Source organism: Pseudorca crassidens, chromosome 4, assembly GCF_039906515.1.
Source record: "Pseudorca crassidens isolate mPseCra1 chromosome 4, mPseCra1.hap1, whole genome shotgun sequence".
Taxonomy (NCBI): domain Eukaryota; kingdom Metazoa; phylum Chordata; class Mammalia; order Artiodactyla; family Delphinidae; genus Pseudorca; species Pseudorca crassidens.
The window spans coordinates 116,035,642-116,107,730 of NC_090299.1; the positions used below are offsets into that span (position 1 = coordinate 116,035,642).

Genomic DNA, 72,089 nt, shown 5'->3' on the forward strand with positions numbered 1-72,089 from the left:
TAATATCTGAAATTCAGATAAATTAAATATCTAAATACAATTTAGCACTTACACATTAACTCCTAACTGTAGTCAACTACCTGGTTTTATGTATGAATTGAGAAGGAAGCTCCTTTCTAATTCCAGACTATACCACGGGAATATAATGTTTCCATTATATTGTGATTCCACTGGGAATCACAATGTTTCCAGGGCCAGTCTACAGGCTCCAAGACCTCAATCCACTTTGATAACAAGTATTTGTGTCTTTTCCTTTGCTTCTTGTTGTTTTTAATCTATCACACACACACACTAAAAAAAAAAAAAAAAAAAAGGAGGGGGTATTCACAAGTGACTTTTAAAGATAATTAAAATGGTGGTTCTTCAGCTCTTAGCTTTCCTACTTTATAAGGAAAAAAAACAAAAATCAAAAAATTCATAACAGTGTAATATGTCTTATATTTAACCCAACTGTCTCTTCTTTCATTCAATATATTTGTTTTGTTTCCTTACCCAATTCTCACTGCTCAAGTAGCTGGCCCACCTAGATCCTATCACTTGCCTTTTCTAGGCCTCAGTTTCATCTATTAAAGAAGGAATTTGAATAAAATTATCACTAAGATTCTATCATCCAGTTAAATTGTATGAAATAGCAACCTAACACAAAATCTGATTTGGATGTCTAAAAATATCAGTTTATACCAGAAAGTGTTCTCTACAGAGGCTATTACCTCTTCTTTAAAAAAGCCCTTTCAAATAATATTTATATATATATGTATGTATTATATATATATATAATTTAACATAGTTTTTAACCAGATATAAAATATTACCACAGTAGTATGTTAAGGAAACTTCCAAACACACACAGAAGATACTGGGCAGACTGTCACTGCCCAGGAAATGAACCTACAAGTCATTGTGAGCCTTGCCCAGGGTCCTGTTGCAGTGAAGAGTACAAAATTATCAAACATCAATCCAAGAGGCAGTATAAATAAAATTAAAAAGCAGTATCTTACTCTTACACCAAATTATAAATTATACACACAATTCTGGTCCCCACAGCACAAAAAAGAGAGACCTGGAGAAAGACTACTTCAATAATAATAAATGGGATGGCTGAGGTTATAGTCTTCGAGGTTAAACTTTTTTAAAGTAAGACTATTTAGCTTTAGTGACAGAGGGTAGAGGGGACATAATCAAAGTTATTATGGTTTTAAATAGAATGGACAGCTTAAACATGAACTCATTAATCAAACCGTAGAACACCAGAGTACCAACTGAAATTGGAAAGAGGTTTTTATAGAGCAAAGGAAGGAAGATAGCTAACATGGAAATTCTTACTTTCAAGAAATGAGATGGGCTAGTGGGGGAAGAGGGGAGGGAGTAATTTCAATACAGTTGGAGATAAGTTGAGATTTAATTTAATGAAGATGTACCTTATTGTGTCTAGAATACCAGTACTCTAGATATGAGAGAAATGCTTAAAACTTGGAACTTCTCTTCAAGATTTATCGTCTATCTGAGACAAGTGTACATTCATGGATTAACAATCCAGAGTAACTGCTGAGAGAACAGAAGGGGCATAAATCTAAACTTCTAAACTTTTTTGTTCCACTGTTAGAGATAAAAGTTTAATAAGTAGACGATTCTTGGCCCTATGATAGTGTTCCTTATGTTACAATGTTCTCAATGAAAACTATAAAGAATATAAACTACGATTTTCCGTTTAACAATGACTTCACATTTCATGGGTTAAAAAAGTAACCTACATGGTAAAATAAGAAACATGAGCAAAAATGCAGCTTAAAATCATAAAAACTGAAGACATACATAAGCCCTAAAGTAACAGGCAGCAGAGTATAAATGTGCACTTACGGCCAGTCCTTCTGGAAGGCCAGCACAGTAATGTTGGCCTGGGGGAGGCAGTTTAGGATTTAGAAGATGGATCTTGGAGTCAGACTGCCAGGGTTTGGATCTTGGCTTCAGCATGGAAAAGTTGTTTAGCCTTGATCACTCTCAAGTTCCTCATCTATAAAATGAGGACAGATATAGTTATCAACCTTACAGAGTGGTTGTGAAGATTAACTCAGATAATTCCTGTAAAGCCCTCAACACAAACGTCAGGTACATTGCAAACACTCCTTAAACTACTACTACTAAGAACAGATCCCTGAAGCCATTAGGAGCTGGGTGAGCTTGTGGAGTCCCTTCATCTCTAGGACAGGAGCATTGGTTTGCATACCTATTAAAAGAGAGTAATAATAATACCTGCCTCATAGTGAAAACTTCAGTAGGAAACAGAATAAGAACATGTATGAAAAAAATGCTTTGTAATATATAAAGTGCTAAACATATGTGCATTATTGTAACACAACAATTCCCTTCCACCCCTTTAAGAGACAAACTACCTACATTTCTGTCTGCCTTGCCCATAGATGTATCCCCAGCACTTAGAATCATGATTGGCACGTAGTAATAATCCAAAACTATTGTTGAGTGAATAAATGAACATCACATTTCTATAATTCTGAAGCTCCTTTTGTTTGACCTTTTGCCTCCCTGAAGTCAGATGAGGAATGTGAAGCAGAGAGGAATCACCTACACTGTATTAATTTTCTATTGCTGTGTAACAAATTCCCACAAACCTCATGGCTTAAAACAACCCCCATTTATGAGCTCATGTTTCGGTGGGGCAGAAGTCTGGCACAGGGCAGCTGGGTCTCCTGCTTTGGGTCTCACAGGGTTGCAATCAAGGTATCAGCCAGGCTGCCTTCTCTCCTCTGGAGGCTCAGGTAGGGAAGAATCCACTTCCAAGTTCCTTCAGGTTGCTGGCAGATTCTCAGTTCTTTCAGTTCTGCAGAGCTAAGGTTCCCATGTCCTGGCTGGCTGTCAACTGACTGCTCTCCACTGCTGGAGGCTGCCTACACGCCTTCTCACCTGGCTTCTCCATAAGCAGTTCACAACACAGCGGCAGCAGAAGTGTTCAAGGCCAATCTCCCTCACAGTGAATCCCCCTCGGGCTTCGAATCACTGATTCCTACTACTCATCCGCTAGAAAAAAACTCTCTAAAGGAAGATCCAGATAATCCTCCTCTTGTTTTATTGTAACATAATCAAGGAAGTGATATCTCAACATATTCAGAGATTCCACCCACACTAAAAGGGGAGGGATCAATGCAAGGGCAAAGGTCATTAGAGGTCATTCTTAGAATTTTGCCTACCACATACTCTATGTTGTATGAACAAAGATAGGTTGTCATAATATATTGGTGAATTTTCTTAAAAGCCAGTCACACCCATCTCCTAGAGAAATGGAAATAAAACCAAAAATAAACAAATGAGACCTAATGAAATTTAAAAGCTTTTGCACAGCAAAGGAAACCATAAACAAGACGAAAAGACAACCCTCAGAATGGGAGAAAATACTTGCAAATGAAGCAACTGACAAAGAATTAATCTCCAAAATTTACAAGCAGTTCATGCAGCTCAATATCAAAAAAAACAAACAACCCAATCCAAAAATGGGCAGAAGACCTAAACAGACATTTCTCCAAAGAAGATATACAGATTGCCAACAAACACATGAAAGGATGCTCAATATCACTAATCATTAGAGAAATGCAAATCAAAACTACAATGAGGTATCACCTCACACTGGTCAGAATAGCCATCATCAAAAAATCTAAAAAAAATAATTGCTGGAAAGGGTATGGAGAAAAGGGAACCCTCCTGCACTATTGGTGAGAATGTAAATTGATACAGCCACTATGGAGAACATTATGGAGGGTCCTTAAAAAACTAAAAATAGAATTACCATATGACCCAGAAATCCCACTACTGGGCATATACCCTGAGAAAACCATAATTCAAAAATAGTCATGTACCACAGTGTTCATTGCAGCTCTATCTACAATAGCCAGGACATGGAAGCAACCTAAGTGTCCATCGACAGATGAATGGATAAAGAAGATGTGGCACATACATACAATGGAATATTACTCAGCCATAAAAAGAAATGAAACTGAGTTATTTGTAGTGAGGTGGATGGATGTAGAGTCTGTCATACAGAGTGAAGTAAGTCAGAAAGAGGAAAACAAATACTGTATGCTGACACATATATATAGAATCTAAAGAAAAAAAATGGTTCTGATGAACCTAGGGGCAGGACAGGAAGATGCAGGTGTAGAGAACATCTTGAGGACATGGGGAGGGGGAAGGGTAAACTGAGACGAAGTGAGAGAGCAGCATGGACATATATATATACTACCAAATGTAAAACAGATAGCTAGTGGGAAGCAGCCGCATAGCACAGGGAGATCAGCTCAGTGCTTTGTGACCACCTAGAGGGGTGATATAGGGAGGGTGGGAGGGAGACGCAAGAGGGAGGGGATATGGCGATATATGTATATGTACAGCTGATTCACTTTGTTATACAGCAGAAACTAACACACCATTGTAAAGCAATTATACTCCAGTAAAGATGTTTTAAAAAAAAAAGCTGGTCATAGAACACATGTTTAGGATGAACCTTTACTTTTTAATTAACGTGTTTAAATATGCAAAAAGAGAGTCAGGCTATATATTACGCAGTTCACAGTGGTAATCCCTGGAGAGTGAGGCTAAGTCTCTCTCAGTAAGCATACACTATCCTTAAAATTAAAAATAATACAAAGAAGAAAAAGAAATTGACCCTTTCACTTACGTTTTTCATCTTTTTTAAATGCAAATTCTAAACACTTTCTTCTCCTCCACTTTAATTCGGCTCACCAATAACGTAACAGAATTGAATAAAATAATTTCTTCCCCTTTAAGGCATCTTTCTTCAAGAGTTTTACAGATATTTCTCTACTAGTCACCCCCTAGTTCTTGCACCACGCTTCCCTAGAGTCTTCCCTTAAGCTTCAGTTCAGAAGACACTGTCTCGCCGGTCTCAAAGGCAACCAGAGCCTCTCAGTTCTGCAAACCCCACTCTTCCACTTATGGACTCAACACCATCATGTTTATCAAGTAAAATAGGTCTCATCCACTTTTATCTGCCCAGGGAAAGAAAATAAAACTTCAAAAAACCCTCCAGTTTAAAGAAAACCATTGTGCTGTATCTAAGCATAACTGCACAAACCATGTTTGCAGCAGTAGATTGGATTAGCTGTATACTGTAAAATAAATGAGCTAGAAATCCAAGCAGTAGGTGCGCTGATATTTTGTTGTAAAATTCATGTGTCAATAAATCTTTGACAAGCAGTATTTCCATACTTAAACTGAGCAATGGATTGAAGCCTGAAAAAAGAGCAGAGGATATATTCTGCAGTTGTCTCTTAAATCGCGTTACCCACTGATAGTTTTTCCCATGGAAAAAGCAATCCCTCCCATATAGAGAGACTGCATGCCAAGAAACAAGCTCTAATTAAATCAGTTATGTTGCATTATGCCATGTGAACAATGTGAGCCCACAGCAATCTTTCCATGGAAAAATTAAATAAAACATATTTATAATTCAGATGTATATAAACATGGGATACCTCATACATTGCTTGTCATCTGCTCATAAAAGCTCTGAACTCTAAATATAATGGACTCTTGGCTGGGGTGAGAGGTACCAAAGACATTTTATAACATATTTAAACTTCATCCAGATTTCTACACAACCTCTCAAATAAGCTAGAAAAAGCCCAGAATTCGTGATCTTTTGTACATCAGTACCAACTCGTACCCTGATTATCTACTCTTAAAGTTTCAATAATAAATTTCTTATTGTGCCTTGGTATCAGCCATCTTTAACTGCCCACACAAAGCCTGAAAGGCTTTACATTGTTTGAAAGTACCATAGCAACATACCATATAAATCAAAAGCAGTGCTAACAAAGAAGAGCTGGTCACCTTGAGTAACTTTCCCTAGTTGCCTACTAAAGTTAGGAGTAAAATACATTTTAACAGTGTTAACAGTGCGTGATTTTGTTGTTGTTGTTACTATAATACAGATTTTTCATTTAAAGTTGCATGTTTCATCTTCAGAAAAATCTCTTACCTAAACCTTTCAAAGAACTGAGCAAACATACATTTCATTGTACATTATTATGTGGAAGTGTTTTGAAAAGCCAAAAGCACTGCATAAGCTTTAAAAATCATCACTATTCCCAGTGTTTAACTTCTGAAATATGCAGGATGCTGAGCAAAGTTGACTTTTCTAGTTTTCTAGTTAACTAACAGGTGGACTTCAGTGTTCTATCTAGAACTTGAATATGTTCACAGATATTTCTCTCAATACTTAGTTTACTATGAGAGATAGAAGAACTGGGTTTAGTTAATTGTATAATGTCCCTTCAGGGCAGGTAATTAGTAAAAATGGGTCACAAAGAAGCTGAAAGACATAACCACAGCAAGAAAATACAACAAACAGCAGAAATGAACCATACATTTAATCCTCAAAGTTCTCATGTCAAATAAAATTTTAAATAATAGCAACTGAGTTTATTAAGAGTACAAAATCTGGATAATAAAGATATCATTGAATTAGTTAAGATAATGCTAAATGTTTTAAAAGATAAAATCTAAGATCTCAGCAGGTTATCACAAAGGTTCAGGAAGGAATGGAGAGCAGGAATTCCATGCAGTCATTCAGGGACCCAGGCTGATGAACGTTCTGTCATCTTCAACTATCAGCTGCCAGAGTTGCCCTAAGGATAAGTGTGTGTCCAGTAGATGGAGCAAGAGGGAGGGTAGAACATCACAGAGACTGTGCCTTGGGTCAGACGTAGAAGTGATGTGCATATCTCCCACCCACATTCCATTGGCCTGAAATCAGTACTATGGTCTCATCTAAATGCAAGGGAGGCTGGAAAAATGTAGTCTAGTTGTCTGCCAAGGAGGGAAGAAAACTGACTTGGTAGACTGAGAGCCAATTTCAGTCAAACTGCAAATGTGCTCTTAACCCCCACTCAAAAGAAAAAAGAAAGAGAACAAACATCAAGAACAACCAAAAAAGAAATGTTTTCTTCTAGCAGGGCAATTTAGTCTGGCTTTTCCAGAACTTCCATTTTTCGAAGCCACTCAAACCTCAATTCTTGTTCTTCTATTGGATGGTATGTCCATTCACATGGCATTCAACTACACAAGAATCATAAAATATGGAAATGAGGGCAGAGCAGAAAACTTAGGCAATTCAGTGTTCAGAAGCATGTGGACCTGGGACTTCCCTGGCAGTCCAGTGGTTGAGACTCCAAGCTTCCATTGCAGGGGGTGTGGGTTCGATCCCTGGTTAGGGAACTAGGATCCCACATGCCACACAGCACAGGCAAAAAATAAAAAAAATTTTAAAACAGAAGTTTGTGGACCAACTTGACTTGCTAATCCACAGTCTGTGCTTCTGGAGAGTAGAAGAAGGGCGAGTTCACAATCCACAAACCACTTTGTGTTGTTTCTGCAACATTGCAAAAGTACGACTCATGAATATGTTAATGAAATTACAATGAGAGTTTTGGCACTATTTCATCACCTCAGCTAGATTAGAGAGTAATAACACTATGGGTTTACACGTCTTCAGAAACTGCTGTGGTAGTAAAAAAAAAAAAAATTGGATCTGCGATATTCATAATGCAACAAAAATTACAACCATGCTACAATAAAATAATGATAATTATTTTATATGTAAGAGTGTGCAACATACACACACAATAGTTTACTGTTAAGGTCATTAAATGCTTTCCCATGTTTCTGTTTTCTGGTGTTAATGTGAGTCTGTATTTGTGAATGGATTCACATCTCTGCCTACTTCCAAAGATAGAGAAGATATAAAAATGGAAATAGTGGGTGGAACATTTTTATTGGCAAGACAGGAACCTCCTTTAGAAGCATTTAGCACTTTTCTTTGATCATTAATTAGGGTTCTAAGAACAGAAGGACTCAGAAAAATCTATTCTTATCTTTATATTCCAATTACTAATGTAATAGTCAAATTATGTCCTAAGACTCTGGAACTGTTCCACGGGTTCAAGCCTATTTAAGAGTTCATGAATGCATTGTTTTAAGGTAGTGACCTATTCAACAGGTAGGGAACTTTACAGAGGCCAAAAGATTAAAGATTAACTGAAAAGTCTTCAACAGCTTCATTAAGCAGCCCAGACCACAAAGAGGCAACCGACCATTTTTTCCAAATGGCAACTAGAGTGTCTAATTGGAGCATTCAGCTGAGCTGAAATATCAGATCCCCCCAAAATATCAGAAATTATGCTCAATCTCCAAATTCCCAAAGGATGTTCTCATTAGGAGCTACAAGAAGTATAATAAGATTTGGGAAATAAAAATCCATAGGCTCAAGGATTTGGAATCCTCTCTGATTCCTAAGAAATGAGGATGCTCCTGGTTCCATAAACCAAGAGTATGCTGCTAATTTTCTCACTGTGTTTTACAGGCACATTATAAGAAAAGACACTAGAGTTTCTATTACATTTGTTTAATCAAGAGAGAAGAAATATTTTTCCAGATTAGTGAGTAATGACCTTATGTTTGTTAAGGGATATGTAGCCACTAAATACTTTTATACACATTATCTCAAGTAATGCCAACCATCCATCAGCATGAGGCTAGACATAGACTTATTTGTGATGTTATATATCCCAAAATGATGAAATTGTAAGGCTACTTATATAGATCCTCTGTCCTTCTGGTGTGTCCACTCAGTTTACAATTTTCACAACAACAACAACAAAATTGTGACCAGTGACACTTCCAGAGTATCCCTGACCCAGAATGCCTTCATTTTGAGAGAAATTAGGTCCTGTTAAATAAAGAAGATTATCTTGCTTACATAGAAGATTGTTGGGATCCAAGAAAAGGAAATAGTTCACCATGACTATATATAAACGGCACTTTACATGTTTGGGCTTCTACATACTTACATTTGTATATGTATGTACATGGATACACACATACATACAATCACAGGAGAAAAAAGAACCAGCCAAATTGGAAATTATCCTTGAGTTGGTATACATTGAGAGTGCTGTGTTTACTTTGATCCCAAACACACACCTGATTGCCTTTGGTGATACAGTGTCATAAGTAAGTTCTAGGTTGCGATTTAGGAGAAGAGTTCTAGGTTAAAGTTTTTTTTCTTTTTTTTTTTTTAACTTGGTAAAGAATAACTCAGTAATATCGAAGATCCCTTCCAGCTCTAAAATTCTGACTCTCTGCCTTCGCTTTGCTATGGAGACCTGGACTCTATGGCCATAAACACATCTCCTTGGATCTCATTTGACATAACAGTAAAACTATCTTACACATGCTCTGCCTATCTCATAGGAATAATCTAGGGACATAAGTCTTCCTGCTATATTTGTCAATCTGAAATATTTGAATAATTATTAGATTAATTCACGAAGTTTATAATCTAGATTAAAAGGCAATTGGAAGAAAAAAATAGCACCAGAAAGGATTGTTTATATATAGATTCATTTTCCTTTGTTCCTCCTTAGCCTATTTTCAGACCCATTTTCTTTGACCAAAGCCTTTGGTGGCTTGGTATCAAAATGAATTCAAAAAAATAAAGATTGAAAATTAAAACTAGAAAAAAAAAAACTACTGAAGGTGAAAGAGTAGTCTGGGGTAGAAAGTAATATAGAAAAATTCAAGTATATGAAAGAATAGAATTTTTTAAATTTATATGTCTACAGAAGAAATTGAAAGATTTCATTAAAACGTCAGGAACTGTTAGTTCTACTTAGATCATAAATAAGTAGCAGATTTTTATTCTAATTAAGCAACACTTTCTGAAAAGCAGAGAGTGTAAATGTGATTTGATTTAATATGACCATCTAGAATATTTATATTATGGTTCTTACACTCTTTTGGTGGTGAGCCCCTTTGAGAATACAATGAAAGCTTTGGACCCTCTCTCTAGAAAAATACACACGCATGCAATTTTGCATATAAATTCAGGACCCTACTGGGCCATGGACCATAGGTTAATAACTCCTGATTTACAATGTTACAGCCCTGTTTATAAAGTACCAGGGCTCTTGGATCAGAAGAGTCTGAATTTGTAGGGTTATTTACATAAATTTGCATACTCTATTCAATCTGCTCTACCTCTATGTTTATAAGATACATTATTTGGTCTAACCTACTATGATAGTATTCAAATTCAATATCACTGACATGGTACACATAAAATCCTTTAGCAGATTTTTAAGCCAATCAATTTAATCACATCTCACAACCAAGGCATAGCTAGGAAAACCCTGGCCAAAATGAAAATTGTTGTCCCATGGGTTTTCATGCAGTGAAGCCAGGCACACCCTGTCTTGGTCTTAACACAAAAATGCTACAGCCCCTTCCTGATGTCGCCTGTACCCCATGCAGCCCTAGAATGTGATGAAACTGCCCTTGGTAGTTTATTTACTAACCATCAAAGTTATTCTTTCATTACCTTCAGAATGTAATGGTTATTTTATGAAGACTCATTAAATTTAATGAGATACAGCTGTGTTTATTGCTATCCTATAAAAGGAGATGCAGGGGTGTGGGGTGGGGGGTGGGGCTGGCTTCAGACTGACTCTTGCTTCTGTGGAGTACCAAAAATAAAATGTCAGCCCTTGCCTTGTACTCAGATCAAGGAGCTTCAGAATTCAGAAGTCATCCCAACGGTCAAAGTTGATTAGGAGGATCATTATGACCACTGTTGTTCTTAATACAACCTGGCCTTATTAACCATCATAGCAAACTCATATAACTCAATAGCAAAAATACAAAACAACAAGGGTTTCCCTGGTGGCGCAATGGTTGAGAGTCCGCCTGCCAATGCAGGGGACGCGGGTTCGTGCCCCGGTCCGGAAAGATCCCACATGCCGTGGAGCGGCTGGGCCCGTGAGCCATGGCCGCTGAGCCTGTGCGTCCGGAGCCTGTGCTCCGCAACGGGAGAGGCCACAACAGTGAGAGGCCCATGTACTGCAAAAAAGAAAAAAATACAAATAATCTGGTTTTAAAATGGGGAGAGGATCTGAATAGACATTATTTCAAAGAAGACATACAAATAGCCAACACGCTTATGAAAAGGTGCTCAACAAAACTAATCATTAGGGAAATGCTAATCAAAACCGCAATGAGATATCACCTCACACCTGGAGAAGGCTCTTATCAAAAAGACGAGAGAAGGGCTTCCCTGGTGGCGCAGTGGTTGAGAGTCCGCCTGCCGATGCAGGGGACACGGGTTCGTGCCCCGGTCCGGGAGGATCCCACATGCCGTGGAGCGGCTGGGCCTGTGAGCCATGGCCGCTGAGCCTGCGCGTCCGGAGCCTGTGCTCTGCAACGGGAGAGGCCACAACAGTGAGAGGCCCGCGTACCGCAAAAAAAAAAAAAAAAAAAAGACGAGAGAAGTGTTGGTGAGAATGGGGAGAAAAGGGGACTTGTACACTGTTGGTGAGAATGTAAATTGATGCAGCCACTAAGGAAAACAGTATGGATGTTCTTCAAAAAATTAAAATAGAATACCATATGATCCAGCAATTCTACTTCTGGATATATATCTAAAGGAAATGAGGGACTTCCCTGGTGGTGCAGTGGTTAAGAATCCGCCTGCCAATGCAGGGGACATGGGTTCGATCCCTGGTCCAGGAAGACCCCACATGCTACGGAGCAACTCAGCCCATGCGCCACAACTACTGAGCCTGCGCTCTAGAGCCTGCAAGCCACAACTACTGAGCCCACGCGCTACAACTACTGAGCCTGTGCTCTAGAGCCCACGAGCCACAACTACTGAGCCCTCATGCCACAACTACTGAAGCCCACACCTAGAGCCCATGCTCTGAAATAAGAGAAGCCACGGCAATGAGAAGCCCACGCAACACAACGGAGAGTAGCCCCCCACTCGCCACAACTAGAGAAAGCCCGTGTACAGCAATGAAGGCCCAACACAGCCAAAAATAAATAAATAAAATAAAGTTTTTAAAAGTTATTTTAAAAATTAAAGGAAATGAAATCAAGATATCAAAGAGACATTTGCACTCCCATTTTCACAGCAGCACTATTCACAATAACCAAGACATGGAAACAACCTAAGTATCCATCAATAAATGAATGAAATAAAGAAAATGTGAGAAAGATAGATAGGTAGATATACAGATAACATTATTTAGCCATAAAAAAGAAAAAATCCTCCCATTCACAACAACAAAGTGTGGTATGTATGTATATACGATGGAATATTACTCAGCCAGGAGAAAGAAGGAAATCCACTTGCAACAACATGGATGGACCTTGAGGACATTATGCTAAGTGAAATAAGTCAGAGAGAGAAAGACAAACACTGTATGATTTCATTTATATGTGTAATCTAAAAAAGCAGAACTTTAGAAACAAAGAGTAGTCTGGTGATTGTAAGGGGCTAGGTGGTGGGAGACATGGGAAGATACTGGTTAAAGGGTAAAAAATTCCAGTCATAAGATGAATAAGTTCTCAGGATCTAACATACAGCATCAATAATAATCTAACAATACTGCACTGTATACTTAAAAGTTGGTAAGACAGTAAATCTTAAATGTTCTCACCAAAAGAACAACAAAAAATTGTAATTAGGTGAGGTGAAAGACATGTTAACTAATCTTATTGTGGTAATCATTTCACACTATGTACATGTATGAAATCAGTACACTGTACACCTTAAACTTACACTATGTTATATGTCAATTACATCTCAATAAAGCTGGGTAAAAAACAGTAACAGCAACTGTCATAGTAATAATAACATCAATAATAACAATGGCTATCAATTATTATACCATTACTTCATGCCAAGCATTATTGTTTGCACATTACATATTATCTCACTTAAATTTAGTTATTCCATTGGTCATAAAGCCAGAAGACACTACATCTTCACATGCAGTCTGGAGATTCAGTACAGTCTGCAGATTGTAAGATGGACATGATGTCTCAGAAAAGCCCCATAGGAAAGGCAAAAGAGTAGGCCTAGATTCCAAAGTAGAACCAGTAGAAAACCTAAGAAGAGTTTTCCAGATGCATTCTTAGGGGCAAGTTCTGCCTTGTAATTTTATGGCCAGATCTCACGGCTGGAGCATCTTGTCTTGGAGCTCACCTAAACCAGGAGCATTCAGTCCTCCAGTAGCAATCAAGAGGCAAAAAGTCCTGACCAAGAACCGCTTAAATGAAGTCTGAACACATGGAATTTGGAAATAGGATTTGCTGCCTCTGTGGTATATCAGGTTGGAGTTGGAATCTTTAGTTCTCGGCAGTGATTGGGTGATCATGGATTGTATACTGCAGCCCTTAGAGCAGACTTGAGGTATTTTCATGTTTAATATATGAGAATTAAATTCTATGTTAAAAAATATGGTAATTCCAGAATCTGAGTGGTGGGTATGTTCATTCCATTACCTTAATCTTGTCATTCATAAAGGAAAAAAGAAAATTTCATGTAGGCTCCAACATGAAGTTATTTGTCTGACTTACCTGGCTTATCTCCTTTTAGGTATTCTTTCTTTTTAACCCTGTCCCAGAGGATGTCTAGCTTCACAGGCACTCAAAGAAGGGCCAGGCTATTTGGAAGGCAGAACATGGAACACCCATTGCTCTCTGAGTGCAGATTCATTCCACTGAAAAATCTTCCACAATATATAATGAATATTGAGTATCTGGAAAACAGAAATATTTCTACTAACTAATTATTTCTAAATCTATTTCTAATTAATTTTAAATATAAGCTTATGAGAAGATTGTCTCTACACTCTGTGACCTGCAAGTGTCCCAGAGTTGCATTTCAGAGACCAAGAAGAAAAATAATCTGGATGAAGAAAGACTAGAGGAGAATATGTATTTTTCCCTTCAAAATATTTAGTCCGGTCTACTTGGGAAAGCAGGTTAATAACCAGGTGAAACAAATAGAAAACAATACAATGCTGAGGTATGGAGACAATAACAAATCCTCCCAGTCTCCAGAAAAAGTAACTCTAAAGTAGGATGCATGCCTGAAAATTTCTAACTATTCCTAAGTCACATTGAAAGTTACCAGGGTTTGTTTAGGGGACATCCTCGTGAACTAATATGATTCAATTAATCCACCAGTCAATTTACTAGGAAAGAAGTTTCTCTCTAGGAGCAACAGAGTCCCACAAGAAACTGTCCCTTGGAGAGTGCAAATCTTTTTCTTCAGGGGCCATAAGGAATTCTGTAGTAAAGTACTTATCCAGAGCACTAATAGGCAGGCCATTTACACTTGGTGGTGTTTACTGTCATACACACTATGGGACAGTTTTAATTAAACAACACTGATTTATCCTCATACTGAATACTTGTTTATTAGTGTTGTGTGAGGTAAGCACAAAAGTTCACTGTTCTTAGAACCAACATAGCTATATATATTGCTTAGCCTCTCTTCTTCTATCACGTTAAACTATATGACAGACAACAACTTCAAATTAAGAAAGAGTCTGTGGCTTTAACATGATGTGTAATACATTTAATAAAGGCAGCAGTTAAGTTTAGAGCCTAAATTTGAATCCAGATTAACACCTCTGTTAATCTTGGTCAAGTAAGTAACCTCTCTGACCCTCAGTATACTCATCTGTAAAATGAGGATAATAATAATAATAATAATACTTCATAGGGTTATTGGGAGGATTACATGAGATGATGCAAAGTATGTGAAGATGTATAATGTATGTTAGATAGTGCCTGGTATATAGTTAGCACCCAATAAATGACAAATGTTACTAAAATTTGGGAAAGGAAATCTTTAAAACTTATATTTACAAAGAGTTATTTTTTACCATTCTAAGAAATGAGGTAGAATCTTTAAGGAAACCTTAAAAGGTAAAGTAAGCTTTTCTATGCTTATTTAGATGAAGTTGAAAAAAAGTCTATTCCTGTTTTAATGCAGTGATCTAATTAACCTTTTGCCAGTATTAAAATAACTTTGAGTCAGTCCTGTGACCTCAACTGCTTAATGTCATTGACTTTAAACAGGCTTTTTGGGATGGTCAGAAACAGCATCTGGTGAGACAGGCAAAAGGTCAAATTCATTTACTTTGTAATAAATAGCAAATATATTTTACATTAGCTGCTTACAAATAAGAAGAAATGCATAAAATTCATTTGTCAAAGAAGGTAAGATATTACATAACGAATTTAAAATAAATCAAAAAATTCCAAAAAGGAGCCAACATTGATTTTTGGTCACACACCACTTATTTTATACCAGGAAGTGATTAAATTATTCATTTTTATAAACTAAAGAAATACATTTCCAGCTAACATTAAAATGAAGTAAAGATGAATCTAATTAAACAACACTGATTTATCATCATAAACATTCCTATCTCAGGCAGAGAAATCACTGAGCTCTATCTAGTGAAAGAGAAAAGATAAATGTAGCTTGTGAAAATGTCAGAATTGTAGAACTATCTGATTTCTAAAACTCTTCCTTGTTTTACAAATGTTTAGGCTTCAAAAACCAAAACTCTAGTGACGTCTTCCAGGTTATCCACAAACTCTAGGATGAATGACTCAAAAATAGCCTATTTTATCAACAAAACAATGTTGGAAAAAATAGTTTCAAAAGAGAATCCCAACCATGAATAGTATTACATTGTTTAACCAAGACCTATACACACAACCACATCTGATTTTTGTACCTCTTATTGAAATCTTGGAGGGCTTTTTTTCAGACTATTTGTAGAGCAAGTTTCTTTCTATTCATATAACTCTAAGCTGAGTTTCATTGGTATGTAATCATCATAATGACTCTTGATACAGCAGAAGTAGCCATATCTTTTTATTTACAAATTCCATTCATCAACTTCATGTCCATTTCTGTTCCAAAAGGACACCAAAAGGAGGGCATGAAAGCATTCAAATATACTGTTAATATATGTACAGCCTAGAGTCTTTTTCGAAATGATGTCAAGTTCAAACGCCTGCCTGTCCAGCATTGTTAAGAAAGATTTGTAAAGCATCTCCTTATTGGAAATATATCCAGCTTCTCTCTCTTCCCTGTAATAATAGTAAACTAGTTACTCAATATTCGGCTTCTGTACATAGTTACACATTATACAAAAGCACTTTATGCCTCAAGTGATCATGTAGGGCCATCACTCGCCTTATATTCCTCTAAGCTCAAATGTTTACCGCTGCAGCAGGCTCATTCAGTTATCATTTATATCAGTTATCAGTTACAAACTGGTCATTCCAATCCCTCCATTATTAATTTTTTTATTGCCCTTCAGATCATGCCCCATTTTTCAAGTGGTATTTCAGAGCCTAAATCGTTTCTTTCTGCAAAAAATCCAGCCATAAATGCCAACTATTTGTAGTGCATTATCATTTGTAATGTCCTAATTATTTTACATAATCAATAACATCAAGTCCCTTTTCTTGGGGACTTTCTGTTTCTTTACATTTTATTCTAAACACGTCAGTTTCCATCAAGTGTAAAACCGATTTTCTTGTCCTGCATCTGCTCTGAACACAACCTTAATTCACCATAAATCTATTTGTGCTCACTGCATAGTTAGACCCAGTTGGTTATGCTGATATAATCCTGGGGCCAAACATACCTTGCTCTGCAAAACTTGTAACTGAAATGCTATCCTGACGATGATCACAGTGACTAGAGGGGGTGTTTTATTTCATTGTTGTTATTTTTGCAGAGGTCTCTGTTTATGATGTGATGCATTTGGGCCTAAGCACATTAGCTGCATTATTCATTGGGTACATTTGTCAGAACATGCATGTGTATAAAGAACTAATGATCCACATTAAATTAATGGCGCTATAAAAAAGAAAAATACTCCATACAAGCAGCTATGTCAGAAACTACAGACTTTGATAAACCATAGAAAGGACCTAATCAGATGAAGCATTGGGCTGTTCTGTCTCCAAAATTACATTTCTAGAAATGTACTTGTACACAATGTTGGTTTTATTAAAACAAATTAATTCAGTCATTAAGGAATCATAAGGCAAGTGTCTCATAAGTCAGGACCTCCAGTGTAACAAATTGATTAAATGACTGTGTAATAGTCTCTTTAAACAAATCTAGTGTAACAAGTTAATAGATCTGCTCAATTACCATGCTGGGGTGATGAGGATGTGGGCGACTCTCTCATTAAATCTGGGAGATTGTTCTTAAGAGTTTTTTCCCCTTTCCTCTCTATTTTTCCGTGAGACCTGTGTTGTGCTTTGGGTTTGAGGTTTATTTTGAGGCCTCTAGAAATTGATTGTTCTAACGGAATTAAAAATAAAAAACTGAATTTGATGCTGCTGACTTCTCCAGTGGATTTGTCAGCTGCTATTTCACTTCGGTGTTCTCTCTCCCCTCCCTCCGCCTCCCCTCCCCTTCCCCTTCCCCCCTCCCCCTCCTCTCTCTCTCTCTCTCTCTCTCTCTCTCTCTCTCTCTCTCTCTCTCTCTCTCTCTCTCCCCCCCCCTCCCTCCCTCCCTTCCCCCACCCCGCCTCAAACCTGTGCGTTGGCTGTTGGTTGAAAGAACGCAGGGGCCCCCAAACCGTCCTCGGTATTCGGTACAAAAAAATAGTCAGGGCCCCCGGGATCAGAATAGAGCTTGCCCCAGTTTAGCAAAATTTACAGCAAAGCGTTCTAACCAGGAAAACCGGCGGGCGCCCTGCGGGGAGGGAGAGAGAAAGGGGTGGAGCGGGCAGAGGTCACCTACGTTTCCTCTGAGTCGGGAGTTTAAAGGAGATGTCCATACTATTTAGCCACGGGTTGATTTCATAGAAAGTTTTTCTCCAGGCTTCTACACGTGAGAGGGAAATTTGCCAGCAAATCCCCGGGCCTTCCTGGGCCTTGTTCATTTCTGCTCGGTTTTCCTGCAAGAGAGGAAGAACATCTCAGGAAGTGCTCGAGATGGGGGTGGGGCTCCCAGTCTCCTTAGCGAGTCCTGAGAAGTGGCCTTGACCAGGTGGGGGGTGGGGGCGGGGGCGGGGGTGGGGAGATGGGAGGGAAGGAAGAGATGGAGGGCCTGGAAGGGAGAGAATGGTTTCTACCAAACACCCTACGTTGACTTTTCTCTCTGGTGAATGTTGAAATCCTCTAGGCGAAAGATGGAGGCCAGATACGAAGGAGCTCTGGAAGCTTCTCCTCTCTTAACACCTAGGATGTCCTTCCCGGGCTGGTTCTGGGGTTGGGACTCGGCAGAGCAACTTCGAGCCTCTTGCCTTTTCCGAGGTGTTGATGCCCATGACACCCTCTCGCAAAGGCCCTGGGAGAAAAATCTATTACCCCACTGCCATTTTGTTAAGTGTTTGCTCCTGCGATGTGACCCTGCCACTTTATCTGTTGGTTTTTATTTTCTGAGTGCATGTTGCCCATATGTTACTCTAATAGTTGCTATAATTCTTGAGCAATGGGGCTCGTATTTTACGGGGCTGAATTAAAAAGAATGCACTTTAATAAAAACCTGAGCAATACACTAATGGCCTGACATTGATGTATTTGCATAGAGATGAGTTATACGGGCCTGCCTGACACGACTTTTAATAAATGATTGAGGAGGTTATTATAGGGATGCACTTTGGTGTGTGTTAACAAGTTATTTTAGTGCATCCGTAGCCGAAACTGGGAGCAATACAGTTCCGCATACAGTTGGAGGGTACTTTTTGTCTTATATCTTGTGACATTTATTGGGACCGCTCCGTCCCCATATTACCGTCGCAAACTACATTTTGTTAACCATTAGTACGTTCACTGTGAATGTAATCAGGGGCATGAAAAAGAAAAATGAAACCGCCCCCTTCCCCCGCTCACCCCCTCCCGTATTAACCATCTAGGTAGCCAATAATGAGCGTTTGATACCAGGAGCCCTCCGTCGGAAGTCACAGAGGGCTGGCTACGCTCAACTAGAACCCGCGGAACAAGCAGCCGTTCTCCCGGGAACAGCACAGCGAACTGCCGCTGAGCAGGGGGGATGAGAAAACCACTAAGTGAGAAACTGTGGGTAACTCAGGAAGCGTCCGCCGAGTCTGTGGGCACATGGACTGAAAGTCTCTTTGCGCCCAGAGAGCCAAGAGCCCTGACACTCCGTAGATGAGGCACCCAAGAGGATATACTCAAATACCTGCTTGCATGAGCATCCTTTTGTCCTGCTTGAATTTCTTTTCACCATGTGCGCGTACTACATAGTAAAATATGAATAAACTATAAAAATTACATATATTTGTAACTGCAGGCGGCCTTGCCTTCCCTCGCGGTCTCTGGAGAAACGGCTCAAACGAGGTCTCCGGCGGGATTTCCGAGCCGGAGACGCGGGCAGCGCGCGGTGAGCAGCGCCCCATCTCTGTGCCCGCAGGGCGCCGCCGCCGCGACGAGCCCTTTCACCCGCACCCAGTCGGCGCGCTGCGGGACAGGGGCGGGCGCAAACCTTTCCCGGGAGCCGACACGGAAGGTGGAGGGAATGTCCCCACCCCCAGCCTAGCGGGAGTGGGGCGAGAACAAAGGTCGGAGGGGGGTGCGGCAGGGCGTGGAAGACCGTGAAGCACTCTCGCCGTGCCCTTCCGCGAGGGGTACCTGCGATCTCGAAAATCCTTCGTGACCTGCAGGGCCCTTCCCCCTTGGCGCCGCGCCGGGGTGTGGTGCGTCCCCACCGCTCGACACCCGCCACCGCTGCTTCAGCCTCTACCCGAACAGATGTTTTCGTCCCTCGCGGAGACTTGTAACTGATGTTCGGGACAGCTGGTGGACCGCGCTAGCAACCTGTGTCGGTTCTAGAACATACCTGGTGGGAGCTGCGGGGGGAGAGGGGAGAGTCAGTATTGAGGGGAGAATGGACTGGGGAAGAATCAGGAGAGTGTGTGAGAGAGAGACGAGAGAAAGAAAATTTATGTACACACGTGCGCACACACTTCTCTAAATGTATCATTTAACCGCTTTTTTTTAATGGTGAAGTCCAGCATGGCTGCGGTGGCCTTTACGGCTTCTTCTTGATAACCAAGTAAGGAGAGAAGCTGGGAAACGCGGAAGCGAGCGCAGTGCGTCTAGGTGGTCTGTGCGGAGGAACTCGGGGAACAGGGCTCGCCCTCGTCTACAAATTGCACAATGCGTCGTCCACTGCCCGGGCGCTGCAGCTCTGCGACCTGGGGAGGCCCAGAAGAGGGACCTTCCCCTGCGCGGACGGGAGGGCGGGTGGCGACGAAGGCGTTGTGCGCCGACCACGTCAGAGGTGCAAATTAAGCTAGGACCAAGGGGAGAGTGGTGACCAAGGTCGGGGAGCCACCCCGGGGTGCGCGTGGGCGCCGGGGGGGCGGGGGCTCTCCTGGCCTGCAGGGGACGCGCTCGGGCTCCGTGGGCCCAGCCCCGGTCGGAATCCCGACCTCCTGAACAGCCCGCCCCTCCCGCAGGAGGCGAGCCCAGGCTGCAGCGTCGACGCGCTGGCCTCCAAGGCTCAGCCTTCAGCCTGCAAGCTCGGGTAAAAAACTCCTGGAGGTGGAGAAGAAAGAGCGGGCCGTGCTCGGCTCTGCCCTGGGCACCCCGGTTTTATTCCTCTGTGAAGCCAAGCTGTCAAGTGTCTGGAGGGGGATAGGTTCAGTTCTAGGCATGGAGGTATCAAAGGAAGATAGTACCGCGGCTCGGTGGTGCCTTCCTAGGGGCTTCTGGAACCCTCTCGTTTCAGCGGGAAGCTGTCCTGCGGGAGGGAGCCCGACTGGCTGCGCACACGTGGCAATGGCAAGTGTAGCCCGGAGGCCCCCGCAGGCCTGTGCCCAGCGATAGGGGCCGAGGCCGCGGGGTCTCCCGGGGGCCGGGGATGAAGTCTGCCCCGGGCACAAGCGGACTGGGGCCGGGTGTCGTGAATCCCAAACACACTTCGTTTGGCTGGGTTCAATAAGCAATCTGCCAAAAGGCAGAGCCGAAACCAGAGAGGGAAGCACGGTGCCTGCCACTTCCGAACTCTGTCGAATTTCCTGGGCCTTGTCACCTCCGAAAGTAGACAACGTGGTCGCGAGAGTCTGATGATGTGTGGAGGTGAGTTCCCGGTGACCAGCTGTGCAGTGGCTGGGTTTTAGCTCGATCCAAATCGTGGGAGGGTCGCAGAGGAGACAGCACGACAAGAGGGAGTCTACAAAGTAAGAGACAGCCATATAACAGAAGGTAGCAGCCACAAGTGCCCTTTCCCACTCTAAGGGGATCTGGAGGGATCCGGGATCTGCAGCACCTGTTCCTCTAAGGGTAGGCGCGCGCGCTCCCTAGGAGGGCCGGATGAGCGCTGCAGCTGTCCGCAGAGGCGCAGCCCTCTGGGCTTAAAGCAGTCTGTAAACAGACTAGAGAAGGAAACCCATCCAGTGGGCTCTTCTTGCCTGCATCCCCGCACCATCCACTCCGCAAGGAACCCCATTAAACCCCCGTTACAGACACGCTGTTGCCTGCTTGCTTGTCCCCCTTTTCAGCCGTGGACTCGAGGACCCAGAGTGTGCAGGTTAGAGGGACGGGAGAGGACTGAGCTTGAGCCTGTATGTAGGATTTCCCTGTGGGGAACCCCTTTCAGAACAAATGGAATGAGGCAGGCAAATAGCATTTTTTCAATTGTCTTCCCATTTAATCAAGATGAATTCCCATTTGTCTCCTTCAGACCTTTGTGACTCAAAGGGAATCTCAGCCCCCGCAAACTCCACATCGTTTGCTTCCAGGTCCTTTTTGAACTGGAAGGCCTTTTGAGAGCTTCCGGCTTCCAAGCCCTTCAGGGTGTCCCCTCCCTCCTCACCTGGATGGAAAGTTTTGGGAGGCCTATAGACCAGGCACAGCCTCTCAGGCTTTCGGGCAATTATTTCAGCCCCTGCCTGTTGTAGGTGGGACACAGAGCATACTGCAAACTTTTCCCTTAGGCACATTTGTCCCCGTCTGGGAAATCTTCCCTCACCAGATACGGCCTTTGTCCTCTGGGGAAGCTGAGTTCCCTCATTCTTTGCTCTTATACACTTCCCACTCTTTAAAGAGAGCCTCATCGGTGCCGGTTCGAGTAAGAGGTGGGGTCTGGGAAACAGGTCCTAAAATGAAAGCAAGTTTTCCGCCCAGCAGAATAGAACCAGGTAAAATAGCCTGGGCTCAAGCTGTGGACGGAGAGCCGCAGACCAGGGACCACTCCCTGGGTGAGGATCTCCCAGATTTGCAGGGAGTAAAGGCACCACACAAAGGACTTTTCTAGGCTTCCCAGGGCAGCCAGGGGACAGTGGGGTGGCTATTGCTGTAAGCCAGCAATACAGATAGAGTACTGCATAAAAGTTGTTGAGTGATGCCGCTATTACAGGTGGAAGAATTCATACCCCTTGAGAAGGCGAGGATAGGGGACTGCAGGGGTGGGGCAGCTATTGCTAGTTTCATAGTTTTATTGAAAAGATCTGAGGTCTTGATTTATTTATTCCTCCTCCTCCTTAGATCCTGGATTTGTCCTAGATTTTGTTCCTCTCTCCAGAACAAAATTTTAAAAACCTTCCCTTGGAAATAGAAGTGGTCATTGGTTGTTGGCTTTCAATACAGAGGCCAGTGGTGGAGGGGGGGTGGGGACACGGACCAGGAGCCCCTAAATTCCCTGTTCTAGGGGAAAGAAAAGGAAGTGGACTAAAGAAAACAGCTTAATTGTAACCTTGACCAACAGGTCAAGAAGAAGTTGACTCCAAATCCACCACTACCACCACCACCTACTTGCAGCAAGATCTCTCACAGCCTCCAAGGATCAGTTCACCACAAAGAGGTCTCTGAAGATGCATAGGTCTCCACAGTGCATCCAGACTTTTCAGGTACTGAGAATAGCATGGGATGGACATGGAGGGTGGCCAAGAGAAATGCTTCCAAGTCTTAGAGAGATAATCCTCTAACAGCAGGAAACCCCAGTTAAAACATACAGGAGTTAGACGTATTAATTTATACCTTCTCAAATTTTTATTTCTCAGAAAATATTGCTGGAAATCTAAGTTTGGTATTGCAGACTATTCGATGGAATTAGTAACTGAGACATGCATCTCAACTGCAAAGAGTATTTTTAATGGTCTATAAGTCCTTATTTGTTTTACACATGATTATAATCCATGTGTCTTGGAGAATGACATAACATCACTACAAATGATGATTATACTGAAGATTGTATTTTAAAGTTATTTTAAAGGAACTATGTGAGCTGATAAATGAATGTATTTTAATACCGTTACTTGATCTTCCATTTTGTCAAAAAAAAATTTTTTTTATATTGAGCTCACCCATTTGCTACTTAAGCTGTTCGTGCTTATTTTTACAATATGTCAGATGTTTACATATATACACAGAGTTAAATTAGACTCCTGATAGCTTGAAGATCAGTTCTCTGCCTGCAGGCTGGGAGATGACAAAGGGTTGCATTAAAGGTCTATCATTTTCTTTAAGACCTTCAAGAGAATGCAAAGTTCCCTGTGGCTTCAGCTTTGTGTGTGGGGGTGGGGGGTGGGGGGTGTGTGCTCACACGCACCTGGCATTCAAAGAATATTCCTTGAATGCCCACCATGTGGCAGGCACCGTGCAGTGTGCTGGGGATCCAACAGTAAACAAGGAGCATGTGGGCCTGTGCCCTTGCAGTTTGACTATTCTGCATCTTAGTTTTCGAAGAGGTAGTACAGTTGCAGCTCTGTCCAAGCTGTCACCCACTTTGGCCTTTGAGGCACATTCTTCCCCTGAGTGAAATAACACAGACTATACTGTAAAGAAGAAGGAAGAGGAGGTGGGAAGAAGAGGAGAAAGGGAGGGAGAGAGGCAGGCAAACAGACAGGCTGACTGTTCACTGGAAACCATCATGATCCTTCTAGGTAGAGCGTGGGTCCCTGGCTGACAGTCACCCTGCGTGTGCTGGAAGCAAGGTCCCTTGAAGTCATCCATTCTGCCTTACTCTCTATACCAAGGAGGTTAACGACAAAACGCTGATTTCATATATGCCTTTACAGTCCTTTGTCTCTTTGTAATTGCCTCTATCAGAATACCTAGGCTGGCACTGGGATGGCTTCTTACACCAAAGGCCATGAAGCCCAAGTCTTCAACTGTATTTGCAGTTTGTACTGTTACCCTAGTGCCCTGACTTCTCTGCTTCTGCTGTGTTGGAAGGGAAGTGCAAGAGTAGAGTAGTCAGGCAAGGAAGAAGAACCTTCTTCCCATCAACTTCAGTTGGCAAGTAATGCCCAAGTTCACTCTGGAAGGAGCAAGGTCTACAGGAGTTTTCCTCTTAATCAAGAGCCAGCTCTCCTGGCTTTGGGGGACTTCATTTTTCTAAGGGTTTGCTGCCTCCCTTCCTTCCTTCATCCCAAGTAGCCAACAGCAGGTTCAGAGCCTGTCACTTACCCCCTCTCTCTCCTGCTTTCTTGCCACCTTGACTCTCTTGGAAACAGAGTCTTGTCCCCAGTTCTCAAAGGAGAGATAAAGGGGGCAATTCCAAAATCTCAATCCTTATTCAGAACTCAGGGTCCCTTCTCTCCTTTGTACCATTTTTTCTTTCCCTGAGCTTTTCTCCCGCTAGAGAAAGGGTTTCCCTGCATCCAGCCAGCCAGAGTAAAGATGGAAGAGTGTCTGTGGCTATGTTCTATGGTGAAATAAATAATACTGGCCTGAAGCCAGATCCAGGTTCTCTCCATGGCTGAGATTCCTTCAACAACAGTATGACACAGTTAGCCAAACTATACATCCACATTATAGAATACAGTCATCACCACTTACATTTATTTATGTGCTACATTATATTTTTAAAGCCCTTTTGCTTTTGAGTTTCACAATAACTTTGTGAGGCAGTTATTATTATTAAGATAATTTTATAGATGAGGAAACAGAAGCTTACCAAAGTTAAGTGACTTTTCTGGGATCAGTTATCAGCAAGAAATAGAAACCAGCACTAGGGCTCAAGTTTTTTGACCCTAATGAAGTTACTCAGTGCTTCTTTCGCACCACATGGGGTCATTTTCAAATGAGTTTAAGTAATCATAAAAGATGCCTCCCTCCAGATCTTTACCTTCGAAAAACTATTCTTTATCCAGAAAACAGACCTATCTTGAGATAGGTCTGTTAGATACTATATTAGTTATCTATGCTATGTAACAGATTACCCCCAGATGTAATGACTTAGAACAATAAACCTTGATTATCTCACACAGTTGTTGTAGGTCAGGAATCCTGGAGAGCTTAGATGGGTGATTCTGCCTCGGAGCATCTCATAAGGTTGCAGTCAACATGTTGGCCAGGGCTGCAGTCATGTGATGGCCTGAGTGGGGCTGGAGGATCTGCTTCCAGGGTTCACTGACATTCCTTGTAAATGAGGACTGTTTGTTGGCAGAAGCCTCAGCTTCTTACCAAACGGACCTCCCCATAGGGCTGCTTGAGTGTCGTTATAACATGGCAGCTGACTTCCGCCAGAGTGAGTGATCAAGAGAAAGGGCATGGAGGAAGCCACAGGGCCTTGTATGACCCAACCACACACCATCACTTCTGCTGCACTGTATTCATGAGAGTCACTAAATACAGGCCACACTCGGGAAGAGGGGCATTAGGCTCCATCTTTCAAAGAAAGGAATATCAAGGAATTTTTGGAAATATTTGAAAACCACCACAGGTAATTAGCCTTTAAGTGTCACAGAATAGAAAATATCCCTTGCTCCTACTTCTCTTTTCACTTTCACTTTGAATCCTTTCCTTGGTTGAATAGTTATCCTGTACAAGACAGCAGGGCCTGAGCTAGGAGTGACCCGAGACTGGGCCTTTCAGGATGATGATGATGATGATGATAGCTAAGACTTTCATAGCTTACTAGGCCAGGCACTGTTCTAAGAACTTCATATATGTTAATTCACTTAATTCTCCCAATAACACTATGAAATAGGTACGATTATCATCTCCATTTTACAGATGAAAAGACTGAGGCACAGAGAGATAGAGTCATTTGACCACAACCAGTGAGTACTATAGACCAGATAATCTGGCTGCACAGTCGTGCTCTCAACCACGGTGTGCTCTCCTGGTTATGGCAAAGATAAAAGATTTCTCAGACCCTCTTATTCACTTGGGGCCATTTGGATTTGGGAGAAAATTAGACAGATCTTTATAGACCAAAGTGAAGAGCTCAGAGAGGGAAGAAGAAAAATCCAGGATAAAAAAAAAGTTTACAGGATTCTTTTTAAGAGCTGAGCCATAGCATCAAGCACAAGGGTCCAAGCTACGGATGATGACTAGAGGAATTACTGCAAACCGTGGATCCACGTACGAGGCTCAGATTGGAGGCATGAAAACTTGTTGGTTGCCTTTGTTTGAAGGTGGTTAGACCATCTGGTAATAACTAGGTTAATGTATTTTCAGCAACCTTGCTTTTCTGTGGTCTACACAAGCAGATTGATCCCAAACAACATACTGACGATTGATAGTTTTTTCAGAATGTATGCACCTTCAGAATTTTTTTAGGAAATAAAACTATATTATAGAGTTGTGCTGGTTTTCTTTCTCAACTTGATATCTCTGTCTCCCTTGTAATAACCAATTATATAAGATATTTATATCTCAAGGTTTCCTTTAGCTTCGCCAAGGTAGACATAGGCAGTAACGTTAGGGAGGTGGTAAGATTCCTCTACAAAAATAATATGCACCCATTTAAATTGTGTACTAAAAATTCTTTCTTTCCATGTAATGAGGAAGGGATTCACCTTAGAATGTATCTTCATCCAAACTAGCCCTTATTATTCAGAGTATACTAATATAGAAGCCCTGGATGAGGCTTCTATCAGAATTCTCGCCAGCCTCCAGTAGATATAAAACCCCAAAGAGACATTATGCTTTCCTTTTTCCAAGTGTGGTATTCAATGGAAATGTCTGGTCCAGACCAGAAAATAAATGATGCATATCTAGACATTTCATCCTTGAGGTGAATGATCTGTTGGATTAAAGAAGAAGACCCGAGAGTGAACTGAGGCTCTCAGGAAAACTTTCCAGTTTGTGGAACAATCCCAAGCCAATTTATAGAATGCTGGAGGCTAAAATTCAGGAAAATATCCCAGCCCTTTTGTCATCCAACTCACACCATCACTCTATTCGCCAGTCATATTTTACATTGATAGATGTGGGGTTTGTATTATTGTGATTTCTGCAGATCTTTAAAAGGGCTACATTAGGGAGAATATTTCTCTCTGAAGCTGGAGCCTAAATGCTTTAGATCAAAATACACGCTTTCCTGTCAAAAAAGGAAATATAGTGAGGAGCTGACTTTTTTAAAGAGTCATACTGAGGAAGGGAGAAGAATACTTTTTGCATGTATCTGTGTGGTAAGAGGGAGGAAATTTAGTGCAGAAATCTGCTCAGATTAGCCTAAAATCGAGTTTCTAGATGAAATTTGCTGCTTACCTCTGTTGTTATTACACGATCCTATTGTCAATGATTGACGGAAGAGTCACTGTCTTTTTTAAGCTATTCAGTGCTAGGAGTTACAAGTGGAATTTCACCTCTCCTGTGTGTGTGTGCGTGTGTGTGTGTGCGCGCGCCCCTGATGACCAGCTTAAAGGACAAGACGGTATAGATCAACCCAAGCTGATGCTGGTCTAATAACACACTCATGTACATGACATTAGGCTCCAAAAGTTTTCAAAGGCACCCTCTGACTCTGTTGCCAGATACTATATTTACAAGAAGAGCTGGCCTCCAGTCCAGATTGCCTGTACACTGAGTGGTGAGGGGTGCACATCTTTCCAGAGAAGAAGGAACATTTTTGGTGCCTTCTCTTCCCACCATCTCCCAAGTAGAGAAAGGAAAAGTGGATTACAGTGCTCACAAGCTTGGGAAGCCACTCAACAAACCACAACTTCTGGGAAAGAAGGTATAGAGCTTTAAGTTACAGAATCCTCTGAATGTGAACCAAAGAACTGAGCTTGGAATTTGGGGACTGCGAAAATATCTGTGTAGGAGCCTCAAATTGTGAATGCTGCTGGAACATCTGAGAGACACAAACAGGGCCCTTCCCTTCCACTCTGTATCCCTCACCCAACCTCACTGGCTTTCCCTTTACAGGAGAAGACACATACACACTATAAAACAAAAATGAAAAAGCAGTTTTACCTTCCTTTCACCACACACACAAAACCCTTGTTTTTCTCATTTTGTTTTCCATGTTGACACTTTGTTACCCGTAAGCATTTTTAAAAGCAGAGGTCAAGTGGGGGGCAGGGGGAAATGGGTGAAGGTGGTCAAAAGGTAGAAAACATCTGGGGATGTAATGTACAGCCTGGGGACTATGGTTAACAATACTGTATTGTGTATTTAAGAGTTAGTAAGAGAGTAGATCTTAAAAGTTTTCATCATAAGGAAGAAAAATTGTAACTGTGTGAGGTGATGAATATTAACTAGATTTATTGTGGTGATCACTTTGCAGTATATATGTATATCAAATCATTATGTTGTACACCTTACACTTACACAATATTATTTGTCAATTATATCTTAATGAAACTGGGGAAATTGTTAAAATAAAAGCAGTGGTGTATGAGGTCACTTGCCCTTACTTTTTGTTTTTAAATCGTGACCCCCTTTAGCTGTAATGACTGATTGGCAGGCTCAATCAGATGCTTAGGGCTGGTTAATGTCATAAAGTTTTTGAGCCATGATGAAAGATAACTCTTACTCTCCCTTGCTTGAGCTGTAGAGTGTTTCATCAGCTTCTCCACCGTGCTAACTCTTAGGAAAAACATTCCTGTTGTGCATACATGGAACTAAACCAAACCAACCAGGATAAAGGACACCTAAGTAAGGTGCCCTCCACCCACTTCTCGCTCACTCCCAGTTTTGCAGGGCCAGTTGCAACTGGTGGCCAGCTGGAATCCTGGGTGGAAGTAAATTAACTGGAAACTCGAGTCACTGCTGCAGTCCCCTGGAATAAAGGAACGAATGCCAGTGCAGCATGGCCCCAGAGCCCACCTCTGGCTACTGCCCACACAACTCAGAGCACTTCTGTGCTCAGGCTGGCAATCACGCAGACTCTGTCTGCCTTCTGCGTATTTGCCTGTAGGATGGAGGCCAGGCCACAAACTTTCACACTTCTCCGATGCTCTAAACATAAGGAGCTCAGAGAGAATGCTTCCTAAAGGAACTAAAAGAGGTGTCTTCCCACATACCTAACTCGGGATAAATATTATAACCCTATTTACTTCTTGAGAAAAAGCTTCAATCTTAGTTCCAAGTTTCTATGAGTGATATGACTATATTACTACTACTACTGGTATAGTAGTAGTTTTTATTATTATATTTCAGGAATAGCATTTCTAATTATCTTGTGGATTTTTGCTTTCTTAGGAAGAAGGAATAAATAAAAAGTTGCTTGGCTTTTCAAGACAGAAGAGGGGTGGTAAAGGTAAAAATAAGTAAATAAAGTAGATAAGAGACTCATTTATTGCAAAATAACAAATAATAAAGTGGTGCTTTAAGATAACAGACTTGCCCCACACCCAGGTTCTTTCATAAAGAAAAAGATGAGGGAGGAAGGGAGGGAGGGAGGGAAGGGAAAAGAAAGATCTTATTATTTAGGATTTAAATTATATCACCCCAGCACAGCAAAGCCTCTTTTGAAATAGCTGCCTCTTTGTAGGACACACACCTTAGTCTTGCTAAGAACACAGAAATTCAGAAGTTTAAAACTTACTGGGAACTTCACAAACTAGAGAAAAGAAATAAGGCAGATTTGCATCCTTTTTTCCATTAAACCATGCCATCAGGAATGTATTCTACAATAATTTCCTTCAGGCAATTTCATTCCCAGTTTTCACTGTTTTTTATTTTCAAGGGAACAAAACAGACCCACACTTTCTTTACCTAACACTAGCCTGAAGAATCTATTGAATTATATTGATTTTTCTCCCTTTGAACACAAGCTCATTAACCTGAAACACTAAGGGGATAACTATATTTCACTGAGCCTATAACTGAGTGTCTGAAAATAAAAAGATTCCAAGACAGTGATACAGCTCTCTCCCTGGGATTCCCAATTTTTTTTTTTTTTTTTTTTTTTTGGCAAAATCAGCTGCAGAAGCTGTGACATTGCTTCCTTAATCCTAGAGAGTTTCACATCAGTTATAAGCAGCTTTCTTTAAATGTATCCTTCTTTATTGTAATGTTTAGCAAAATCCGGTTTCCCAGCTTTCCACCAACTTCTGTATTCTTACAGGCTACTGGGGAGAAAATGTTAGCATCCAACAGTCGTGCGGCGCTGACAGCAGGTTCCGCTGCCTCCTCTCAGCTAAGTGAGCTAGGGCTGAATTGAGAAGCTATCTTGGATGTATGGAAATGAGGTCTCCTCCAAAACCCCCGGGGACTTCCTAGCAAAGGAAAAAGCCATCAGGAAAAAATTAGACAACACAGACAGCAGAGGCAGCCTGCTAGACAAGTCTCTCCAAGAAGCCCAATGAGTGGGGCTGCATTTATCTTCCCAAGCCAGGAGATGTGACCCCACTCTTCCAAAATAATAATCATGTAACAGCTATTTTACCCAAGAAACCAATATAAAGTGCTTGTGGTTTTGACTTTTATTTGAGATCTCTGATGAGATCAAATGATCTATACCCTTTCATTCAAGGCAACAGACGTCTTCAACTGTTTTTTAATTTGATTTATCCTTTGAAACAGAAAGTGCATTACATTTAACTGGTCTTGCAAAGGGGGTTTTCTTCTCTTTACAAACCGAATTCCTTATATAAATTAATAAAAGTTAAAGATGCTAATATATCACCGTTAGCTTAAAAAAGAAAACAATTTACATAGTCTATAGTATTCTTATGATACAAAACACTTCAAATTCAATTACAGCAACTAAATGGATTTTTATGTTTCTGACCCAGAGCAGTTGTAACAATTCCCACCATCTACTTTAACACGCATTTTTATCAGAAAGGAGTTAAATTAAATACAAGCTATTGTAGCCCCTCCCTCCCCAACACCTTCTTTAAATCACTAATAAATAGCAACAAACGACTGTGCAATTTCGGAGAGAAACAGAGAGGCAGGTCTGAGGCCCGTCCTGGTTCCAAGTGTTCTACTTCAAGTGCTGGAGGCGGGAGCCGGGTGCAGAGCCAGGGGTGGTCCGGGAAGAGCGAGAGGGATGAAGGGGAAATGGGATTGATCAAATCCAAACCCAGGAGGGGAGCGGGCGAGAGAGGATGAGAGCATTCTTTACTACGCTTCTCCAGTTAAGCAAAGGGGAACGTGGTTTGAATAGCTCTTAAAAGGGGAAGGGGTCGCAGAAAGAAGGAGGTCCATCTTTTTACACCAAATTCAAAAAAGCATTTTACATTTTAAATATTCACAATAGAGTAACTTCTAGTCAGTGAGACTCACGATTTATTTACAAAGAGCCTTCAACAGGCCACTTTAGTCGGCACAGCAGTTTGTGCGGGAGAAACATCCCTCTTCCCATCTGTGGCGGCCGGCCGCCCGCCCGGGTGGCTCCGAGGTCCCCCGCGCGGTGGGTGTCGACGGGTTCAGAGGCCTTCTCAGCGCCCCCGCCCTGGCCAGCGGCCGCAAGACAGGGGCGGGGGCGCGGGGGGGACATGGGAGGGGGGACGCGACTAGGACACCGAGCGGGGCGGTAGGGTGGCCCAGCTGCGGCGTCTGTTGCGTTAGTCTTGCGGTGTATTTCCTGCCCTTCTCTGCCTTCTCATCATCCTCCGAGCCTCTCTCCCCCGCCCCGCTCAACTTCTAGGTTAAAAAAATAGATATGTACATCTTAGAAAATAGCAAAGGGCCCCCGGCAGGCGGGGCCGTATCCTCCGGGCCCCGAGGAGCGGGAAGACGGGATGCGCGGTCCCCGCGGCCGCCGCGGAGTGACCGGAGGCCGGGCGGGCGGCGGGCGCTCAGGACGAGCTCTCGTTCTCGGACGCGTGCAGCAGGAGGCCACCGCCGCCGCTGCCGGACTTGTGCTTCTTCAGCAGCTGCGTGATTTTCTCGTCGTCCGAGTTGGGGTCCAGGGGCTTGTTATAGTCGTCGTCCTCCTCCTCGTTCTCTGAGGCCCCTTTCAGCCGCTCGGTTTCCGAGTCCTGCTTCTTCTTGGCCGTGGCCATCTCGGCTGCGTGCTTCTTCCTCCACTTGGTCCGGCGGTTCTGGAACCAAACCTGGGGTCGAGAAAGCGGAGAAGAGGGGAGACAGGGGCGGAAGGAATTTAAGGTGAGCAGAGCCAGGCAATGCCTTCTCTCCCGCATCCCGCAGTCGCTCCTGCGGGCCCCTGACGTCTTGACACCCTCCCTCAGAGTCCTCCCAGGTCTGGGCCGTTGAAGTCGGTCTCCACTGCCCCAGCTTCCTCCGAGTATCAGGCACCAACAAACTGACTGCCGTTGCCATAGTGATGGTAACACAAGAGTATTGAGGTTGTCAGTGAGTGATTTCTCAGAAAAGAAAAAAACTTGGAAACTTAAAATGAGTTTCCCTAAAAGAGTTCGCTTGCCTACTTTCTCATTTGAAGTAGAAAACTTTTCCCTTTCGTAAAGTTGCCTCATAATGACTGCGATTCTATTCGTTTTTAACTTTCTTAGATTAAGGTATTTCAAGCAATCTGAAGTGTACTGGCTTTTTAGTGTGATTTGTGGGAGAAGACACAGCATTTACCCCAATTACCTCTGTTCTTTTCACTTTGGGGTATTTGTCTGTTTCACTTATTTCAGGTCTGAATACACACAAATATGGTAGGTAAACACTCCCCTCCCCATTTACACTTGTAATGTATGATGTAAAGTTTTAAAAAAAAATCTGCTAAAACAGAAACCTCAAATCAGTAATAATAACCAACATAAATGCATGAAAATATTTAATATTTGAAAATATTTAAAAGTTGAAATCATCATAGTAGTTTGTGTGTCTTTCTCTGTCTCTCTGGTTTAATGTTTTTCATAAAACCAAAGTCAAAGTAAGAATTTTCATCAGTTATTTTTCTTAAGTGAAATTTTGCCAGTTACATTACTTCCCACTATTAGCATGCCTAATCTTTCACATATTATTTTAATATTGTCCCTCCCTAAGAGATTCATTTTTATACAAATATTTTAAACCTATTCATGATGTTTGACATCGTGTTTCATACATATATTTTAACCTAAAGCATCAGCAATAGCAACCAATTTCCCAAACATATTGAATCATCCTCTCTTTATGCTTCTCATCCATTTTCTCATCCGTTATGTATTTATCTAGAGAATCAGAATTGTTAAGAAAGTGATTTTTAGTTTCTTTATACAGCTATAATAATTCACTTCTAGCCACGCCGACATATTTATGGTGACAAATGAAGACCTCCAGATTACTGTGGTAGGCTCTGTACCAACCACTGCAAAAATAATTTTAACTGTGATGGTACTCTAATGGTAACATACAAAATCACTCCTGAAATGCATTTTATGGTGCTTATCTGTGGGGAAATACTCTCTGACCAGCAGATATGGCTAACGTTATCCCTACTTAATTTTAAAAGCAACAATATAACTAATGGAAACAGACTTAAACACACACACACACCAAAAAATATATATATACATACATATATATAATATAATGAAAAAGAGGAACAAAAGAGAATACCAGAAATATAGGAAACCAATCCCTTTATATTTCAGGGAAAGATTTCTCCAATTTGATTCCCTGGAAATACACCGTACAACTCAATTATAAGGTAAGTGACATTTTAATTATAATTTGTTGTCATAAACAGTAAAACATCTTACATCTATTGATAAACTTATATTTCATAATACAGTAATAATCTTGTCATTTCATTTGGAAAAGTACTATTCCAAAGTGGCTGCCTCAGGTAAGCTAAAAGCAGATGCATCCATGCTAAGTGGTTAGATCTTGTGGATTTATTGGGGTTTTTTTAACCTGCAAGTTAATACAGTAGCACTATAATGCTGATCTACATTAGGGAATTATATAACCAGTGGAGACTGAGTTGACAAACAAAAGCTTGAATATCCTTACAAGTAGAATACATAGAAGCTATCTAACTGGCCTGGTCTATTCTCAGGGCTGATATTTCCGTAATGCTTTTATTCTCTAATAATGGCGAGTTCCCCCAGCACATGCTGCTATCTAGATGAACCTAATTTCAAAGGCGGAGGCTTGATTCCTTTTGTTCATCAACAGTTTGCCGGCCCGAGAGATCCCAGAGCTTTGTAACCTCCCCCTCCATCCCCTTCGCTGATCTCATCGCTCCCCTTGCTTCTCGGACTGCACCCTCGGGCGGCTGTTTGTTAGTTTGGTGTGTGTGTGTGTGTGTGCGCGCACACGCGCGCGCATGACGTACATGGGAGAGCTCTCCCTCGAGGTTTGCAAGGTCCACTCACCTTGACCTGACTCTCCGTCATCCCCAACGAATAGGCCAAGCGAGCCCTCTCGGGCCCCGCCAAGTATTTCGTTTGTTCGAAAGTCTTCTCCAGGGCGAAGATTTGCTGGCCCGAGAACGTGGGTCTCGTGTGTTTTCTCTTCCCATCTTTGTCCAACAAAATGGATCCTTGATCTACGAGAACAGATTAAAAAAAGAAAGGAAGGGGGGAAACAACCAGTTACGAGCGGCTCCGCTGAGAAGAGACGAACTCCAGAAACAACGTTGTGGTGGGAAAGGCAAGTGTATTCCGCGGCGGGCACGAGAAGTGCCGTGGTGCTTGCAGTCCCACTGCGCTTCTCGCTTTGCCTTCTTACACCCACCTGTTTTTTAAAAGCGCGTGTGTTTGAAGCCGCAGTAAATAACCTTCTGCCCAACGACGTCCAACAGAGGGAGCGCACTGCTGAAGTTTGCCGAGGCCCAATCTCTAGGCCCAGTAAATTAAGGCATGTGGGTACGGGGGGGGGGAGGGGGTGTGGGAAAGTCCCCTCTCACCGCCTCGTCTAGTTGGGGCTCGTTCGGTCCCGGGGCCTTTGCGTGGGGGTGACTAGTTTTGTTCCCTGACCGCTTTCCTAACCTGTGCCCGCGCAACAAAGAGCGCCTTGTTTTTGGAACACAAGAGAGTTAAATCGCCCCCGCGTCGAACGCCGCTGCGGCCGAGGGGGAGGGGACGCCGCCTTTGTTGGCGGTCCCTACGTGGCCATCCAAACGAATACAATAATGTCTCCCCGACAGCCGCCCCCGCCCCGGCCGCCCCAGTCCCGAGGCTTCCGAAGGGAGCCTCCGCTTCGCTCTCCCAGCTTCCCTCAGTTACTGCCGCTCAGCCACACGAAAGAGATCAGGAGACAGAAGAAACTTCGGGGACTCGGTCAAAAGCAAAGAACAGAGCGAGAAAAGGACAGGGGACTGTCCCCTAAATGCCACCTGGGAGTATGGGAGCTTCCGCGGCGCTCTGGCCAACTACCTATAAGATTAGGGGGATCCTGGGGTAACTCAGTTTCGAGCAAGATCTTTGCGGGATGTTGCATTTTCCCCCGTCTTTGTCCTGTTACCTCGTTCTTCCTCCGGTTCTTTCTCTTATCAGGATGTTGAGAGCCACGATGCCCCTCAATATGTCCGGGGCCGAGGCAGGTGGAAAAGCGAGGGCCCAGAGGTGGGGAGCGGCCTGCTTGCCCTCCTCCACGGGCCGCGGACCTCTCTTCAGTGGGCTCACCTGGGCTGAGCGTACTCGGGGGACGAGGGGGGCGGTGGTGAGGGCGACGAGGTGAGGTGGGGACACCCTGGACCGAGATGTACATGCAAACACATGCGTTCGGCTCAGGGCTGTGGAGGGCTCGTCGCTGCCGGTCCCCACCGGTTCGTAGAGAGGAGGCCAGTCAGGCTGGCGAAGGTCGAGTGGGACTTCGGCATGGGACACTGGAAAGCTGGGGTGCGGGCTGGAGCACAGTAGCCTCTCCTGCCCTCCCCACCTCTTTAACCCAGGACGGACATGCGGTTCTGGCCGGGCTGTTCCGGGAGCAGCCAGGGCCTCGGATGAGACACGCCCCGCACCACATTGTGTTCCGTGGAGACGCATGCACACCCGTTCCGCAAGGCGTGCCCAAGGCTTGGGGAGAGGGGGGCGCTTGGACGCAACCATGGAGCTCAGGACAGCGAGAGTTCCTCGCTGAACGCCCTGGCCCAACCTAACTCGTGCGATTCTGGCGCTGCCAAACTACTCGGCAGGCAAGAGGGTGGACTCGGCATGCACACCAGGGGCCATGACCTGAGAGCGGGCAGAACAAGCACAACTGGGCGCAGTCAATTGTACTCACGAGGAGTGCAGGCCAGGCGTGCGTCCCTCCAGGGCGGGCTCTGCATCACTCCTGGCCAGAAGATAGGCGTCCGGCCGGGCAGCTCGGCTAGCGGCTTGGGGTACCGACCCACGGCGGCCACGGCCGCGGCGCTGGGGCTGAAGTAGAGCCCGGGCGGCGGCGGTGGCGGGCTCAGGCTGCTGAAACGGGGCAGGCCGGCCAGCAGCCCCGCTGGGGTTGAGGCGGCGGCGGCAGCGGCCGCAGCTGCGGCCGCGGCGGCCGAAGCGGAGGAAGCGGAGGTGGACGAGGAAGAGGAGGAGGAACCGGAGGGCGAGGCGGAGGGCAGGGCTGCCCCTGAGGCCACGGGCATGGAAGGCCGGCTCAGGATGTCGTTGATGCCATGTGGGGTGGCGGCCGAGAGTTGCTGCGGGGGGCTGCCCAGGGATGAGAGCCCCCCCGCGGCCGGGGGCTTCAGGCTGCCTGGGTTGTGGGAGCCCAAAGGCGGGGAGGGTGATGACGAGGAGGACGAGGAGGACGAGGAGGAGGGGGGGCCGGCGGGCAGCGCGGGGTACGCGGCGGGGTACAGCGGGGTCTTCATTTCTGCCATGCTGTGCAGGGCGGCCAGGGGCGGGCTGCTGAGCAGGAACGCGCTCTGCCGGGTGCCCTCCATCGCCCCCACAGCTAACATCCCACGATCAGGCCGGAGCCCGCAGCCACGCAGCGGGAGCGCCGGCCGGTGCCCCCGGAGGGGCTCAGGAGAGCTAGAAGCGCTGAGGGCGCGAGCGAGGAGTCGCTCCGCACACCAGGAGGCGACCTGCCAACTGGGCCAAGAATGCAGCCGCTGAGAGTTGCTCTCGTAACTGCGCAGCAGAAATGTCCAAACACACCAGTCGAGAGGCGGTGGCTCGCCGAGACCAGCGAGGGTCCAGGTGGTTTGGGCTGTCTTTTCCCTCTTAGAGTCCCGGATTCAATCCCGGGCTCTTCTCTCTTCCTCACTTTTTCCTCGCCGCTCAAAGTGCGCTACTTCTCATATTCTCCCTCTTGGAAATAAGGAAAACAAAACCCCAGCCGGCCCCAGAGAGCTTGTAACAAAGTTAAGAGTCACCGAATCTCCGCTTTGATGTGGGAGAGTGGGGGCTGGCTCTTTTTCTTTGGGGAGGTTCAAAGGACGCCGGGTTCCGCCCGATGAGCTCGTCCGATCTTACTTGGATGCCCTGCTCTTCAGGCCACGAGGTTGATTCGCACTCAGCGCTCGGAGCGCGAAGGGAGAGAGAGCATCCAGCCCGCGAGAGGATTTGGCCTCTGGGCGGGCTTCCTCCGCCAGCGCTGCCCGAGGCTTCTGTGCCAGAAAGGGCAGTGCCACCAATCCCTGCGGCTCCCGGATTCGGCGCGCCGACCTGCCTTCCCCTCTGGGCCACGGGGCACTAGAGTTGCAATATTGAAAAGAAAAAGGGCGAGAAAAACACGGAAAAACAGACTAAGTGAAAAGTCTGACGGCTTCGGTTACAGCTCCACTCGTCTGTCCACTTCTGAAAACGGGCCTGGCGACCCCGGCCCCACCCCCCACCCCCAGCGCCCTCTCTTCCTCTCACTCTCCGCCTTTGCCTCTCCTCTCTCGCATTTTCTTCGCGGCTCTACAGGCTTCGCTCTTCTAAGTCCTGTCCTCTGGCCAAGCTGACCCTCTCCGCGGCTCTTCCACTGCCTCTCTCTCCTCTCCTTTTCCCTTCGGGCCTGACAGTTCAGATGAAGCTCTCAAAGGTAATAAAACATTTGCATCACTCCCTACCCCTCTTTAGCTGGGGGACGAGAGGGAGGGGGAAATGGGGGTCCAAAATGAGAACTTTGAAGGACGTCACTCCGAGGCGGCCGGCAAAGGCGGGGCCGAGGAGCAGGGTGCAGGCCGGGGGGCGTAACCACCGTCTCCAATAGCACTCAGCCTTGGGCCTCGCGTCGCCTCCGGGTCGCGCCCACTCGGGAGCGCCGCGCCTTCTGATTGGCTTAGGAGGACGAGCCGTTGGGCCGCGCCCGCCTCGTTCCCGCCCCCTCCCACTTCCATCCCTCCTGTGGGTGGGGCCCGGAGGCGGGGCCTGGCGAGTGGTGAGGTTCGGCCGCTGGCCCAGTGGACGCCTCAATTAATTGTGTTAAATAAAACAGGAAAGGGGGGGGAGCAGAGATGAAGAGGGTATTACTTTTTAAAGAGAAGAATAATGGAAACCCAACCCTTTTATGGAAAAGCAGTTCATATTCTTCCCTCGCCTCCCCCTGCTCGCGTCACCCTACCCCCCTTCTCCCCACTAGCTCGCGACGCCTCACCTCGAACAGAGTCTGGTCTCTTGTAAAATGGAGCTAATGGAGCAGGCAGCCGGCGTAGCCCTGGCCTGGCTCCTTCTTTTGAAGGGATTAATTAAAGGCCATCTGGGCTCTCCCAGGATTGTGTAAATTAATTTGTTGCTCCTTAAGCCTTATAGATGTCCTTAATCCTCTTGTAGGCCGAAGCATCGTCCTTTTCCGTCTTTGCCACCTCCCGCTCTCCTTCGCTGTTCCTTCTCCTTCATTTTCTTTTCATTCCTGGGTCCCCCCCGCGCCCCCCCCCCACAATGTTATCATTTATAGGTTTACTCAATTCGCAGGGAACGGAATCAGCTTATTGGGAATATTTATTCCTCGTGTGATGTTTCGACCTTAGAGCTGTGAACTTTTTTAACTTTGATCCCCTGTGATTATTATTTGTTTTGAGTTTTACGGGGGCAGAATCACCAAAATTGAGGTGGAGTCTTTAGATACAGAAGTACCTGGTTACACCCTCCCCCCGATCCACTGTAAGTTTTTGAAAACCGTCGCCGAAACTCTTACTCCTCCTCTCAAGGCCAGGGTTGTTTCGGGAGATGGAGATGTTCCGGCTTCTGCGCTGTGGTGATGGGATGTCTAGGGTTTGAGTTGGAGGATGGTTTCCCTTATTTCCTCTCAATTTCTTCCATCCCTGGAGATCTTTACATTTCCAGCAGAGTTGAGCTGTGTAGACGGGGAGGAGGACCCTTGAACAATTTAGAGATTTCAAGATATTAAAGTAACACACCATTGAGGGATGGTGGCTAGAGTAATTTCGATGAGAACATTAAGTCCAAACTTAATTCGCAGAAAATAGAAATAAACAGCTATAATAAATAAAGGAATAAAATTCCAGCGGCACCACCCAGTTGGAGTTTGGTTGGTGTTTGGCTATGAGTGCCAAAAGCACTCATTTGCATCCAAGCACCAAAAGCCAGAGGGATTATTCCGCTTTGATAACCTTCACTTCCGACGCACTGGTCTTTTAAGGGTGGCAACTTGAGCTTGAGCTTGAGGAGTTTTTGTTTATCTTTTGCCACTTTTATTATTCACTTCTGAGATAAAAGTAAAGTTCCCTTCTTGCTTCCCAATGCTTTTTCATTAACTTCAAGACTGGGCTAAACCCATCACCTCATAGACCTTAGAATCTGACTCCGGGGAAGGTGAAGTCTTTCCTCAATGTGAATTATGCTGAGTAGAGCAAGAATAGAGATGATGAGGGGGCTGTCTGTATTTCCCTGCGAGGATGTTTTGCTGGGCTATGGGTCTAAAACCCCAGCGCCGTGCCCCTTCGACAGGCCGGGAGACTGCTGCAGGAGAGTGGAGCGTGTAGCCCGGCCCTGCCCCGAGTGTTGGGGTCCTCTGCTTCTCGATTCGTTGAAAACGAAACTTTTTCTCGCCTCGGGAGTCTCCAATACGGAGGTGGCACACAACCTTCCGCCTGGACCGCGCTCCTTGGCCACCAGCGACCTCCTCATATCCCCGGCATTCCTCACAGCATTCTCAAGGACTAGGTAGGAATGGAGAGGAAAGCAGGCCAGTGATTCCCAAAGATTCCAATTTTAAAAAGCTACTCCCCTTTATTTCATGTAAATAGTGTGACCTGGGAAAGAACTGAGCATTTTCCTATTGTAAATTTAGTATCAGATTTGTGGTGGGTGAGGTAGAGACAGAGCAAAATCAAAGAGACAGACCAACACCAGGAGAGATTGATTCAACTCCACCCAACTCCGGGTTAATTGCCATCGGTAAATTGTTGCAAAACTGGGTACGGGTAAGAAGTCTCAATCGTTTGCTTTTACTTATCATTCACACTGGGGAATTAAAATAGCAGCATTGTTCTTAATTGTGACAGTAAAAAAAATCTGGGGTCTGTGTACCTCGATCCCCGGGGGGTGAACCCCGGGTGCCTGAATCCCGCTTGGGGCAGTGTGTATTCCAGACGCACGCTGCGAGGCGCTGAAGGAAGGCCGGTGCCTCTTGCCTGGTGTGTTGGTGGTCATCATCGATCTGCTCCGTCTGTCTCCAGCTGGGAGCCGGGAGAGCGAGGGGCGTCCTCGAAGGGGGTGGGCTGCCCCAGTCTCTCGCGGGGAAAGATAGCCCTGCCCCTCCAGAGCTAAAACCTCCTTCAGGACAGCGTCCTGGAGGAGCAGATCCCGACGCGGATGCGGGAGGCCGGTTTTCTGTCGGGGCCATCTTACACACTGCATACACACGCCCTAGAGAGTCCGGACTTCTCTCCCTCGGGGAACCCCCAGGACCCGCGCGCGCTTCTGCCCACGACCTAATAAAGTCCGACATTTCTAAGCAACCCCTAGGAATGGAACGTGTCACACGTGGTCGCGACGCCCCCCGCCCCCCGCGTCTCTGAACTATATATATATATATATATATATATATTTGGGGGGACAGTGTTTGAAAGCGAATGATTTGCATTTTAATTGAAAAACAAATGAAAGCGGTTTGGCAAATTCTGAGGTTTCAAAAAGGGCTAAAAAGGGTAGGGGTGAGGAAGGCGACGCACCCTTCTCCACCCCTTGACTTTCTTTAAGCCTGCAAACAAGGGCCTCAGTTCTCAAGTTACTGTTTTTAGCCGCTCCTACTATTACTCAGCCTGCACCACGCACTTGCCCACCCTACCCTCGATCTAACCCTGGACTCAAACGCCTAGTGCGTTGGTACTTCTGTTTTAAAATGAAGGAGCAGCCACTAAATTCAGAGTAATTCACAGAAGGAATGCAAATGAAATCTCAGCTAAGTGTACCTAAATTCAGCACTCTGTCGTGGATGGGTGATAACTATTATTCCCCAGGTATATTAACGTTAAAAGGTCGGGATACTCAAGTGTAGCCACAGGAAGCCAATTCTATATTCGCAGAAGGAGGGAGGAGGGGATGAAGGGAATTTTGTGTGTTTCAGGCCAAAACCCACTAGAAAATGTGTTTGATTGTATCGTCTGGGTGACTTCTTTAATAACTCCACTTCCGCCGACGAGTGGGGCCTGTTCGGGCTGAACCCAGAGGCCGGCTGGGTTTACGTTCATGTTAAAAGAGGGGTCTAGAGGGCAGCTAAGTGGCAATTCAAGGGAGAAAGAAGCATGTCCACGATACCTTGGAACAACCCAGTGTCAGAGAAGGAGAACCGGCGAGGAGGGAGAGCACGGCTGTCTGCATCTTTGCAACCCGTAAACGCGGCGGGATGGGAACGCGACCCTTGGCCGCTTCTGCTGACCGGGAATTAACGAGACTACTTGGGAAGGGTTGGGGTAGCGAGGGGCCAACAATGCTGGGTGGGGAAGAGCGCTGGGGGATCCTGCTGTCGGCGCTCTCCCAGCCGAAGTCAACGCAAAACACGAGAGGGAGGGGACCCTCGGTGTAGACTGCCCCGTTGGATCTACTACCAAAAAGATCTCGAACGTCAAGCCAGGATCCCCACCCACCATCACCACCACCGGGCGATCTTCAAAGTAACTGCATGGTAGTCCTGTGCACAACTGCAGAATACGTACTGAGCTCTCCTGGGAGACACGTGCACTCGGAAGGGAGGGTTCTGAAAAGTCCAAGAAGATGCAGAATACTAAGGTCCAGAAATGTCTGCAATATCAAGACCCGATCCAGGAATATGAATAATTGCAAGAAGACACCAATGACCTGCTAGAGAGAAAACTAGTCTTCAACTTCAGCAAAGCACATACATGTATGTATAATACCCCCGACCCCTCACGCTCCCAAGCATTTTCTGCAGAGACCCCATTTGCTTCCAGGGAACCCACTTGCTTTGATGTATATTCTGGAGACGGGGATCCGGCATGGAATCATGAGCTCCAAGGAATGTCTGTGAGTTTCTACAATTTCCTTAAAGAATAAAATGCTGGTTCACTTTCACCACCAGATTAAACAATATCTGATGTGAACGGTCATAAAAAATTTACACCTGTATAAATGACGTCCACTGAACATAATTTAAGTAATTTTAAACGAGCCTGTGAACTAGTTCCTCTTTCAGCCCTGCTAAAAGTTGTTGCGTGTGAGTGAGTGTGTCAGCATTGGTCCTTTCAGCCGCCTCACGCGTGCGGCTCCTTATTCTTCAATGAGAAAAAGTTGTTTTATTTGCGTCACTGCTTTGCTTACAGTTCCTGGGTCCTTCAGGCCCTTTTGAAGAAATCCTGAGCAGTTACCGCCCTCTTGTGGAAAAAAACTTAGCGGTTCCTTCGATCCAGAAAAGACAATCCTGCCTGATTGTGTCAGAAGGATTTATTTTCTCAAAGAGGTCTGCCTTTGTGTAACTGCTGCGCTCGTTGATTAACATGTGCTTAATTTTTATCTGAAATGCCAAATTCATAAAATGAAGTGTGGGTCTGGCAGTTCTTGCTTTAATTCAGATAGCAAAAGCCCTCTAAAATGAACATTTTGATTTTAATCTTTTTTCCTCACCTACCTTTTGTTGCACTCCATTATTTGACTCAGTTGGGATAAAAGAAATTTCTATTTTTACTGGGATTGTTTTATTTTTTTAACTTTTCTTCCCTAATTATCAAAGCAATACTCTACTTAATTCAGAATATTTAGAAAGTGGAGATAATTATAAAAACAAAGAGTTACCCATAATCCCATCTTCAGGGGAAAAACTCTTCTGATATTTTGACATATTTGCTTGCTGTCTTTTGTTTAGTTTTGATGGTTGAGATCGCACTGAGTATGTAATAGTGTATCCTCAAGCTTATTTTATAACCTGCTTTATTCACTTATTGAAGCAGGTACAGATCAGCACTGAAATCTCCCAGACTTAGTCTTCTCTTAGAGCCCTGCACACTCTCAGAGGCCTGGGTCCAGCCTACTCCCACAAACCATAATCTTGCAGGGATGCTAAGTGCTCCAATGCCAAGGTTCCTGCCCTGGTTCTTCCACTTACTATTAACCCCCTCAGACACTTTGCCACTAGTTCTCAGAATGTTAGGACATAGTAATATTAACAATAGCTAACACTGAGTGTTTACTGTTTCAAGTAATTTACAGCATTAATTCAACAACTCTGCATCTCTGAATTAGGTACAAGAGCTGTGCCCATTATAAGGATGATGAAATTAAAGCATAGAGAAGTTAAGTAACTTGCTTAAGATTATACAGCTACTAATTTGGGAAGCTGGGATTTAAACTCCGGGTAGTCTGGTTCTAGAGTCCCTACTTTTTTTTTTTTTTTTTTTTTTTTTTTTTTTTTTTTTGCGGTACGCAGGCCTCTCACTGTTGTGGCCTCTCCCGTTGCGGAGCACAGGCTCCAGACGTGCAGGCTCAGTGGCCATAGCTCACGGGCCCAGCCGCTCCACGGCATGTGGGATCTTCCCAGACCGGGACACGAACCCATGTCCCCTGCATCAGCAGGCGGACTCTCAACCACTGCGCCACCAGGGAAGCCGGAGTCCCTACTTTTAACCAGTATATTAAACTGCTCTGCTGATAACTGAAAAAATATTAATGCATAAGAAAGCAATCTGAATATTATAAATTGATAAGTAAATATAAAGTGAATCTTTGCATATTCTATTACAGGAAAAAACACAATTCACATTTTCTTAGATAAGAAAAACATTGAAAAGGATAATAGAGGTTATTGAATTCTTTTCTGAGTTATTCAAATAAAAATTTAATTCCTGAAAATAATATTAGACCTTGGTTTACACACAAGTATTTCAGTTTCAAAATAATTTTAATTTTAGTTACTTTTTAAAAAAATAGACCTTATTTTAGAGCAGTTTTAGGCATTTTAATTACTTTAACTTAAATTTTTAATTTTAACAAACACATACCTCAGCTTCATATTTTTGTTCCCTGAATCCAGGGGAGTGGTTAATCATAGATTTGCTTCACAGATGGTCTAGATTATAGCTCTAAATAGCTATTCATGGGCCAGGTAGACTTCTAAATAAACCTGTCAACCTGGCCATTTTACGCTGCAAAGTTGCCAAGGATGTGGGTTATCCCAGTGAGAAAATCTCCAGTTACTTGGTATACTTTAGGTATCATGAAATAATGATGGAATAGGAGTGGTACTAAAGCTATTTTACAATCTACAGGGCACAGCTATCAACCAACCAGAAGTGATACCCTGGTCTATTAGAACAAATGTGCTGTTTATCAGCCTAGAAATCAGCAATCCTATCTGATTCATGCTCTACTCCTTCCTAGCTGTGATCTTGGGCAAGTTAATTACTCTTATTTAAAACTGGCACTTTGTCATGCTAATAAGTGACTCTCTAGACTAAGTGTATTGCCTTTCCTAGAGTTAGCTGGTAGAGGTAATCTTGCAGAAGTAGGGCCCTATGTATACAGGGGTGAAGTTTACTCGAAGTAGAACTTCTTGATCTTAATCATCAGTGAAGAAGTAGAACTTCTTGATCTTAATCATCAGTGAAAGAGCAGGTCCTTGGGAAGGAAAGATATACTTGAAGGCAGCCCTTAAATAATTAGAAAAGAGAAAATTTTTTTTAACTTTCTATTTTATATTGGAGTATAGATTAACAATGTTGTGATAGTTTCAGGTGTACAGCAAAGTGATTCAGTTATACATATACATGTACCTATTCTCTTTCAAATTCTTTTCCCATTTAGGCTGCTACATAATATTGAGCAGAGTTCCCTGTGCTATACAGTAGGTCCTTGCTGGTTATCCATTTTAAATATAGCACTGTGTACCTGTCAATCCCAAACTCCCTAACTATCCCTCCCCCCACCCTTCCCCCCCACCCCCGCCCTGTAACCATAAGTTCCTTCTCTAAGTCTGTGAGTGTGTTTCTGTTTTGTAAATAAGTTCATTTGTATCATTTCTTTTTAGATTCTGCATATAAGCAACATCATACAATAAGAAAAGAGAAAATGTTTATCTCACTCGGACTGTCCCTTGTTTTGGTTTGGATTTCGAGCTGTCCAAGGTGCTTTTAAGATAGAGGTTAAATATAAGCACTATCACGTGGAAGCAAAACTTGATCTAGGAAGAAGAAAATCCTGAAGGGAACCCCAAATTGATGATGAGTACATTGTATAAACTAGTTTACCTAGTTTCATGATACTCATTGTTTCCTTTTAATTTTCCCTATGCTTTATTGAAATGTTCTATCATGGTCTAGGAATTGCTGCTAGAAAATACAAATCCACTGCCCGTATTTGCACACAATATTAGAGGGAGATCTGTGCCCCTCCTAGGCCGTCTGGGTTGGCTGTCTAGCTATTTCTCCCTTCCACCACAAAACTATTGCCCCACCTTGGAAAGGAGAGCACTAGTGTACTATCAGAAGTAACAATTTGTGTTTTTCACATGCATGGAAGTTTCTCTGATAGGGTTAAGAGACTACAGCAAACAGGGATAAAAAGGGCCACGTAGGTTTAAAACAGTGGTTCTCAACCCTATTAGAATGAGTGCTACCTTTTCATAACAAATATTTAATAATGGGTCTTTTACTGTCCTGAATTGATATTCATATCTAGCTACACACATAATTTCCAAAAAAGTCAATATACAACCTGAGCTATAACATAAAGGAAAAATAAATGGAAAATACTTTATAATAATATGATGTGCAATTCAGTATGTAAATGAATGGGGGCTGTCTACACTGAAGACAATGAAATAATCAGACATACATGCACATATAACCACGATAAATGCAACCACCGCAAATACAGGCTGATTAAGGAGTTTCAAATATAACTAATGACATTAACATTTGTGTGTCGATTTTCAGAAATGGTAAATAACTCTTGAATGAGACTCAGTATGTTTTTCCTTTAATATACATGGAAGTTACTCTCCTGGATAATTCAGTGTTTATTGAAACCATATAAAATTGCTTTGTGTTTATATATAAAACGGAGGAAATTATGTGCTCAATAATAATAAGTAGGTTTTTCTTCTATGTAAATGTCCATTGGGAGATTTAAATTTTTTACTTTTTGCACGAATGTCCCATGCAATGCAGGACGTCTAGCCTTCCTGGGCCCTGCCTGTTAGCCAGCATTGCCCCTATCCAATCTGATAAGGGAAAAGCACACACAGATGTGCCAAAAGTCCCCATTGAGAATCACTGTTTTAGAACTTCAGACAGTTTAGAAAGTGTTTTCATATATATTAAGTTTGCAAAGCTTTTTCACATATAATATCTCGTTTAATTCTCCTCAAAATCCATGAGAAGGACATTATTACTGTCATTTCAACAATGAGGAAACTAAGGCACCAAAAGGAGATGTGAAAAGTCAAAGTCATTCACCACAGCACATCCTTATCATCTCCTTGACTCATCAGTCTGGAGCATATAGAGAGATGGAATACAGGATATAATTCTGCTTTTAACCCAGAAAACTCCATTGCATCTAGCTTGGCTATCTAGACTTGAGCTATGCAATGTAGTAACCACTAACCATATGTGGCAACTTAAATTTATATTAATTTAAATGAAAATTAAAATATAGTTCCTTAGTCACACAGCCACATTTCAAATGCTCAATAACCACATGAGGCTAGTGGTTATCCTACTGGACAGCGCAGGTATAGAGCTTTCCCACCATTGCTGAAAGTTCTGTTAGGAGCACTGATAGGTTACTTCAGTTTGCCTCCATATGACCCACTCTTTCCTCTAAGCTGCTATCAGTCTTAAACACAACACACACACACACACACACACATACACACACACACACACACACACACACACACACAGTGCTCAGCTCTTTCTCTATACCTTGGTTTATGTTCTGTGCCTAGAATATCCCACTACTTCACAATTGAACCTATGTGCTTACTTCTTGAGAGCAGGACCATGCCTTATTTATCTTTGCATCCCCAGTACCCAGCACAGTACCTAGCACACAGTCCGTGCCTAATATCCACCAATCAACGCTACCTCACATGCATTTTCTTTTTAGTCCTGATCTTGCTGTGTGACTGATAATGAAAATATGTGTGCTCCCACATAAAATGGATGTAACCACAATTAATCTTGAATTGTTCAGACAGCTAAGGAACAAATGTCATGTCTTATAATGTCATCGCAGTTCTCAGGTTTTGGGGCATCTCTTAGATTGGGATTATCCTGGATTCGGATTTAGGAGTTCCAGAATAGTATGGGTTAAGGTCATCAGCTTATTTGACCCTGGCAGACCTAATTTTTCTCGTCTTTAACATATTGATGGGTGAAGGAGAGCATTGATTTAGGTAATTTCCATGGTGCTTTTTTTTTTTTTTTTGCGGTTCGCGGGTCTCTCACCGTTGTGGCCTCTCCAGTTGCAGAGCACAGGCTCCGGACGCGCAGGCTCAGCGGCCATGGCTCACGGGCCCAGCCGCTCCTCGGCATGTGGAATCCTCCCGGACCGGGGCGCAAACCCATGTCCCCTGCATCGGCAGGCGGACTCTCAACCACTGCGCCACCAGGGAAGCCCTCTATGGTGCCTTTTGATACTCATATTCTATGGGCCTAAGAGTTGACTGACAGCCAGGTGTATGCAAAAGGCCAACCTAAAGGCAGACACAAACCAGACTATGTGGGGAGAACTAGGAAACTAGTGAGGAAGCCCAGCACTCTGAAGGAGGGTACAAATGAAAATATCATTAACCAGCTGCTGTGGTTTGGTTTCCAGAGGACTGACTTTCCAGGAGGTTGCTACAAGATGGCTGTATGCAGTTTCTGTACTTGGAGACTGCAGCACACTTATGATCACAGCTCATTTAGGCCCTCAATTTTAATTTGACATAGTTTACGTTAGGTTGATTTATTACAGCCAGGTCGCTCTGCACAGCATTCATTTCCTCAGCATTCTAAGGCCCATAACAAGGGGTGGTTCATTCCATAAGTACTCTCAACAGAATTCCTTCACAATTATTTATTATTTAAAAGGATTATATTGCAGGCAAAGTATCCCAAAGACTTACTAGAAGGTTGGCATCACTGCCTATCTGCAGTTTGGATTATGAAGAGATATATAGGCAGATGCAAAGATATTTAAAATATTTTGAGAAAAACTTTAAAACATATTCCTGCATTTTGGATGCAAATCAAGTTTAGAAATAGAAGCAATGTGTAATACTAGAGTTTTAAAAATAACTTGTATTTCTAAAATTTCTGGAATAAAGTGAGTAGGAAAAGAGCTTTATTAGGAATCAGAAGCCTAAGCTCTAACACTCAGAGTCTGATTTTCCTCATCCTTAAAAAAAAATAGACTAAACATTATGTCTCTTCAAAAACTTTTATGCTAACATTCACAGCAGCATTATTCATAAAAACCAAAAGTAGAAGCAACTCAAATGTTCATCAATTAATTAATGGATACATAAAACCATAATATATCTATATAATGGAGTATTATTCAACAATAGAAAGGAATGAAGTACTGCTTCATGCTGCACTATGCATGAACCTTGAAAACATTTTGCTAAGTAAAGAGGCCAGTGACAAAAGACCACACACACTGTATGATTCCATTTATGTGAAATGTGCAGAATAGGTAAATCCACAGAGACAGAAAATAGATTAGTGGCCCCTTGGTGCTGGGATCATGGTGAGGGAAACAGGAACAGGAATGACTATTTATGGTTACCAGAAGTTCTTTAGGGGATTTTGAAATGTTCTAAAATTAGACTCTGGTGATGGTTGCTCAACTCCGTGAATACACTAAAAACCCCTGAATTGTACACTTTAAATGAGTGACTGTTAATGGCATATGAAACATATCTCAATAAAACTATTTTAAAATAAGAGAGATTGTGAAAAAGTGCCAAGAGTATAGACAAAAGCACTCCATAAAGAGCAAAACACGCCTACTGTTGTCTTCACCTAAGGAAATCTGCTGAGAGAGGAAGTGACAAAATTTCAGTAGCTAAAGAAATGGATACTGATGGAGGAAGGGCATGGGAATGACTGCCCTATAAATGGAAAATTAAAACATAATAAGGGAATACGAAAACAAAATGACACCAATTTACTTATTTTCCCTTCCAAGTTTCTTTTATATTTCGTATTGTAAACAAGATGTAATTGGCTTGTAGGAAACAGCAAATATGCATTCAGATACTTTTTATTGTTTCAGAATCATGAAGTCCATAAATCATTCTCTATCTGTCCTAGGGACAAGGAAAAGATAAGCAGAAGATTTAAGCCAATAAACTGATGTCCTACTGGGTGTTAATTCTACCTCTTAATCAAGATCTGATTACCAAAAAGGAAGAGAGAACATAAAAATGCTATAAAGATTTAAATATTTTCACTCTCTCCATAACTCATGCTGTAAATGTGCTCACTGTGACATTCACTATAGCAAGAAAATTGAGATGTTCTTTCAGGATTCTGTACAGCAGAATCTCTGCCAATTATGATGAATAAGCCAAGTCCATATGCTTCTTCTATAAAGCTGTATAATATCAAGGTACTCCAATTCTGCTTCTGCTTCCTCAAAAACATAATATATCCAAAGAACAGTAAAAGGTAATTAAAATACTTAATAGCTTAATCACACTCAATCCTATATTTGTGCAATGCAGACTCTGGTTTGCTGGAGGTATAACTGAAAGGCATTATCTTGGGCCAAGAAAATGAATCAGATATTTAATGGCTATGTGGAAACGGAAATTTTCTTGTAAGATTACAAAAATTCAGGCCAATGATACACTAAACTATAATAAAGTTTATCATTAAAATTCTGAGCAGGAATGCTAGGCACTGTATCTTTTCTCCCTGAAGGATTAAGTATTCTGCAAAAGAATGCTTGAATACCATGTTCGTTCTTTTATAGATAAATATACTTCGTAGGCTGTTCTACAGAGCAAGTGGATGAATTTTCCCCATTTCATAATTTCTATACATTAAGAACATGAAGCAAGAAGCAAAACACTAGTTATCAACTAACCAGTTCTGTTTAGATCTCTAAATCAAAACTGAAAATGCCTCACAGCAGAATATCAGGTAAGAAGCTTAAATCCCTAAACAGTCAACAAGAATAGTTTACATTTTATATAGCACTATGGTGCTTTTTCAGTTATTGTCTTTAAAAATAATGTTTTGTCTTTGGTTAAAATTGTAAGTCCTTGGAAAGACCAAGAAGTATTCCCTAGTAATCGTATAAGTCTCGGGGTAATGAATTTAGCAGATCCTTACTTAAGAGCAAGTGTTAATGACAGGAGCTGGTGTGGGATTGCATGGCTTCCCTGTAAATCCTGGAGCAAGGGGGATTCACAGAAGATGGAGTAAGAATAATGGAGTGTCTGTAATAAGCTTTAACTTTTAGAAGAATAGTGGTGGAGGATGTAATCACAGAGTTTTCAGGTGCCATCTCAGCCCAGGGAGTCAGGAGGCAGACACAAGGAACTAGGAATATCAAACCTTTGTAAAATTTCCCAAAGTTAATAACTTAAGGATACTTGTTTTTTGTTTTCTCCTCAAAGCCTAGTGGTTCTGTGTGCTTATATTTAGGGACAGCAAGATAGGGTGATACATGGGAGACTTCCTACCACTCTTCAGCAGGACTTGGGGAGAGCTTATCTTCAAGGAGACATATCATTTGGACTGTGGGACCATTTGTCTGTGTGTTTGGTACCTGGAGGAAGCAGGTAGGCAGTGCAGGAAAGCTATTTGGCCGAGCACTTCAACACACAAAGGGCCTCAAATTTAGACGTTTGAACTTACCTCCAAGAAAGACCATGCACACAATCACAATCACATACACTAACCAATGGAAAGAAAAAGACCTTTCAATTTTAAAAAAGAAGTGGGGGGGGAGGGATAAATTGGGATATTGGATTGACAAATACACACTACTATGTATAAAATAGGTAACAAATAAGGACCTACTGTAGAGCACAGGGAACTCTGCTCAATACTCTGTAATGACTTATATGGGAAAATAATCTTTAAAAGAGTGGATAGGACTTCCCTGGTGGTGCAGTGGATAAGAATCCACCTGCCAATGCAGGGGTCACGGGTTTGATCGCTGGTCTGGGAAGATCCCACATGCAGCAGAGCAGCTAAGCCTGTGAGCCACAACTACTGAGCCTGTGCTCTAGAGCCTTTAAGTGATATCTTATGATAAGTTTCTTTTTCTGTGTGACTTATTTCACTTAGAATCATCGTACCTAAATCCACTCATTATGCTGCTACTAGCCTTATGACATTGATTTCATGGCTGAGTGAAATTCCATTGTACATAAGTAACACAACTCCTTTATCCATTTTTCTCTTTCCTGGGATATTTAATGTGTACCGAATTTGATGTTCTTGTAAACAGAGCAGCCCTAAACTTTGGGGTGGCTATGTCTTGTTGATTTTTAGATTTTCCAAGATATACGCCCATGAGTGGAAGTGCCCTATGCTCTCTGTAGCTGTGTTTTTTAGATGTTTTAGGAAACACCATACACTTCTCCAGAGTGGCTGTTGGCAATTTGCATCCCGCCCATCAGAGTAACAAGGCTCCCTGTTCTCCATGGCCTGTCCTGCCTTTCTGGTTTTTACACATTTTTCAGATGGCCATTTTGACCGGTGGGAAGTGAGACTTCTTTGTAGTGCGGATTTGCATTGCCCGCTTGCTTGGTTGGCCAATAAGGGTGTATGCGGTTTTTCCTGAATATATTCAGGAAAAACCATATACGCCCCTTTTGGCCAACTGCATCATTGTCGAAGTTCTGCCGCTTTTCATGTGCTTTAAAGGCGACTCCAATCTACCTCTTGAAATCTGTTTCCTGCAATTCTGCCTTGCTTTCAAATCCTCTTCGTTGCGTTACCTCAGTATATTTTTGGACGATCGTTGTCCTTTATACCTCTGCAGGTTTGTGAACTGCCGTGTCCCTGAGCTTCATTTTTCAACTCACTTTTTTGTGAGCTGGCCACAAAACCGCAGGATTGCTTCAGGCCCTATTCTGGTTCCGGGGCGGCAGGCTGAGCCTTTGGTTAATTCTTCTTCCTGATAGGAAACTAGAGTGACCTGTGCCTGTCCAAACACCTACAGCTAGTCTCTCATTGGTTCCCCCTCTTGTCGTTCATCCTCCGGACAAATAGCAAATTGTGCGAAACAGGAGGTTAAAGGCGCTGACTCTCCAAGTGGGGAGATTGTTAGTAAAGCGGCTGGAATGGCGAACCCAAGCACCGGGAGATGAAAAATGAGGTAAGTTTTAGAAACCTTTCCCGATCACACGGTGTACCATCCTCTGGGTTTCCCATGCGTCTTTTAGCTGTAGGAAGATTCCCTTAAACCTGGAGAGTTGGGACCCATGGAATGGGTAGCATGCAGTATTGCTTTAAAGGGTCTGCATTTGCTCACCCAACCTCACCAATCCTCTCAGCCGGAACAGTTTCCAGCCTTATGTCTCATCCTGCTGTGGGTCGAGATGTGTTCAATCCATGTTGCATCACAGTCCCTGAGCAAAAGTTGTAAGAATTTTTCTGCCTTTCACTGTCTTTTTTTTTATTTATTATTATGTTGGTTACAGCTGATTTTCAATGCTCTCTTTCTTACTGCTGTACATCCACTTGATTGACGTACAAAGAGCCATCAATAAATTCTTTTTCAGATTCTTACCAGTCGTATATATTCTTTTCCGGTGACTTGAGTGTGCTGAGTGCAGTTCTTTGAGGTACTGTGTAGGCCTTATCGATTATCAATTTGGTATTTGGAACGGTATCTTTGCTAATTTCAACCTCCTGGATAATGCCTCACCACTCCCCACCTTTCCCCTCTAGCAGCCTTATGTTTGTTTTCTACATATTTGACTATGTTTCTGTTTTGTAATTTATTTCATGTGTAGCCATTTTTGATTCCACCTTTAAGTGATATCTTATGATATGTGTCTTTTTCTTTCTGACTTATGTCACTTAGAATGATCGTACGTAACTCCTCCCGAGTTGTTGCAGCTGGCTCTATTTCATTGATTTCCTGGCTGAGTAATATTCCACTCTACATAAGTATCACATCTCTTTTATCCATTTTTTCCTTCCAGGGACATTTAGGTTGTATCCAAGTCGAGGCTCTTTTAAACAGAGAGGCGGTAAATGTTGCAGTGCCTGTGTCCTGTCGATTTTTGTTTTTCCCAAGATATACGCCCATGAGTGCAAGTACCCTATGCTCTGTAGCTCATTTTTTAAGACTTTTTAGTAAACACAATACACTTCTCCAGAGTGTCCATTGGCAATTTATATTTCCACTATCAGCCTCACAGGCCTCCCTTTTCTCCTCAACCTGTCCTGCATTTCTGGTGTTTACACTTTATGAGGACAGCTCTTCTGACTGTTGCGAAGTGATACCTTTTGTAGTATTGATTTGCAATGCCCACCTGTTTAGTTGGCTAAAAAGGGTGTGTGCCCTTTTCTTGAATATATTCAGAAGAAAACGCATTCGCCCTTTTTGGCCAACTGCATCGTTGGCAATATTCAGCCCCTTTTCTTGTGCTTTAATGGTGAGTCCTTTCTACTTCTTCAAATACCTTTCCTGCCATTCTCCCTTGCTTACAAGTCCTTTTCGGTGACTTACCTCAAGACATTTTTTGAAGATAGATATTTTCAACTCTGCAGTTTCGTGAATTTTAGTGCCCCTGAGTTCCATTTTTCAACTTGTGTTTTTGGGAACTGGCCACAAGACAGCGGGATTTCCTCAAGCCCTATTCTGTTTCCGTGGGCAATCTTGGCCTTTGGTCAATTCGTCTTCCTGATTGGAAATTACAGTGGCATGTGCCTGTCCGAACACCTAGGACTTGTCTCTCATTGTTTCTCATCCTTCCGCTTCATCCTCTGGACAAATTCCAAACTGTGCGCAACAGGATGTTGAAGATGCTGACATCCCCAAGTGGGGAGATTGTTAGGAAAGACGCTGGAGGGGTGAACCCAACTACCTGGAGATGAAGAGATGACGTGCCTTTTCCAAACTCTTCCCGATCAAACGGTGTGCCATCTTCTGGGTGTCACAGGCATGCTTTAGCTGTAGGAAGCGTCCCATGCATGTAAGGAGAACACCAGGGATTTTTCCAAATCAGTGTCTCCCCGAACCCCAAACTGGGGAATTTTTAAGCTATGGCTACATGTATGTTCATTAAGGGCCTTGGGCAGTAGGCAGAGTCCGAACTTTAGATGATTGAAGTCTTCAGGGTCAGAAGCGCTCACCACCGGCTTCCCTTAGGTTACGTTTTAACTGTCATTGATAGATGATGTCAATAAAAATATCTATTCTTTTTCAGATTATTTCCCCTTATAGGTTATTACAAAATATTGAGTGTACGTCCCTGTGCTATACAGTAGTTCCTTGTTGATGATCTATTTTATACATAGAAGTGTGTATGTGTTAATCCCAAACTGTTAATTTATCCCTCCTCCCACCTTTCCCCTTTGGTAATAATAAATTATAAGATTTTATACTTCTCAGAAATGGGGGAGCTTAAAGAGAGGTATCATTTTCAATGGAAAATCATTCAAAACAAGATTGAACCTCCAGCCAAGATTATTAGATGTACATCCTTGGAAAGAAATCACTTCTTTTCTCTAATGTTGACCTGACAAATAAGACAAACCCCTTCACTGAACTTGCTTATAATAAAGTGATGGAAATATCAAATGGAAGTGTTAGAAACATCTTATTTTACCCGAGCCTTATACACTGCTCTATGTTGATTACAGTTTGGCTCACACATCTGTTCATTGAAGTTACAATGTTGTCAATTTCTGCTACTGATCCTACAAAGTGGGCCCCGACAAGGGTCCCCCTGCCCAGTGTCATTGGAGTCAACAGATCGAGATTTTTTGTTCAGAAGCAAAGGAAAATTTATATTTTGATCAGAGAATGGAGAGGTGAGAGCGTGCGCTCCCCCGTGGGCTGTGGGCCGGGCTGCTGTGTAAGGATCCTGTCAGCGTCAGTGGGAGGGAGGGGGCGGAGCTCTCGAGGGCAGGGTTGGCTGGAGCTCAGGCTCTATGTCGCGGAGTCTGCACGGAGCCCCACTAGCTGAGGTGTCGGCCCAGACATTTTGCACTAGGAAATCGGGTCTGAAGTGCCAGGTGTGGGACTTCTGCATGCGGAACCCTAGGAGCACGTGAAATTAGACAAACCACAAAGGAAAAAATGGTTAGACTTTATTTTATTGCCCAGATTCTATTTTTATCCCCTAGGAATTTTTCATGGGCTTTGCCGGTGACAAACCCCTCCTCTGCCTTTTGTCCCGTTCCTCATTCTTGGGGCACTGAGGGTGCAGACCCCTCTTCTGTAAATGCTTCGTGCTGAGTTGGGAGTCCTCATACCCGGGGGGGGAGGGGCAGAACTTCTCCCCAGCAGCCTCCAGGTGAGGTTGATTGTCCCCAGGGCTCCTGCTTGTCCGCCTGAGCACCAGCATTGGAAGTGTTATAGATTCTAATGACCTTTAAGGGTCCAGGAAAGACATGCGCAGAGACGCTGGGGAGGCTGGTTTTACCCGGCCCAACGTTTGTTCAGCCACCTTAGGCTGATGGTTTCTGCCAGCCTAGGTGCTCTGACCAGTAGTCTGTGCTTTCTGCAATTAGGCCCTGAATTAACGTACAAACAGCACCAGGTGTCAGAGCCCTGCCCGCTCAACTCCCAGACAGTCCAGGGCCGGTGGTGATCCAGGATCATGACGGCCACTGAGTCAACGGCCTTTTGAAGTAGCCAGGAGTCCAGCCGGTCTCATTGGCCGACATCACCGCGGTGTCTGTAGGCTTTTCTATGGTGACAGCGTTATCTACGGTTCCCCTGCCAAGCTTATTAGCTCCCCTCTGGGTGCAGTAAGTCCTGCAAGTAGTAGTCTGCTCTTTCGGGGCACACTCTTGTTGTTTTCTGAGAGAAACTCCAGGTCAAGTGATGGTCACACGAGTCGTCATGGGGGCCCGTTGCCCCCGGTTGTCTCTGGAGGTTGGAGTTGGAGGACCTCCTCACTCGAGGTCAGTGTGCCCACGGAGCGACCCCTGCAACTTCAGGGCATGGTGGGTGGTTAGGATCACCACGTGGGGTCCTTTTCCCTTAGGAGGGAGCTGGCCTTGCGGGCTGCTGATTTCCAGGTTTTTAGATACCCCCAGTATCCTGGCCGGATGGGGCAGTGGGCCAAGCCCTTGGTGACCGTAGTTTATCCTACCTGGAGGGCATTCTTGCGTTGTTCCATTTCAAGTGGTCCCAGTTTTTGCACTAATACTCCAAGGGCGATTCACCTTCGACCGGGAATGTTAAGGTCAAAGGGTTTAGCTAAATTAGGGAGTTCCAGGGCAAGGGTCTGAATTGACTGCTCTTTCCATTCTTGAAAGGCCACTTCTGGATTCTGTTCAAAAGGATCATCATCTTTTCCTTTCAGTGTTTCATATAGAGGCCCAGCTATTAGACTGTAGTTAGGGATCCAGATGCAGCAAACCCCGGCCTCCCCAGGAACCCCTAAGCTGTCTTCTAGTTTTAGAAGTGGTAAGGCTGCAAATGGCTTCTTCTCTTTCCTGGGATGGGCTTCTCCAATCTTCTGTGAGAATGAAGCTGAGGCAGGTTACATTAGTCTGTGATATTTGAGCCTTTTTCTTGGACACTTCCTATCCTTTATTGGCTAGGTAGTTCAGAGGCCTCCTTAGTAGGGCTGGTGATCAGAATGTCGTCTGCATATTGAAGGAGGGTTCCCTTTTCCAGTGGTAGAAATTTTACGTCTTTAGCTAACGTTTCTCCAAAGATGATGTGGGAAATTTTGAACCCTTGGGGCAGGACGGCTCAGCAGTATTGTTTTTGTTGTATGTTGAGTCCTGCCACTCACAAGCCAAAATTTCTTGTGACTCTGGGACTAATGGAATACAGAAGAAGGCATCATTGAAGTCTAGTACGGAATACCATGTCCTGGTGGATGGTAGAATGACCAGCAGGGTGTAGGAATTAGGAACTACTGGATGTATATCCTCTGTGGCTTCACTGACTGTCCTGACATCCTTTACCAGGTCCCCAGCAGCCCACAGGGCTCTCGTGGTGAGGGCCCTCCCAGGGTATGGAGCTCACCTGTGGAGCTACCCAGCAGCCCATGGGGCTCTCGTGGTCAGGCCTCTCCCAGGATACGGAGCTCCCCTGGGCAGGTACCCCGGCAGGGCTGGGCACACAGGAACCGTGCACATAGCCCTCATTGCAGAGCACCCCCAGGTCACCTGTCGCTCAGAGCTGATACAGAGCAACTCAGAGCAGGACTTGAACTAATATACAGCAGCTCCGACAGGTCTGTGACCCTGGGCATCACTCTGTGTGGCCTCCCTCCGCCTGGTCTTCCAGAGATTTCCACTGTAGCCGGGGCACCAGGCCTCTGTCTCCACCCACCATCCTTCCTCTCCCTGACTCCTGGGTTCCTCTCATTATGAGAGGGTCTTCTTGAAGTTGTCTCCCACTCATGGGCCAGATAAAATGATTAGAAAACAAGCCAGAGCTGCAGCCCCTTGTCTATCCTGACTCTCAGGAGCCCACACCTGTTCCTTGGACCTGGCCGGTTCAGCAAGGTCCATTTTCTGCAACTGTGAGCCCCTGAGGGGCGAGGATTGGCTGACCTGGGCAGCCTGACCCTGCCGGCCAGCCCTCCCCAGGTGTGCCTGGGTTGAGGTCAATATAAACACCGCTCCAGGCAGCAAGAGCCCCTGCAGCTGTGCGTGACGCCATATTCTCTGCCCCGTCAGCAGTATCGGGGCTGGGCTGGTGGGAGGGAGTGAGGGGTCACAGCTTTGTGTGTGGCCCGGTGTGAGTGGGGCTCTGCTGGACTTTCTGCAGGAGTTGCCAGGCTGCCACCTGCTAAAGAAGAGGATGTGTCACCCATACCTGCCGCTGGAATGTCTCCCCAGGCAGAGGTGAGGAAGGAAAAAAGGAGTGGGCGCCGGGACAGGAGGGGTATCTCAGGCGGGGAAATGCAAAGCTTCCAGAAGAGCGCCCGGGTCCAGGACCATCCTGGCTGGCCTGAAGGCACCAAGTTGGTTCCACTCTAGGCTTTCAAGTCCTTGCACATATTCAGGTGTTTTACCTGGGAAGGGTGGGAACAGTTCAGCAGCAGCTGGCCTGGGGCTCAGCTCACGTTTACTCAGAGACGCCTCGGCATGGTCCCCCAGCTTTGCAGTGACGATGCTCTTTGCGGGGGTGCTGCTGGCTTCATGGGAGACGATTCCCCACCTCTGACCAACTTCAGAATTGTTTACCACTGGAGCAAGTGCCCTGAGAGGGCTTTCCTCTGTATAACTGGTGGGTTCTGGTTGTTTTTTTTTTCTTTCTTTTTTGGTTCAAGGTAGATTTTATTCCTCTTTTTTTGTATTTATAGATATAAGCATGGAAATAATTCATTCATATAAATACATCTATGCGAAAGGAAGAACTTTTTTTCTGTTTTATTTTGTAAATTTTATTTATTTTTTTAAATTTTTAAATTTTATTTTATTTATATTTTATACAGCAGGTTCTTATTGGTTATCTATTTTATACATATAAGTGTATACATGTCAATCCCAAACTCCCAATTCATCCCACCACCACCACCCCACGGCTTTCCCCCCCTTGGTGTCTATACGTTTGTTCTCTACATCTGTGTCTCTATTTCTGCCCTGCAAACCAGTTAATCTGTACCATTTTTCTAGGTTCCACATATATGCATTAATATACAATATTTGTTTTTCTCTTTCTGACTTACTTCACTTTGTATGACAGTCTCTAGATCCATCGACATCTCTACAAATGACCCAATTTCATTCCTTTTTATGGCTGAGTAATATTCCATTTTATATATGTAGCACATCTTTATCCATTCGTCTGTCTGTGGGCATTTAGGTTGCTTCCATGACCTATATCGTAAATAGTGCTGCAAAGAACATTGTGGTGAATGTGTATTTTTGAGTTATGGTTTTCTCTGGGTATATGCCCAGTAGTGGGATTGCTGGATCATATGGTAATTCTATTTTTAGTTTTTTAAGGAAACTCCATACTGTTCTCCACAGTGACTGCATCAATTTACATTCCCACCAACAGTGCAAGAGGGTTCCTTTTCTCCACACCCTCTCCAGCATTTGTTGTTTGTAGATTTTCTGATGATGCCCATTCTAACAGGTGTGAGGTGATACCTCATTGTAGTTTTGATTTGCATTTCGCTAATAGTGATGTTGAGCAGCTTTTCATGTGCTTCTTGGCCATCTCTATGTCTTCTTGGAAGAAATGTCTATTTAGATCTTCTGCCCATTTTTGTGTTGGGTCGTTTGTTTTTTTAATATTGAGCTGCATGAGCTGTTTATATATATTGGAGATTAATCCTTTGTCCGTTGATTCATTTGCAAATATTTTCTCCCATTCTGAGGCTTGTCTTTTCGTCTAGTTTGTAGTTTCCTTTGCTGTGCAAAAGTTTTTATGTTTCATTAGGTCCCATTTGTTTATTTTTTTTATTGCATTACTCTAGGAGGTGGATCAAGAAAGATCTTGCTGTGATTTATGTCAGAGTATTCTTCCTATGTTTTCCTCTAAGAGTTTTACACTGTCCGGTCTTACATTATGGTCTCTAATCCATTTTGAATTTATTTTTGTGTATGGTGTTAGGAAGTGTTCTAATTTCATTCTTTTACATGTAGCTGTCCATTTTTCCCAGCACCACTGATTGAAGAGACTGTCTTTTCTCCATTGTATAGTCTTGTCTGGTTTGTCATAGATTAGTTGACCATAGGTGTGTAGGTTTATCTCTGGGCTTTCTTTTTTTTTTTTTTCCTTTTACACCTTTATTGGAGTATAATTGCTTTACAATGGAGTGTTAGTTTCTGCTGTATAACAAAGTGAATCAGATATGCATATACATATATCACCATATCCCCTCCCTCTTGCATCTTCCTCCCACCCTCTGTATCCCACCCCTTTAGGTGGTCACAAAGCACCGAGCTGATCTCCCTGTGCTATGTGGCTGCTTCCCAGTAGCTGTCGATGTTACATTTGGTAATGTATATATGTCCATGCCACTGTCTCACTTCGTCCCGGCTTACCCTTATCCTTCCCCACATCCCCAAATCCTTTCCCTACGTCTGTGTCCTTAATCCTGTCCTGTCCCTAGGTTCTTCTTAAACTTTTTTTTCTTTAGATTCCATATATCTGTGTTAGCATACAGTATTTGTTTTTCTCTTTCTGAATTACTTCACTGTGTAAGACAGGCTCTAAGTCCATCCACCTCACTACAAATAACTCAGTTTTGTTTCTTTTTATGGCTGAGTAATATTCCATTGTATATAAGTGCCAGATCTTCTTTATCCATTCATCTGTCGATGGACACTTAGGTTGCTACCATGTCCTGACTATTGTAAATAGAGCTGCAATTAACACTGTGGTACATGATTCTTTTTGAATTATGGTTTTCTCAGGGTAAATGCCCAGTAGTTGGATTGCTGGGTTGTATGGTAGTTCTATTTTTAGTTTTTTAAGGAACCTCCATACTGTTCTCCCTAGTGGCTATATCAATTTACATTCCCACCAACAGTGCAAGAGGGTTCCTTTTCTCCAATAAATGCCTCTCTAGCATTTATGTTTGTAGATTTTTTGATTATTGCCATTCTCACTGCTGTGAGGTGATACCTCACTGTAGTTTTGATTTGCATTTCTCTAATGATTAGTAACGTTCAGCATCCTTTCATGTGTTTGTTGGCAATCTGTATACCTTCTTTGGAGAAATGTCTATTTAGGTATTCTGCCCATTTTTGGATTGGGTTGTTTGTTTTTGTGATATTGAGGTACATGATCTGCTTGTAAATTTTGGAGATTAATCCTTTGTCATTTGCTTCATCTCAGAATATTTTCTCCCATTCTGAGCGTTGTCTTTTGGTCTTGTTTATGGTTTCCTTTGCTATGCAAAATAAAGCTTTGAAGTTTCATTAGGTCCCACTTGTTTATTTTTGTTTTTATTTCCATTTCTCTAGGAGGTGGGTCAAAAAGGATCTTGCTATGATTTATGTCATAGAGTGTTCTGCCTATGTTTTCCTCTAAGAGTTTTATAGTATCTGGCCTTACATTTAGGTCTCTAATCCATTTTGAGTTTATTTTTGTGTATGTTGTTATGGAGTGTTCTAATTTCATTCTTTTACGTGTACCTGTCCCATTTTCCCAGAATCACTTACTGAAGATACTGTCTTTTCTCCATTGTATATCCTTGCCTCCTTTGTCATAGATAAGTTAGCCATAGGTATGTAGGTTTATCTCTGGGCTTTCTATCCTGGTCCATTGATCTATATTTCTGTTTTTGTGCCAGTACCATATAGTCTTGATTACTGTAGCTTTGTAGTATAGTCTGAAGTCAGGAAGTCTGATTCCTCCAGCTCTTTTAATTTCCCTCAAGACTGCTTTGGCTATTCGGGGTCTTTTCTGTCTCCATACAAATTTTAAGATTTTTTTTGTTCTAGTTCTGTAGAAAATGCCGCTGGTAATTTGATAGGGATTGCATTGAATCTGTAAATTGCTTTGGGTAGTATAGTCATTTTCACAATATTGATTCTTCTAATCCAAGAACATGGTTTATACCTCCGTCTGTTTATATCGTCTTTGATTTCTTTCAGCAGTGTCTTATAGTTTACTGAGTACAGGTCTTTCCTCCTTAGGTAGGTTCATTCCTATGTATTTTATTCTTTTTGTTGCAATGGTGAATGGGATTGTTTCCTTAATTTCTCTTTCTGATCTTTCATTGTTAGTGTATAGGAATGCAAGAGATTTCTGTGCATTAATTTTGTATCATGCAACTTTACCAAATTCATTGATTAGCTCTAGTAGTTTTCTGGTGGCATCTTTAGGTTTCACTATGTATAGTATCGTGTCATTTGCAAACAGTGACAATTTTACTTCTTCTTTTCCAATTTGTATTCCTCTTATTTCTTTTTCTTCTCTGATTGCTGTGTCTAGGACTTCCAAAACTATGTTGAATAATAGTGGTGAGAGTGGACATCCTTGTCTTGTTCCTGATCTTAGAGGAAATGCTTTTAGTTTTTCACCATTGAGAATGATGTTTGCTGTGGGTTTGTCATATACGGCCTTTATTATGTTGAGGTAGATTCCCTCTATGCCCACTTTTTGGAGACTTTTTATCATAAATCGGTGTTGAATTTTGTCCAAAGCTTTTCCTGCATCTATTGGGATGATCATATTTTTATTCTACAGTTTGTTAATATGGTGTATCACCTTGATTGATTTGTGTATATTGAAGAATCATTGCATCCCTGGGATAAACCCCACCTGATCATGGTGTATGATCCTTTTAATGTGTTGTTCAATTCTGTTTCCTAGTATTTTGTTGAGGATTTTTACATCTATATTCATCAGTGATATTGGTCTCTAATTTTCTTTTCCTGTAGTATCTTTGTATGGTTTTGGTATCAGGGTGATGGTGGCCTCATAGAATGAGTTTGGGAGTGTTCCTTCCCCTAAAAATTTCTGAAGAGTTTGAGAAGGTTAGGTGTTAGCTCTTGTCTAAATGTTTGATAGAATTCACCTCTGATGCCATCTGGTTCTGGACTTTTGTTTGTTGGAAGATTTTTCATCACAGTTTCAATTTCATTACTTGTGATTGGTCTTTTCTTATTTTCTGTTTCCTCCTGGTTCAGTCTTCGAAGGTTATACCTTTCTAAGAATTTGTCCGTTTCTTCCAGGTTGTCCATTTTATTGGCATAGAGTTGCTTGTAGTAATCTCTTAGGATGCTTTGTATTTCTGTGGTGTCTGTTGCAACTTATCCTTTTTCATTTCTAATTTTATTGATTTGAGTCCTCTCCCTCTTTTTCTTGAGTCTGGCTAAAGGTTTATCTTTTTTTTTTTTTATCTTCTCAAAGAAACAGCTTTTAGTTTTATTGATCTTTGCTATTGTTTTCTTTATTTCTATTTCATTTATTTATGCTATGATCTTTATGATTTCTTTCCTTCTACTAACTTTGGGTTTTGTTCTTCTTTCTCTATTTCCGTTAGGTGTAAGGTTAGATTGTTTATTTGAGATTTTTCTGGTTTCTTGAGGTAGGCTTGTATTGCTATAAAATTCTCTCTTAGAACTGCCTTTGCTGTATCCCATAGGTTTTGGATCATTGTGTTTTTGTTGTCATTTGTCTCTAGGTAGTTTTTGATTTCCTCTTTTATTTCTTCAGTGATCTCTTGGTTATTTAGTAACATATTGTTTAGCCTCCATATTTTTGTGTTTTTTACGTTGTTTTGCCTGTAATTGATTTCTAATCTCATAGCATTGTGGTCGGAACAGCTGCTTGATATGTTTTCAGTTTTCTTAAATTTACTGAGGCTTTATTTGTGACCCAAGATGTGATCTATTCCAGAGAATGTTCTGTGTGCAGTTGAGAAGAACGTGTAATCTGCTGTTTTTGGATGGAATGTCCTATAAATATCAATTAAATCTATCTGGTCTATTGTGTCATTTAAGCTTGTGTTTCTTTATTAATTTTCTGTCTGGATGATCTCCATTGGTGTAAGTGAAGTGTTAAAGTTCCCCGCTATTATTGTGTTACTGTTGATTTCCTCTTTTATAGCTGTTAGCAGTTGCCTTATATATTGAGGTGCTTCTATGTTGGGTACATATATATTTATAATTGTTATATCTTCTTGGATTGATCCCTTGATCATTATGTAGTCTCCTTCCTTGTCTCTTGTAACATTCTTTGTTTTAAAATCTATTTTATCTGATATGAGTATTGCTACTCCAGCTTTCTTTTGATTTCCATTTGCATGGAATATCCTTTTCCATCCCTTCACTTTCAGTCTGTATGTGTCCTTAGGTCTGAAATGGGTCTCTTATAGACAGCATATATATGGATCTTGTTTTGTATCCATTCAGCGAGCCTGTGTCTTTTGGTTGGAGCATTTAATCCATTCACGTTTAAGGTAATTATCGATATGTATGTTCCTATTACTATTTTCTTAATTGTTACGGGTTTGTCTTGGCGGGTCCTTTTCTTCTCTTGTGTTTCCCACTTAGAGAAGTTCCTTTAGCATTTGTTGTAGAACTGGTTTCATGGTGCTGAATTCTCTTAGCTTTTGCTTGTCTGTAAATCTTTTGATTTCTCTGTCAAATCTGAATGAGATCCTTGCTGGGTGGAGTACTCTTGGTTGTAGGTTCTTTCCTTTCATCACTTTAAATTTATCATGCCACTCCCTTTTGGCTTGTAGATTTTCTGCTGAGAAATCAGCTGTTTACCTTATAGGAGTTCCGTTGTATGTTATTTGTCATTTTTCCCCTGTTGCTTTCAGTAATTTTTCTTTGTCTTTAATTTTTGTCAGTTTGATTACTATGTGTCTCAGCATTTTTCTCCTTTGGTTTATCCTGCCTGGGACTCTCTGCATGTTGTGGATTTCGGTGGCTATTTCTTTTGCCATGCTAGGGAAGCTTTCGACTATAATCTCTTCAAATATTTTCTCAGTTCCTTTCTCTCTCTCTTCTCCATCTGGGACCCCTATAATGCAAATGTAGTTGTGTTTAATGTTGTCCCAGGGGTCTCTTAGTGTGTTTTCATTTTTCATTCTTTTTCTTTATTCTGTTCCACAGCAGGGATTTCCACCTTTCTGTCTTCCAGGTCACTTATCCGTTCTGCCACAGTTATTCTGCTACTGATTCCTTCTAGTGTATTTTTCATTTCAGTTATTGTATTGTTCATCTCTGTTTGTTTGTTCTTTAATTCTTCTAGGTGTTTGTTCCTTAATTCTTCTAGGTCTTTGTTAAGCATTTCTTGCATCTTCTTGATCTTTGCCTCCATTCTTTTTCCAAAGTCTTGGATCATCTTCACTATCATTATTCCGAACTCTTTTTCTGGAAGGTTGCCTATCCCCACCTCATTTCATTATTTTTCTGGGGATTTATCTTGTTCCTTGATCTGGTATAAAGTCCTCTGCCTTTTCATTTTCTCTGTCTTTCTGTGAATGTGGTTTTCCTTCCACAGGCTGAAGAATTGTAGTTCTTCTTGCTTCTGCTGTCTGTCTTTCGGTGGATGAGTCTATCTTAGAGGCTTGTGCAAGCTTCCTTTTGGTGGGTAGAGCTGGGTGTTGCTCTGGTGGGCAGAGCTTTAATCTGCTTGTCTGTGGATTAAATAAAACTTTCACAAAATGTTTAATCCGCTTGTCTGCTGATGCATGGGGCTGGGTTCCCTCCCTGTTGGTTGTTTGGCCTGAGGTGACCTAGCACTGGAGACTACCTTGCTCTTGGTGGGGCTAATGGCGGACTCTGGGAGGGCTCACGCCAAGGAGTATTTCCCAGAACTTCTGCTGCCAGTGTTGTTGTCCCCATGGTGAGCCACAACCCCTCCCCGCTTCTGCAGGAGACCCTCTAAAACTAGCAGGTAGGTCTGGTCATTCGCCTGCGGGGTGACTGCTCCTTCCCCTTGGTCCTGATGTGCACACTACTTTGTGTGTGCCCTCCAAGTGTGGAGTCTCTGTTGAGACTCTGAGTCTCTGAGTGCAGTTGAGACTCTGAGACTCGGAGTGGAGTAGCACAGACTCTGGGTTCTGTGAAGCTTTGATGCTTTGTTTTCTAGAAATCCTATAGGAGACGGTCCACAGCAGGTGAAGCTAATGCTGTCAGTAGAGGTGGTGAAGCCAAAGATCTGAAATTCCAACTAGAGTTGCCGATGTACATACAGGACAAAATCATCTCGTGTGAATGTAGTTCAGGCACGTTTAAGATGAATGCAGTCATGTTAATGCCTAACATCTTCTATCTTGTGCCTCTCCTCAGGGACCCCCTACTCAGTTCCTTAGGCTCCTGTAAGTCATGTACAGGAGAATGGAGAGTGGGCTCTGTCCAGTCTATGTGTATCTTAGGATACTTTGTATTTCTGTGGTGGCTGTTGTAACATCATCTCTTTCATTTCTGATTTATTTGGGCCCTCTCTTTTTAAAAAATCATACCACTGTTGTCTTTTATTCTTTAAAGAAGTTTAATAAGTGTTTGATCTACTACCCTTACTCTATGTGTACTTTTTGCAGTGAGATTTTTACTTTTGTTTGTTTTCTTGTTACTATCAATAATTAGTGAGACTTCTTTTAAGCTACCTTCAACATTGCTTATAAAGCTGCTTTATTAGTGATGAGAGAGCTTTAACGGAAGTCGTGTTCTGGTTGTAAATTAGAATGCAATGTGCCAGCAAAAAGCCCCTTAAGTTTATATATCATTACTTCTTGTTCTTTTTTTAATTTAATTTTTATTTTTTATCAGAGCCAATTTGATTAAAATGTTTTGTTTGTTCTAGGTGTGCAAGATGTGGTTCTTTTACACATATTCATGTATCTATACTTCTTTAGATCATTTTCTCATGTAGGTTATGACACAATGTTGAGTAGTCTTCTCTTGGTATGCCATAGGTCTTTGGTGATTATATATTTCACATGTGTTTCTATATCTATGTTAACCCAATATCCTAATGTATCCAATCCTCACAACTTTGCATTTGGTGAACCATAAGTTTGTTTAATGAATCTGTGATTGCCTTTCTCTGTGGAAATATCTTCATTGGTATCAATTTTTAGCTAACACCTATAAGTGATATTATAGGATATGTGCCTTTTGCTGTCTGACTTAGTACAATTTGCCTGATGACCTTTAGAATCATCTATGGTGCTGCAAATGGCATTGTTTCATTTTTTTCCCTAGCTAATATTCCATCTGTACATGTACCAGTTCTGCTTTGTCCACTCACCTCTTGATGGACTTCTTGGTTGCCTCCATGTCTTGGCTATTGTAATACTGCTGCAATGCACATTTGCCTGCCTGTGTCTTTCCAATTCTGTCTTCTTATGTTATAGGCCCAGGAGTGGGCTTCCTGTATCATAGGGTATCTCAGGGTTTACCTTTTAAAGGCACCTCCATTCTGTTCTCATTAGTGGCTCTTTCCAAGTTACGTCCCAGTTAAAGTTGAGGGTATACATTTCTCCACCACAGCTTCAGCATTTATTGATTGTAGTTTTCTTGCTGATGGATATTCTGACTGGTGTGAGCTGATACCTCTCTGTGGTTGAATTTGCATGTGACTCATAATCCGTTGAAATTGAGCTTTAAGGCATGTCCTTTTTATTTTTCAAACTGTGATTACAGCTTAGTTCTTCAAAGTGTTTTCTTAAAGTATGTGTCACATTTTGAAATTTATTGGCCATTACTTCCCTCAAGACATTTTGAGGGCAAGTTTCATTTACAGCCCTGCATTACTTGTTCATATGAAGTGACCATTAGCACAGGCTTTAAAGCTGCTTTTGCAGGTAACAGCCAGAGTGCAGCAGCCTTTTTACGCTCCCCATGCTGGTACTAGGGAAACAGAGCTTCCGGCCAGTGGTCTTCCTCGGTTATAAATTAGAGTGGAATGTGCCCGGATAACCCCCAAAAGCTGATGTCTCCTTACTTTTGTTTGTTTTTTAAATTTCATTTATATTTTTATTGGAGTAATATTCCATTATGTATATGGACCACTTCTTCTTTGTGCATTCCTCTGTTGATGGACATTTTCGCTGCTTCCAAGTGTTGGCTATATTAAATATTGCTGGAGTGCAAGATTGCCAGCCTGTGACTTTTCGATTCTCATTTTCTCAGGTGATAGCCCCAGCAGTGAGTGTGACTGATTGACTAGTAGCTCAATGTTTACCTTTTCAAAGAACCTCCAGTGTGTTTTCATGTGGCTCTTACCATGTCCCCCTTAGAACCGAGGGTACGCATTTCTCCACAATCCCTTCAGCATTTATTGTTTGCAGCATTTTTGCTAATGGCCATTCTGACAGCTGTGACCTGGTAGGTTTTTGTAATTTGGGTTTGCATGTCTTTAAAAATTCCTAAAATTCATCATTTTTCCATGCCTTTTTCTTTTCTGTTAAAAAAATGTGTGAGTACAATATAGCTCTTGAAATTGTCTTCTTGGAATCTTGCCCTCTTTTGAATTTTTGGTCGATATTCGACCCCGGGATTTTTTTGGAGGGCATGTGTAATTACAGAACGGCAAGTTTGGTGAATATTTAGTGACCGTTAGCACTGGGTTTAAAGCTGCTGTTGTGGGAAACGGCCACAAGGGGGCAGCATTTCTCAATTCCCAAATGTGGCTACTAGGGCAGCAGAGCCTTTCTGGAAGTCTTGTTGCTAGGTTGTAATTTAGAATGGAATGTGCCTGGAGAAACGCCCATAAGTTTATGTCTCATTACTTCTTCTTGGTTTTTAAAAATTTTTTAATCGGGTTAATGATTAGAATATTGTTTGTCCAGGAGTACACAATCTGGTTCATTTGTATAATATGTATCGCTATTCATGTTCGGATCCTCTTCCCATGTAAAATATTACAGTGTTCCGTAGACCTCCTTTGCTATATGGTTGGTCTTTTTAATATATGTTTATAGTATGTATTTGTATACGTATGGTAACACTAATCTTAATTTATGCATTCTACCCACCTTTCCTTTTAGATAAGCATACTTAATTTCTAAGTCTGTGAGTGTCTTTCTCTGTGGAAATATGTTCATTTGTGTTAGTTATTAGAAAACGCCTATAAGTGATATCATAGGATATAGGTCTTTTGCTTTCTGACTTACCTCATGTTCTGTGATTATCTCCAAGCTCATCTATGATGCCTCAAATAGCAGTGTTTCATTGTTTCCCATGGCTAATATTCCATTGTGTACATGGACCACTTCTTCTTTATCCATTCATCTGTTGATGGACATTTAGGTTGCTTCCATGTCTTGGCTATTGTGAATAAGGTTGCAGTGCAGCTTTTGCAGCCCGGGTCTTCTCGATTCTGGTCTTATCAGGTGAGAGGCCCAGTGGTGTGACTGCTGGACTGAATGGTACCTCAATTTTTACTTTTAAATGCAGCTCCTTTCTGTTCTCATTATTGGCTGTTACCACTTTACATCTCACCAGCAGCTAGAGGGTACACAGTTCCCTAAAACCTCTTTGGTATTTATTGTTTGTAGACTTTTTGCTGATGGTCAGTCGACTGGTGTAAGTTGAAACCTTTTTGTAGATTAGATTTGCATGATTCTAATAATTCCTGAGGTTGAGCTTTTATCCATTTTCTTTCAAGACAGTGAGTAAAACGTACGTCTTCATACTATCTTCTTGAAAAGTTTGCCTGTTTTGAATTTTTTTGGCCATTCCCTACCTCAGCACAATTTTTTAGGGCAGGTGTCCTTTACAGCCCTGAGGCCTTGTGAATGTTAAGTGACCATTAGCTGTGGGTTTAAAGCTGCTCTTGCGGAAAATGGCCACAAGACGGCAGCATTTCTACATTTCCAACTCTGGGTTTTTGGGCATCAGAGCTTTCCTGGAAATCGTGTTAGTAGGCTTCAAATTAGAGTGGAATGTGCCAGCGCAAACCCCCAAGAGCTTATATCTCCTTACTTGTTGTTTGTTTTTTAAATTTAATTTTTATTAGGTATCAGAGCAAATTTGATAAAAATGTTATTTCTCCTAGGTGTACAGAATCTGGTTCATCATATCAATGTATCTGTCTATTCATCTTTGGATCCTTTCCTGTGTAGGTTATTACAGAGTGTTGAGTAGACCTCTCTTGGTATTCCACAGGTAATTTGTGATTATATATTTCATATGTATTAGTACATGTCTGTTAAACACCATACCCTAATTCATACATTCCTTACACCTTTCCATTTGGTTAAACATAATTTTTTTTCTTAATCCATGCTTTTCCTTCTCTTGGAAATCAGTTCATGAGTATCAATTTTTAGGTAACACCTATAAGTAATGTCATAGGATATCTGTCTTTCAGTTTCTTTCTTCAAGTTGGGTGATTATCTCTAGGTCCTTATATAGTGGTGCAAACGGCACTGTTTCATTGTTTTCCATGGCTAATATTCCATTGTTTACATGGACCACTTCCTCTTTGTGCATTTTTCTATAGATGGACATTTTGGTTTCTTCCAAGTCTTGGCTATGTTAAATGTTCCTGCAGTGCAGGATTGGCAGCCTGTGTCTTTTACATTCTGCTCTGCTCAGGTGAGCAAAGCAAAATAGAAAAGACATTATGTTCTCACTCATTATGTTCTCACTACTGGCTGTTACCAGTTTACATCCCCCCAGCAGCTAGAGGGTACACAGTTCTCTGAAACCCCTTCAGCATTTATTTGTAGACTTTTTGCTGAAGAACATTCTGACAGCTGTGAGGTGAACATTTCTGTAATTGGATTTGCACGGCTTTATTAATTGCTGATATTGAGCATTTTTCAATTTCCTTTTAAAGAAAAAAAAGAAAAGACAAAATGTGCCTAAAATATGCCTCTTGAAATAGTCTTCTTGAAATTTTGATGTCTTTTGAATTTTCTGGTCCATTTACAACCGTAGGATTTTTTTTGATTGCAGGTGTCATTTAGAGGCCTGCAATTATTTTGAATATTAAGTGAACATTAGCGCTGTTTTGCGAAACGGCCAGAAGGCGGCAGCACTTCTCCTTACCAAATCTGGTTACTAGGGCAACAGACCCATAATGGAAGTTGTGCTGTAGGTTGTAAATTAGAATGGAATGTGCCAGGAAAAGCCCCTTAAAACTATGTCTCATTACTTCTTTTTCGTTTTTTAAATTTAATTTTTATTTTTTATCACAGCAAATTAGATTACAATGTTTTATTTCTTCTAGGTGTGCAAGATGTGGTTCTTTTACACATATACATATATATATTCTTCTTCAGATCCTTTTCCCACGTAGGTTATGACACAATGTTGAGTAGGCTTCTCCTGGTATTCCGTAGGTCTTTGGTGATTATGTATTTCACATGTGTTTGTATATCTCTGTTAAACCCAATATCGTAATGTATCCAATCCTCACACCTTTCCATTTGGTGAACCATAAGTTTGTTTAATGAATCTGTGATTGCCTTTCTCTGTGGAAATATCTTCATTGGTATCAATTTTTAGGTAACACCCATAAGTGATGTGATAGGATATGTGTCTTTCGCTTTCTTACTTACTAACTGTTGCATGATTACCTCTAGACTCCTCTATGGTCCTGCACATGGCACTGTTTCATTTTTTTCCTTGGCTAATATTCCATCTGTACATGTACCAGTTCTTTGTCCACTCATCTCTTGATGGACGTTTTGTTTGCCTCCATGTCTTGGCTACTGTAATACTTCTACAGTGCAGATTTGCCTGCCTGCGTTTTTCCAATTCTGTCTTAGGATATAGCCTGAGGAGTGGGCCTGCTGGATCATATAGTAGCTCAAGGTTTACCTTTTAAAGGCACCTCCATTCTGTTCCCATTACTGGCTCTTACCAGGTTACATCCCACTTAAAGTAGAGGGTATGCATTTCTCCACAACCTCTTCAGCATTGATCGTTTGTAGTTTTTTTGCTGATGGTTATTCTGAGTGGTGTGAACTGATACCTCTTTGTGGTTGGATTTGCATGTGTCTCATACTCCCTTGAAATTGAGCTTTCAGGCATGTCCTTTTATTTTTCAAACTGTTATTACAGCTGACTTTCTCAAATTGTTTTTTTGAAGTATGTGCCACATTTTGAAATTTTTTGGCCTTTACCTGCGTCAAGACATTTTAAGGGCAGGTTTCATTTGCAGCCCTGCAGTACTTGTGCATATGAAGTGCCCATTAGCACAGATTTCAAAGCTGCTCTTGCAGGTGTCGGCCAGAGGACAGCAGCATTTCTACGTTCCCCACTCTGGTACCTAGGGAAACAGACCTTCCTGCCAGCGGTGTTCCTCAGT

The 72,089-nt window shown here is 42.6% G+C and overlaps 1 protein-coding gene across 1 annotated transcript; it reads right to left on the minus strand.

Moving 5' to 3' along the window:
* Nucleotides 1-30,473: 30,473 nt before the first annotated feature.
* On the minus strand, nucleotides 30,474-37,655 carry NKX6-1 (NK6 homeobox 1). The gene is made up of 3 exons (XM_067734733.1): nucleotides 36,139-37,655; nucleotides 34,287-34,459; nucleotides 30,474-32,069 (listed from the first exon to the last, which is right to left on the minus strand). Exons 1-3 carry the CDS (start codon nucleotides 36,803-36,805, stop codon nucleotides 31,812-31,814), a joined length of 1,098 nt encoding a protein of 365 aa, XP_067590834.1. The 5' UTR covers nucleotides 36,806-37,655; the 3' UTR covers nucleotides 30,474-31,811.
* Nucleotides 37,656-72,089: the final 34,434 nt, after the last annotated feature.

Coding starts and splice junctions, on each gene's coding strand:
- NKX6-1 (XM_067734733.1), bottom strand. CDS start 36,805: ATGTTAGCTGTGGGGGCGATGGAGGGCACCCGGCAGAGCGCGTTCCTG. Junction 34,460..36,138: donor ACGCCTGGCCTGCACTCCTC/GTGAGTACAATT, acceptor CTGTTCTCGTAG/ATCAAGGATCCATTTTGTTG. Junction 32,070..34,286: donor TGACGGAGAGTCAGGTCAAG/GTGAGTGGACCT, acceptor TCTCGACCCCAG/GTTTGGTTCCAGAACCGCCG.